This window comes from Portunus trituberculatus, chromosome 19 (genome assembly GCF_017591435.1).
Source record: "Portunus trituberculatus isolate SZX2019 chromosome 19, ASM1759143v1, whole genome shotgun sequence".
Lineage (NCBI taxonomy): Eukaryota > Metazoa > Arthropoda > Malacostraca > Decapoda > Portunidae > Portunus > Portunus trituberculatus.
This window is the reverse complement of record NC_059273.1, coordinates 4,747,646-4,819,734: the sequence shown is the minus strand read 5'-3', so window position 1 is coordinate 4,819,734 and position 72,089 is coordinate 4,747,646. Positions and strand designations below refer to the sequence as shown.

At 38.4% G+C, this 72,089-nt stretch overlaps 3 protein-coding genes across 9 annotated transcripts in view; 1 reads left to right on the top strand and 2 right to left on the bottom strand.

Annotated features, from left to right (window-relative positions):
* Positions 1-12,148, top strand: part of LOC123506115 — a 12,277-nt gene extending 129 nt beyond the window's left edge. The window contains exons 1-4 of one of the 3 annotated variants that reach the window (XM_045258001.1): positions 3,176-3,655; positions 5,711-5,859; positions 7,355-7,448; positions 12,014-12,148. In XM_045258001.1, coding sequence (XP_045113936.1) covers positions 3,418-3,655; positions 5,711-5,859; positions 7,355-7,448; positions 12,014-12,021 — 489 coding nt within the window. In that variant the 5' untranslated portion in view covers positions 3,176-3,417 and the 3' untranslated portion in view covers positions 12,022-12,148. Of the gene's footprint in view, positions 1-3,175; positions 3,656-5,710; positions 5,860-7,354; positions 8,413-12,013 lie in introns of those variants that run through there. The other 2 variants (XM_045257999.1, XM_045258000.1) reach the window with 2 other exon arrangements.
* LOC123506116 lies at positions 9,142-29,470 on the bottom strand. Of its 3 annotated transcripts, XR_006675350.1 has the most exons (6): positions 28,808-29,470; positions 19,189-19,367; positions 13,247-13,351; positions 12,051-12,236; positions 11,374-11,527; positions 9,142-10,276 (listed from the first exon to the last, which is right to left on the bottom strand). XR_006675350.1 is itself a non-coding variant. In XM_045258004.1 (5 exons), exons 2-5 carry the CDS (start codon positions 19,227-19,229, stop codon positions 11,443-11,445), a joined length of 417 nt encoding a protein of 138 aa, XP_045113939.1. In that variant the 5' UTR covers positions 19,230-19,367; positions 28,808-29,470; the 3' UTR covers positions 9,142-11,442. The 3 variants fall into 3 exon arrangements, 2 of the variants coding, with proteins under 2 accessions (XP_045113939.1, XP_045113938.1); XM_045258004.1 differs by having other exon boundaries at positions 9,142-11,527; XM_045258003.1 differs by lacking the exons at positions 9,142-10,276; positions 11,374-11,527 and having other exon boundaries at positions 11,547-12,236.
* Positions 29,471-32,261: 2,791 nt separating this feature from the next.
* Positions 32,262-65,641, bottom strand: LOC123506247 (acyl-coenzyme A synthetase ACSM3, mitochondrial-like). 3 transcript variants are annotated; one of them, XM_045258180.1, is made up of 14 exons: positions 65,443-65,641; positions 65,254-65,351; positions 64,850-64,977; positions 64,393-64,579; positions 63,735-63,909; positions 63,447-63,629; positions 51,701-51,824; positions 49,076-49,274; positions 47,658-47,776; positions 47,377-47,470; positions 38,874-39,009; positions 33,958-34,177; positions 33,629-33,704; positions 32,262-32,507 (listed from the first exon to the last, which is right to left on the bottom strand). In XM_045258180.1, the coding sequence occupies exons 2-14, from the start codon at positions 65,303-65,305 to the stop codon at positions 32,425-32,427; spliced, it is 1,776 nt and encodes a 591-aa protein (XP_045114115.1). In that variant the 5' UTR covers positions 65,306-65,351; positions 65,443-65,641; the 3' UTR covers positions 32,262-32,424. The 3 variants fall into 3 exon arrangements, with proteins under 3 accessions (XP_045114115.1, XP_045114114.1, XP_045114116.1); XM_045258179.1 differs by having other exon boundaries at positions 65,254-65,338; XM_045258181.1 differs by lacking the exons at positions 64,850-64,977; positions 65,443-65,641 and having other exon boundaries at positions 65,254-65,341.
* Positions 65,642-72,089: the final 6,448 nt, after the last annotated feature.

The window sequence follows — 72,089 nt, the reverse complement described above, 5'->3', positions numbered from 1 at the left end:
GAGGTAAATAGTTCACTGTTGTATGATTCACTGTGAGGCTAGGCACAGTGAGTGGAATAATAAGAAAAAGGAGAGGCGTGTTAACAATCTGTAGCTACCCAATGACCAGTTACTCTACAATCGTTAGAATATGTGGTGTTATGTAAGAAGGCAAGATAGTACCAGAATTACATTATATTATACAATGTATAGTAACGCTATTGATAATTAAAGGTAAGATGATATCAGTGTAAGGTTACAAATCATGCATATTTTAAATTGACCGGTAGGTAGTAATCACAGCAAACCACCAAAGCATACCTCATTCTCATGCATCCTCGTTAATTGTAGCCTAGGTAGTAGTTATACTTATACATATATATATATATATATATATATATATATATATATATATATATATATATATATATATATATAATGTTGAAGCGAGTTCCTACGTTATAACATTGGACCGAGTTAGTAATATATATATATATATATATATATATATATATATATATATATATATATATATATATATATATATATATATATATATATATATATATATATATATATATATATATATATATATCATTGACCATAAGTGGGTTCCACACTTGAGTAATGAAGTAGTACTGCTTCATCAAGTAGGGATAGGTAGCTGCTTCAGAAGCAGCAACCTTCCTATCCTTATTTTTAGCTTCAAGTGACCAACATATAGGTCAACTTGGGGGATTTAACAGGTACCTAGATAACACTGTCCAGAAGCCCTTCCGTGTAAATTGTCACATTTCCAGCCCACTCCATGACCACCTCCCCCTTTCCCATCACCTTGCTTTTTACATTTCTCGTAACCCCAGGGACGTTTCTATACCCCCTGGGGGCGTACCCCCACTCCCCATGCCAATCCTCTTCATTAAGACTACCACCATCCCACATTCTCTCTCTCTCTCTCTCTCTCTCTCTCTCTCTCTCTCTCTCTCTCTCTCTCTCTCTCTCTCGGAAGATATGGAACGCGAATGAAGAGGAATTGTTTATTACTTTACTAGGTGTCGACTTTTTTTTTTTTTTTTTTCTCAATTGTTATTGTTATTGTTGTATGTGTGTAATTCACCACGGTTGTCTGCTGGTCACCCAGTCAGTCTTCTCCATTACGGAGCGAGCTCAGAGTTCATAGACCGATCTTCGGGTAGGACTGAGACCACAACACACTCCACACCGGGAAAACGAGGCCACAACCCCTCGAGTTACATTCCGTACTTATTTACTGCTAGGTGAACAGGGGCTACACATTAAGAGGCTTGCCCATTTACCTCACCGCTTCCCGGGACTCGAACCCGAGCCCTCTCGAGTCGAACGTGCTAACCACTACATTACGCGTTACGGTTACAGCACTGACATGTGTGAATTGGCCTATAAAAGGTTCGCCCATTTGCCTTGCCGCGCCCGGAACACGAACCCGGGCCTTCTCGGTTGCGAGCCGAGTGTGCTAACCACTTCACTACGCGGTGTGTGTGTAATTCACCACTACGGTCTCTTGCTGGTCACTCAGCCAGCCTTTCCCATTACGGAGCGAGCTCAGAGCTCATTGTGCGTGCGTGCGTGCATGCGTGCGTGCGTAATTTCACGACGGTCTTCTGCTGGTCACCCAGCCATCCTTTATCCTACGGAAAGAGCTCAGAGCTTATAGATCGATCTTCAGGTAGGGTCGAGACCACACCACACACTATGGGACTGCGAGGCCACAACCTCTTGAGTTACATTCCATACCTACTTGCTGCTAAGGTCGATTCACACACATCAGTGCCGTATCAGCACCGCGTTAGTTCAGTGTCAGTGATATCCGTGTCACTTCCGTGGTGTCTATTCACACTCATCCGTGGTGACGCCGTACAGCATGGTCAGTGATTTCGAAGATGGCGCAAAGTCTATAGACGTGTACTTGGCAATGATTGCCACAATTCTTAATGAACAGGAGGAGGCAGAACAAAACAGTGAAAAGCAAGTTGGTACATGAAGCGTGAAAGAGAAGAGAAACTGAAGGAGAGTTTGCGACTCTGGTCAAGGAACTAATTAATGATGAAACAAAAGTTTTCTAGTACTTCAGAATGTCCGAAAACAGCTATCCATATAATTATTTAGGTTGTGACAAACCATACAGAACAGGGTGGTCTCGCACCAGTTCAATAAGCAGTTTGTCATTCATTTTCTTCACACAGCTCACAACACTCGTCCGACGTCAATGAAAATTCCAAAAAAATCGGTGGCGAGGATACCAAATTTCACGGAACGGAAACTGAACTGACACGGAGTCAAAACACGGTACTGTGCCAGACGTGTGTGTGTGGTAGTTGTCGTAAAACAGGGGTAGCATGGAGACACCTGAGTCCATTATGAAAGTGTATTTACGGTAGCACAATACACAACTAAGTGTAAACCGAGCGAAACGAGAGGCAGGAGGCGTACGTGTCGCCGAGCGAGGACTGAGGGGAAGGACGTGACGTCAGACAGAAAGGGAGTATGGGAAAAACAAAGGACATGCTAACATGTGAACGCGTCGGCCGAATTAAAACTAACGATTTTTTTTTTTTTTTTTTTTTTTCTTTCTTTCTTTCACACTGAAGCACTGAGCGGACGCGTTATGGATACGGCACTAACATGTGTGAATTGGCCTTTAAGAGGTTCGCCCATTTGCCTTGCCGCGCCCGGATCACGAACCAGGACCTCGGTTGTGAACTGAGTGTGCTAACCGCTTCATTACGCAGTGTGTGTGTGTGTCTAATTAGCCTGTTCGCAGCTATAGACAGCTCGTAGACACCTATCAGCGCTAGAATTTTTAATTGTCTCAGAGTTCCTGGGGCAAAGGGGTGACTTAGCTAATCTAGAAATCGATGTGTAGAAAAAAGTACAACATGAATTGTTGCACATGTGCATTTAAAATTAAAAGCATAATTCAATGTTAATATTCTAACTTGCTGGTGTATGAAAAGTCTTTGTTGATGAAATTATAAGATAGTTAAAAAAAACAGATAATCATTTTTATTTAAGTAAATATGAGCACTAAAAATTAAATTATGCCAATTTCGGTTTCTGCATTTTATGTGAGTGTTGAAAAACATGGATATCACTGTCACGTCCGATATATAAAGATAATCAGTGAAATAAAAACAATCAGCACCGCTGGCGGACGTACGACGCATTAAACTTCGCGCCGTTAAAAAGACTGGCAAGGCTTGGAGTGTAAACAATACCCTCTGCCTGCTGGAAGCTATAGCCAACCGAGTATGCCTAATTTTACGTGTGCCGTGGCTGACTGCACGTCAGATAGCAGAAAAGGAAAAGAAAGACGAAACAAGCAACTGAAGAGGTGAAAGGATTTGTCAGATTTCCAAGTGATAAGAAGGAACCCAGAAGACGGAAGATGTGGGAGGAGAGATGCAGGCGAGCTGGTGGTTGGAAAGCAACAGTGAATCATGCTGTATGCTCCTTGCACTTCGTAGAATGGAACAATGGACCATCAGCAGAACATCCAGACCCAGTTTTGTTTGCTTATATCGGGTGGGGAAGGAATTACAGTGCAACATGCAAACATTGTGCCCTGAAGAAGAGGTGCTACCCCAAGATGTCCAAGACTGGGTAGAGGTGGAAGTATGCACTACCACAGACGATTCAGGTAGGTAATTTTCAATCTAACATTGTCTCCATAATATTTGACATGTGGTCATATTGTACAGTGAACAAGGTAAATAGTATATATAATGCTGGCTGTCTGACATTAGGTAGCATGGAGTGCATCAATGCTTCCTTTTTGATGCCTACAACAAAAAAATTAGCACTCCTGACCTGCGGAAGGTCTAGGAAATCTAGGGAAATTTTCTAGAAAATTCCCTGGCTAGTGAAAACGAATACAGGACGTTTCGACGGAAGTACAATTCGACGGTCTGTCTTGGACGATTCGACGGTGTGGATATTTTCCAGTCAAATAATCTTGGGCGATTCAACGGTTCTGCTAAAATCAACATTAGGATATTCACGTTATATGTATATTTATTTATCATTATTCAGATAATACGTGGATTAAGTATTTTATTGTACAGTAATTAAAAGATATACACTTAAAACCTACATTTCCATATTTTCTTCCGCTGACCTGATATAACGAGGATGGTGATACTGGGAGACACAGCGAAGTAAATCTTGAGGCCGTAATTCACCATCATTGTACTCTTGCCATATGTCAAAACAAAATTCTGGTAATCCTTGTATATCTGTCTTTGGTACCTTTGCAGCTTGCCCTCTGACACTAATAGGCACTGGATATTTACAAGCTTTGCTTCTTCATGCAAAACCCCTATCAGCTCATACACGTTCACATTCTGATATTTGCTACACAAAATGTTCAAATTATTATGCCATCCTTCAATATCATTGTTGGTCCTAATTGCTAAGCCAAAGACTGACCAGCTACTGGGTGTCCACAGACGTCCTTCTATCCAAGTGTCTTCGATGTACTCCAACAGGCTATGTAGTGCTATTGTGTGACTTTCTACCACTATATTCCTGAACTCATTGAAGGTAGCGAGAGTGAGACAGACAAGGGAATGGAATCCACTACAATGAATAGGAAACCTGAATCATGAACCTGAACCGAATGGATTTGAATAGTTTCATTCAGGAATTCATTTTTGCGCCCGAGTGAGACAGACAGGGGAATGGAAGTCACTGTTTCTGATTCACGAATCAGAAACTGTTATATGTCATTTTATTATAATATTATGTTAGGTGGTGATATATTATATTATGCATATTGTATATAAAGGGCAATTCGACGGGGACATGACTTTGGGCGGATCGACGATGTCACCGAATTGCACCGCCACTGAACCGTCATGTTACCATGAAAACAAATCCCTAGATGCAAAATTTTGGATATTTTTGGGGGAAAAATTATCCTAACTCTACATCCTAACCTAACCATCATATATTTACATTATTCATTGTCTGACAAGACACGAAAACCACAATATCGCCTTTGCTTTGTCTTTGCCGTCACGCGGCTGTTATTGCATTGCCATCGTTCACCACTTAAAGTGTACTCCCGACAGCAAGTAACAGTTTATAAAAACACGGTGACACAAAAAATGGTGATACAAACACATTTCCTGGGGATTGAATAAAGAGATCCCTATATTACAAGTAAATACATAACAAACGCATTGAAACTTCATGTAAACCATCAGTGAAGTATGTGCTTCTACCCTACAGTTCCCTGATCTTCATAGCCCTCCCCACTAGTAATTTTTTAAAAGTTTGTCGGTCTGAGGAGAGAGGGTTAGGGTAACAGTTATTTAGTAGCAGTATTACTAAAGGACTCATTTCCACAGGGATATGTATACAAGAAAAGTGTCTTAGAATAATGTCTTCTTGACAGCTGTGTATTCCTGCCTGCTCTCTGTAAGACAGCCAGCATTATATATAAGTACCGTGAACAGTAGCTTGTGTAATCTACACATTACCCAAAATGTTTGTGATCACTCAAATAATCACATGGCACTTGACTTATGACTGTATCGGTACTAAAAGATATCCTACACTTATGTGGCTACACCTGTACTTATCAACAATTAACTAGATAATCAAGTAAGACTAAAGATTGTGGTAGTCTTTTTCTTTTTTTAATTTTAGCTTGATTACACGTGATTAATACTTACATTCATATCTCCAACAGGTACTACAGTTCCTGATGTGAGCTGCACTATTTTGGGTGACCACACATATGGAGCTTGTACCCAAAGTGAAACTGCTGCAGACCCAGTAGATGTGGAGGTGCAGACTGATCAGTGTACAACACTTGAAAAAGCTTCACAAACTCATGAGGTGGGTAAAGTATAACTATGCTACCAGTTCTTATTTTTTTGTATTTTCTTTCTTCTATCTTGTTCTCTAGTGTAAAGAGTCCCAATGGCCCTTTCACTTTCAATATGTTTGGAGGACTACAGTGTCTTGTCCTGAAGTCTAACAACTAACAGTATTATCAGGACTTGAAATTCAGGTGTGATGCATTGAGATTGGAGATAGAGCATTACCAATAATGTAGTCCTGAAAAACAACGATCAAGTGTAGATTGAAAGGAACAGTGCCAGTGCCACCAAGACATGTGCATAGTTTCCCTACCTCCTATAGAACATTAGTTTTCCTGCCCCCTATAGAATATTAATTTAAGTACAGTCAATTTTCGCTCAACACAGTCGTTACAGTCCCAAGCTTGCCATGTATGGAGAAATCCATGTTCGGTGAAAGGAAGAACTAAGGGTAAAAAATAGGTAAGGTTGGCAAGAGGCCTCCAGATACACACACACACACACACACACACACACACACACACACACAAAATAAATAAATATATATATATATATATATATATATATATATATATATATATATATATATATATATATATATATATATATATATATATATATATATATATATATATATATATATATATATATATATATATATATATATATATATATATATATATATATATATATATATATATATATATATATATATATATATATATATATATATATATATATATATATATATATATATATATATATATATATATATATATATATATATATATATATATATATATATATATATATATATATATATATATATATATATATATATATATATATATATATATATATATATATATATATATATATATATATATATATATATATATATATATATATATATATATATATATATATATATATATATATATATATATATATATATATATATATATATATATATATATATATATATATATATATATATATATATATATATATATATATATATATATATATAACCAAATAAAAAAAAATGAAGCTAATGGCAGTAAGAAAAATAATTTTCACTGTTTTGGTTTCCCAAAGATAACATAATTAATCAATTTACATGAATTTCAGTCGCTGATACCTTTTGTCTGTTTATTACATCAAAGCAATCAGCTCATCACGATGCAATTTCCAACTTAACATTGTCATATTACATTCACTTCCTCCCTCACTCCCATGAAACAGACACCTTATATTATTATCATACTATAATCATATGGTTGCAATGTAAGTGATACTAAAGGAGAGATAAGACAGTTGGGCCGTGTTATATTTCTGTGTTGGCCCATGGCTGGGATGTTTCACCAAACAGTGTAAATGCGAATTCCATGAACAGAGAATGTGTGTTCAGTAAAAATTGACTGTACCTAATACAGATATGGCAGGGGCTATATTTTTTCAGGCAATAACCTGTCCTACACACTATTAATGCTTCTAATTTCTTATTTCAGTGTGAATGCAACAATGCTGGAGAAGACGGAGCATTACACAACGCCTTCATTCAGAAAATTCTCAGCAACACCAACAGCATTAAGAGATATACAGGCATGCAAAAAAAGGATTTTTATTATTTGTTTAACTTGATCAAAGAAAATTTAACAGACATACACTATTGGAGACGGCCAAATAAGGTCAAGAAAGAGAATATACCACCAAAGAATAGTAAAGCATCTACAAATAGCAAATTGTCATGGTTTCATGAATATTTAATGACCCTAGTACACATCAGAACAGGATATGATGTAACTACGTTAGGGGATCTTTTTGAAGTTTCACTAAATGTTGCAAGTAGCATTATAATAACTTGGATTAATGTCCTTTATTTAGTCATGAAGGACTGGCTGATATGGCCAACTGCAGCACAGGTGCGTGCAAGTTTGCCTGATGATTTTCCGAAAGAATATTCAGACACACGAACAATCCTAGACTGCACCGAAATGTTTACAGTAAAGCCCACTAATCCTTCAGCTCAGGCTGCTACTCCGAAAGAATATTCAGATACACGAACAATCCTAGACTGCACCAAAATGTTTACAGTAAACCCCACTAATCCTTCAGTTCAAGCTGCTACATATTCACAATATACCAATACACCAATCGATGTGGCTCCTTATGGATCAGATTGTGTTGATAGTTGCAATACTATGCAATATGATGCCTCCACTTGTGTAGATCTACCCCCACACTCTCTACTATGTAATTCAAAAGGACATGTAAAGATAATAGTTTTTGTAGAAATGTTTATTAATAAATATATAAGAAATGTTTATTAATAAATATATAAGAATCAATGTGGTATGGTAAATAATTATTGAAATTGAATTACACAGACTTTATTGCTAGAAAAAAATACATTCAGATATGGCAATAATGTATATTTGACTAGTATTTAGAACTAAAAACAAACCAAAGACACACGACTCGTGCAAATACAACACTGTACAAACAACTGTGCAGACAACAGGCACACATGAGGCAGAAACAAATATGCAATCACTAAGAAAAGATCTTAACCCCTAAAGGGCCGGAGGCGGCTATAGCCGCTTTTCCACGGAAGGGCCAGGGGCGGTTATAGCCGCTTTGTTTTTTTCGCGCTAAATTTACTTACTTTTCGATAATTTTCGATGACCATTCATTGCCAACACTGCCAGAGATATGTTTAGGCTACTGCTTCAGAATCTTGCCCGCTCTCACGATGGACAGGCGTACTGACACGGATTCTGACGCGTCCGATTTCATGCCAGACCCTGCCGAGCCCAGCACCTCAACGCCTAGACATATTCCCGCCCAAGCTCGACCACGTGCTTCACTTCTTAGCGACAGCAGAATACTACGGAACTCAATAGAACTGTCTCCTCGTACTTATCAAGTGATCCCGAGGAACTTGAACTAAGTGACGTGAGCATAGAGAATGAAGGTAGTGAAGATACAGATACAAGTACAAATGATTCTGATTTTGCTCAATCAACACCTGAAGCAGCTTCAGAAGAACCTGCACGTCCTTTTACATCTACTGTGAGGACAGTCGCTGTTGATGATTACATAGAGAAAGCTTAGAGTATTGACTATATATAAGAATTAGAGCATGGGGGCATCCGTTTTCATTACGCACTAGTCAAGGCCACACAAGCGAAACGAACGCAGAGCGGGCAAGAGCCTCGCTAACTCCAAAAGTCTCTCCTCTTCAACTCAATATTTCTCCAAAACCACAGCACATAGAAACGTTTTCATGCAATAATTAAAAAGAAGAAGAGTTGATGATGACTATGACGACAAAGTAATTTGTTATTGCATTGTAGTTCAGCAGAATCAAGTGTGTGAATATAGGCTATTTTCGGTGTTTGGTGCTGAGGTGCCGGTCCTGTGGATGTTGTAGATGACCACCCAGGCCGGCCCTTTAGGGGTTAAGTACTATGTGCCTCTTCAGTTACTCTGGACTTACGGAGATTTGGCAGGACAAATCTGTTATAGAAATTCATCGCATATTTTGTATTGCTATCAAAAAAAGTTTTGTCAAAATATATCCTTTGCACTGTTAAACGAGGACTTTTTTGTGTAAACATTACAAAATCACACCAATCAAACCCAGAAACACCTAAATGGGTTTGAAATTTGTGTGTACCAAGGAGAGGACTGTTTCAGAGTAACTTCATTATTTTCCCCAATGGTGACATGGTAAGTGTTAGAAGTGGCTATTTCCCTGCCACTTAAAAATCTGTATTTATTACTAAAGGGGCATTTCACTTCTAGTAAACCTTTGCCACAGCATTTGCAACTGACAATGCCATCAGGAGTTGCTCTACGAAGTGGATTGTCTTTATTTATAAAAAGTCCACACCCTTGAAATTTGAATTGTTTGTAGTTTCTTTTTCTCATTTCTTTGATGTATGGCTTCTTTGCTATGGGCTCCGTTTCCTTACCATATTTAGTACTCAAATTTCCTTTAAAACCTGAGAGTCCCATTATTTCGTCCACAATATAGTTTTTACTGTCACTGCCCTTGTAGTGGACTGCCTTGTGCAAAGTTGTTGAAGTCAAAGTTCCAACTCTCGGATTTTTCCACATAAGTGATTTGTACTGGGCATGTGTATTTGACTGTATAAATTCAATATCTCCAACATCTAAATGCTCTTTAACAAAATCAACAAATGATAATGAAGAGTTGTAGTTGCTGAATGCCTCTGCAAGCTTAGTGATGGTGGGTGGCTGTCTGCTCAATCTGTTAGGGAAAAGCACTTGTCCATAACAAGTTGGTGATGAATGTTGAGCCATAAATGACAAAAGCTTCCCCTGAATTGAAGCTGGGCGAAAAGGTACAGGCCCTGTAATGTTCTGACCGAGGGATAAGTGACCATTCAGTTGAGGTGTCCATCCTGCAAATCATGAAACACAATCAAATACTTCTTTCAAGGCAAGCGTGTGACAGTAAGCCCTCAAGTAATGTGAGTTAAAACAATGTATTATGTATTTAATTGAGTTTATACTAAAGGAGATCTGATCAACTAATGTGATATCTTCTATTTAACACAAGCATAGACTTAATGACATGACTTACTAATGTATTATTGATATGTTTCTTTGAGGTTAAAGTAACAAAAGCCCCACAATAAGCAGACTTTCAAAGGCTCCAGGAATGCAACCCCCTTCTAATATAATAATTCCTATGGAGTAGCTGTTTAAAGAGACTGAATAATGCAACATTTTCAGAAACGTAATCCTTGCGTTAATTGAGAGCTTACTGTACCTTCACGGACAGAGAAACAAATGTTGCCAACACACAGTAGATTTTTCTATGTATGAAAGCTCACAATGCTGGTACCAAGAAGCATGAATACCAAAAAGTAATAGAAGATTCATCAAAATGCTATTAGTGCAGAATGCCTTAAAGAATCTTTAGACATATTGCTAGAAGCAAGCAAAAAAAACTAAGGACATGCAGCAAACTGGTTTCTAAACATTAAATGCAAACCAACTCCTTTCAGACTTCTGTGTCTTCCACGCATTATAACAAACATTAACTTGAGTGCAAGCTGTCTGAATTCTGAAAGAAATTGCTTTGTCCAAACCTGGGATGGCTTATAAAGCTGGTGCAGGGTTGACCACTTTAAAACAAAAGCTAAATCAGATTAAACTCTTACAAGCTAAATAATATTAATATTGAATACAAATTTTTTTTGAAGCTGCCTGTTTTTTAGGCAGTATAGAAGGTTTTCTGTTCTATAGATTGTTGCATTATGATAACATGAAATGTAGAGGAGAACTGATGAAAAAAACATTTTTCTTCCACCTTACCAAAAAAGATCTATAAGTTACACAAGAGATTTACTGCTATATTTTATAAGTTTCATTGATATAGATCCTTATCCGATGAATATAATCAATCATATGTTAACATAGAGCTTAATGGTATCTATGGTGAAATTTGGCCATATGTGATTTTGTCTAGCAAACTGTTGGCATTAAGACATACCTGGGATCTAGATCGACTGCCTTTACTTGCTTAGTGTTGCGACAAGGCTTGTTCCATGTACAGGGCAGATCAGTGCAGGTTGGTGCCGAAGCGTGACACAAAGTCTTCGATGGCAAACATAAGGGCCACGACATGCTTAAAGCTACCATCATCTCTGCAGAGTAACAATAGAAATATAAAGAAATGGTTCTACCCATCAGTGAAATATTAGAAATTAATCCTCATACATTGTGTAATGAATCCAAAATCCAATAAAATGACCTAATCACTGGATATATTGGCTTTAGTGCATCTTTCTTATCATATGAAGTGTGCCATAGCTGGCCATTTGGAGCAGGAAATATGTTACATTGAATTTCAACCTTGTATGGAGGTTTGGTTAGGTTTTATTTGGCTTGGTTAGGCTTGAATAAGAGCAGCATAGATTGAACTTAAAAGTTTTGATGGAAAACAACTATCATAGGAATCCACGTATAGAAATATCAGAGAAAAAGGCCGTTTGGTTGATACGTTTCATTAACGTGCTAGTATCTGATTTCCTTATGAGACATCTGTTTTTCATATATCTGTTATATGATGTTCAACATTCATGGATGTGCATTTTCAATAAAATTGAATGGGCTTTCATTGTTGAATGTAGGCTGGTGATGTCAAAGAATGAGAAGGATGGCGTGCACCTGAACAACGTAGGGACTGCCAGGATGGGTCGATGTGGGTGAAGGCAAGGTCGCTGCAGCCAATGGACCAGCAACGGGAGACGACAGAAGCACGCCAGGAAGAAGACACCAGCCAGGCAAGCTTCCCCACTTCCTGCAGCCTCGCTGCTCAAGGCTTTCTTCTTTCTCTCATCCTTACTCAACTCTCTGCAAGAGTTAACCAGTACACTCAATCACTCATACCTTTCTCTGTTAAACTCTTGAACCCCCTACCTGCTTCTGTATATCCAACTTCCTGACTTCAGTTAATTTAAGAGGAAAGTTTCAAGACATTTATCTATTTTTGCATTTTTATTTATTTGTGTTTTTTTTTTTATTTGCCAACACTGGACCTACAAGGGGACTGACAAGGTGGCCCTTTTTTCGTTTAATGTTGTCCCTTGACTTTGCTTGTTATGTGTTGCCTCATTCAACCGTGAACTTAATACTGACATCTTATTCAACACAAACCATGGGGAAGGATGCAATCATTAACACCCACAGGGGGTTTGGGTTTAGAAGCTTTATTTTTTAATAATCACAGGTAGTACTTTCCTGGAACAGAGTACATAGGGTCTGGCCTCCCTGCCCCTCAGAGAGTGAGATTTTGAAGTGGAGAATATGGAATGATTAAATGAGTGAGTAAAGACTATACACAAAGAGAATGAATAAGTTTAGATAATGGAGACCAGCTGTGGTAATTTCTCATGGAAAGATCTTGTGAACAGAGGTCATATGCTACTTATCTTTTTAATTACTTGATGTAGTATTTGCCACTATAACTGCAGTTCTGCATCTTCCTCAGCCCCAGAAGAATGGTGTAATAAAATGGGCAGAGTAGGCAAATTATGAGTGAGGAAGTGACTATTAGAGCATGAAATGAGAATGAAGAATGATAATGGAGACCAGTACTGGTAATCTGTTGTAGAAAGATTCTGGGAACATACAAGACATTATTCTACTGACTTGGTATATTATTTGGTACTACAATATTTCTATCTTCCTTTAGGGGATGGGAGTATGTAAAGTCCTGTGGAGCAGAAGCAGCAGCAGTGGTCCTCACACAACAATGGTTTGGTAACATCATAAACTTGCCTCTCAGATAAGTATGGGAGACTACATAAATTTCAACACAGGTACAAAATGACAGGATGTTTCTTGGAGATGGAGTAAATTACTTAGCATTGCTCATGTCCTGAGATGTTTTCTCCAGCAGTGTCCCTTGGAGTGATCCTGGTCTACAGTGTTGCATCTGCTGGCAGTCCCAAAAGTCCTTCGACGAGCTGTGAGTCAGCAGAGAAAAATTTGTAACATCACACACAGTAAGTGCTTATAAAGGGTGTCCCATAAGTTAAGGTACATACAAGCAACCCCCGCTTAACGAAGAGGTTACATTCCTGAAAAAACGTTCGTTGTGTGAATTTTCATTAAGCGAACCAATTATAACAACTTTGAACCCTGACTTGAACTTCCATTGAGAGTAAACAAAGCAAAAGTGCATTATAGTACAGTAAAAGGTTTAATGAAAGTAAAAATTATTAAGTTAAACATTTAGGCAGTTTAATTTAAGACTAAGACATTATAATGTACACTAATGTATGTATGTAACTTTATAATGTTGTTGATCTTAAATTCATGAAGGGAGGGAGAGTGGAGCAGGAAAGACGCTAGCTGGCAACCTGTGGAATGTAAACAAAAGGTGCATCATTGTACCGCATAAAAAACTTGTGTACCACATTTTTCACAAGGCTTTCCAATTTATCCATTGCAGAGTCACGAGTTCGGGTGGTTCTTTTAGCTTGCAAGGAAAATACGGTCTCACCAGCCTTCTTAATAGAGTGGCGAGCAATGCTATTAGTTTTCTCGCCTCATGTCTGTGAATAATATCCAGCTTCACTTTGTGAATAAGAGACTTACTGGTCTTAGCAAAGCTAGGCGACATTGCAGGGCGTTTTGGTGGCATGTTGAGCAAGGGAAGACGAGCTGCTGCTAGACGCTGTTTTTGTTTTGACTAAAAGCGGGGAACGGTAGGGGAGTGAGTGCTTCACGTTTTGTCCACAAGAGGCGCTGGTGTATTCAAAAGCCTGTTGGCTTGCGTGATATGGCGGGGCTTTCAAACTTGTAAAACATTACCTGGATAAAATTTCGTTAAAGCGAGTTTGGTGTTCGTTATACGAGACGTTCGTTGTATTGAAATTTTGTTGTGTGAATGTTTGTTAATCGGGGGTTGCCTGTAATTTGGAACTCGATGGTTCAAGTAATTTTAAGTTGAAAATACTCTATGCATATATGTGGTGTTTTGCTTTATTTTGCAGGAAATTAAAGTAAAAGTTTTGCGTAGTGGGCTTTGCTTCCTTTGGTGGGACTCCTACCACTTCCCCTGCACACTATGTACTTGAATATTACCCTGTGATATTAAGTTGTTATTACATATTTAGTGTAATGTTTGCAGTCAGAGCCTTAAAGGAAACAGTTTGCAAATGAAAAATTAAATCTTTTTGTCAGTGAAGAAAATGTACAGATAAATTAATACAGTGGTTATGTGATAATTTTTAACCATACATGGCAACACGCTCACTTCATGACAACTGCTTGATGTTTAGATTAGAAAAGGAGGATATGGAAGGTGGAGGGATGGGCACCACATGATGGGTAAGGAGCTGGAGGAGAGTGAGTCATTAAATAGGAGTGGGTGAGACAGATATGTAACTGATACACAGGCAGGCTAAGGCAGTCTCCCAGTGTCTATTGTGATGAAATAACTGGGACCAGGGAGTGATGGAGGGTTTAAATGCACAAAATTTATTGGAAGTGAGTTCAGACCAGAAAGATTGCCAGCAAGTGTAGAGGAAGGACTTTAAAGCAGGTGAAAAGTCACAAGCAGGAAGTGATAACAGTTGAGGACAGAGGAGGATGAGAGTAGCACATGCTAGTGTATCAAATATGTCATTGCCAGGTATGCCCATGTGGCTTAGTACGCAGCAGAAATTAACTTCATTAAAATGGATAGAGAGGAGAAATGAGCAGTCCTGTATTTTGCAAAGGAGGGGGTATAGGAAGAAGAGAGATGATAATAGAGAGAGAGAGAGGGACAACAAAGAATCAGTAAATGACGAGGAGGGGGAGCAGTAGAGGCATTTCAGGACAAAGAGCTGGGAGATGGATATCAAGGAAAAGGACTGCAAAGCCAGAGCCAATAGGAGACTTAGACCTGTCAGTATAGATGTGTGCTATTGGAATGAACATAATGTTACAAAGAAGGAAGAATGGAGGACACAGGGAGGAGTGGAGTATCAACCTTTGAGGTGGGGAATAATCCAAAGAGGGATATGATGTACATAGAAAGGAAGGGTTTGGAGGGTAGGGGAAGAGGAGCGAGAGAGAGGAAAGCACACGCATCTAAATAGGAAGATTTATTAAACATGTCACTTAACAACCTTCTATCTGATCGCCGATATAGCTTCCATCAAGGTCGCTCTACTGGTGATCTTCTGGCTTTCCTTACCGAGTCTTGGTCATTCTCCTTTAGAGATTTCGAAGAAACTTTTGCTGTTGCATTAGACATATCAAAAGCTTTTGATAGAGTCTGGCACAAAGCTTTGATTTCAAAACTGCCCTCCTACAGTTTCTTCTATATTTCTCTCTGCAACTTTACCAGATTCTCAAGTTAACTTTCCAACCATTCTATTGCAGCCATGGTAGATGGTCACTTCTTTGTTTAAATCTATTAACAGTGGTGTTCCTCAAGGTTCTTTACTGTCACCCACTCTTTCTATTATTCATTAATGCTTAACCAAACTTCTTGCCCTATCCACTCATACACTGATGATACCAACCTACATTTTTCCACATCCTTTCAGAGACAAACAACCCTTCAGGAAGTGAACAGATCATGCTGGGACACCTGACTTCTGATCTTTCAAGAGATTTCTGATTGGGGCAGAGAAAACTTAGTAATGTTCAATGCCTCAAAAACACAATTCCTCCATCTATGAGCTCGACACAACCCTCCAAATAAATATCCCTTCTTCAAGGACTCTAAACTGTCTCCCTTTTCTACAATGAATGTCCATGGTCTGTCCTTTACTCATATAATAAAATGTAAACTTCACATCTGATCTCTTGCTAAAACAGCTTCTATGAAGTTAGGCATTCTGAGGCATCTCCGCCAATTTTTCCCACCTGTACAAGGGCTTTATCCATTCTTGGATGGAGTACTCTTAGCATGTCTGGGGGAGTGGGGATGTTACACTCGCACAATTTTATTATATAGGGTGAAATCAAAAGCTTTTCATCTCATCAACTCCCCTCCTCTGAATGACTGTCTTCAGCCTCTTTCTCACTGCCAAAATGTTGCATCTCTTTCTAACTTTTAACGCTATTTTCATGCTAACTGCATCCCTCCCCTGAATAGGGGTGAGAAGAAGAAAGCCTCATGCAATGAGGCCATAAGAGGAGGGAGGCATGCAGTTAGTAAGATAAGAGCAGTTAGCATGAAAATAACATTAAAAGATAGCAAGAGATGCAACATTCCGGCAGTGAGAAAGAGGCTGAAGACAATCAGTCAGAGGGAAGTTGAGATGAAAAGCTTTTGATTTAACCCTATCTAGGTAATAAAACAGTGTGAGTGGAACCCCACAAAATATACGAAGAGTACTCCATACAAGACGGATAAGGCCCTTTTACAGAGTTAGCAGTTGGAAGGGTGAGAAAAACTGGTGGAAATGCCTCAAAATGCCTAACTTCATGGAAGCTGTTTTAGCAATGAGATATGAAGTTTCCAGTTAAGACCATGAGTAAAGGAGAGACCAAGGATATTCAGTGTAGAAGAGGGAGACAGTTGAGTGTCATTCAAGAAGAGGGGATAGTTATCTGGAAGGTTGTGTTGAGTTGATAGATGAAGTAATGAGGTTTTGAGGCATTGAACACTACTAATAAGTTTTCCCTGCCCCAATCAAAAATCTTAGGAAGATCAGAAGTCAGGCATTCTGTGGCGTCTCTGTGTGATCTGTTGACTTCCTAAAGGGTTAGTCGCCTGAAAGGACATGGAGATGTAGGCTGGTATCATAAGGGTAGGAGTGGATAGGACAAGAAGTTTGGTTAAGATCATTAATCAATAATAATTAGAGTGGGTGACAGGACAGAACCCTGAGGAACACCACTGTTAAAGATTCAGGAGAACAGTGGCCATCTACCATGGCTGCAATAGAAGTCAGAAAGAAAACTTTCAAAAGTTGCAGAGAGAGAAGGATAGAAACCATAGTTTTTTTAAATCAAAGCTTTGTGCCAGACTCCATCAAAAGCTTTAGATATGTCTAATTACAGGTATGAACTGTTATGCATTTTGGTATGTGTGGGGAGGGCAATGAAGAGATCAATAAAGAAGAAATGTAAAGTACCTCAATTTTCTTTACCCTTCCTACCATAACAATTATAAACTATCATATGTTTCTGTTCTTAGGATGATTTTTCTTTGGCAATACTAAACAATAAAAGGTACACTACCTAGCTTCTCATATCCTAACACATTCCTTCTAATATTACATGAGTCTGTAAGAATGAGAAGCAAAGGTCGGGAAGTGAGCATTCATTCCTGGGATTCTCAAGATGAATAACGTAATACAACGTGCTGGCTTGACCCTCAACCAGTGACAATGGTCAATCAGCAGTGCGTAAGCCATGTCCTGTACTCTTTTGACACCACTGGATAGCCTGGTGCAGGTACTTCAGCTCTTGGTTCACCTTTGAGGATACACTTTGTGATAACAATTTTGATTAGATTAAAATAAAAAGTTATTTCTCTAATTTTCTTTCATTTATACTGCTTTGTAAGCATCAAATTAGGTGATTGATTAGTAGAGAAATTTTCCTCCATTTATACTGCTTTGTAAGCATCAAATTAGGTGATTAGAAAGCCCTTTCTCTACTTTACCTTGGTTTATAGTGTGCCTTGTCAGTGTTTATCAATTAACTAATGACAAAGCTCTTTATTTAGTCTTCCTTGGTGTTAATGCCAGCTAATCTGGCAATTAAAATTTTGATTAGTTTACCTTGATTTATAATTACCTTTGTCAGTATCAAGAAATTCACCAATTACAGCTCTTCCTCTGAGTTTCCCTAGGTGGAAATTAAACTAATTAACTTTGTCAGTATCAAGAAATTCACCAATTACAGCTCTTCCTCTGAGTTTCCCTAGGTGGAAATTAAACATCTTGCATTTCCATGCTAACCAATACCACACTGGAATAAGCTCAATATTTTTTCTTGGATTTATTCCAAGAAAATATTTTTATAAGTTAACCCATGAAAGTGGTGCATCACCTGAGTACATATCCATTGCCAGCTGTGGCGTGACATGCCATTACCCTTCTTCACGATGCCTCATTCCCACATACACTCCTCTGCCCTCTTTGTTCTTCCAAGTAACTCTTATTTCTAAGGAACTAAACAAGGAGCATCATTATAAGAGATCCCTATTGAACCCAGAGCCGAGGAAGAACTGTTGCTTCCAGATCAAAAGAAATCTCTATCCTTACATTTCTCTATAACCATATAGTACAATGTTATTTAGTACTAAATAACCCTTTCATCATGTTGTAGATGGTAGAGTGTTAGATCCGAAGCAGAACAAACTATCCCAATAAAAAAAAAGTATCAATGATCACAAACTCACTGAGGAAAAAAAATCTGGCCAGGCCTCCCTCCCAACACACTGCCAAATGTAGTACATCATGCCAGCATCACCCTCATGGTGCCACAGCACAGCTGCAAGCCCCATGGACTCTGCATCACCACAGATGAAAGAATGGCACCAACCCATCACATTGTGCAGGGGATGCTTGAGGCTTTGGGTTACTGTAGTCTTTCAGATACAGTACTCAGAATAAGACACAGTTCTGGTACTCACACTCTTCACACTACTGTTGTATTAAACATGAAATAACACAAGTCTTCACACATTCAGAAACGGAGGAACAGGATAAGTGTACATGCATAAGAATGAGAGTGAGGGAAATTCTCCTGCCACAGACACTCTACAGAATTCTAGGTAACAGGTAGCAAAGATATAATACAAATATGAGTCACAAAAAAATATGAAAATCACAGGCTTAGGCCATACCAGCAGTGCCCTTCCACATTGAGGTAGGCCTTGTCACACATGTGCTGAGCTAAGTGCAGGTAGAGGAGGCTGTGTCCACTGGTATCCAAGTATTCATGCCGCCCATCCCCTTTGGCCACACTCACATAGAAGGTCTCCAGCAGCACCACCACATTCTTCTGGGACAGCTACAGGTATTTCTAGAATAGATGTAAGGAAAATAGCTTCAATCAATATCAACTGTTTCAAAGAGGAAGTTTCAAGATACGGATCCTCAAACTTAGGATGAATATTTTTTGACTATACTCACTTATCCTCAATTTTTTTATTATCCTCCTGGATACACATTCACCTCCATATTCTGAATAACTCGACTACATTCATTTATTCTCAAATTTTGATAACCACTTTGACAACACTTTTTTTTTTTGCAAGAGGGGAAGCAGGCCAAGGGCAACAGAAGATTAAAAAAAAAAAAGTCAAGTCGTAGAAAGATGGAAATACAGAACCAGGTAGGGAGTTCAGGAGTTTACCAGGAGTTTACCAGAGAAAGGTATGAATAATTGAGAGTACTGGTTAACTCTTGCAATACAGAGTTGGACAGAATAGGGATGAGAGGAAGAAGAAAGCCTTGAGCAGCAAAGCCACAGGAGGAGGGGAGGCATGCAGTTAGCAAGATCAGAAGACCAGTCAAGCACGAAAATAGCCTTAAAAGACAGCAAGAGATGCAACATTTCAGCGGTGAGAGAGAGGCTGAAGACAGTCAGTCAGAGGAGGGGAGTTGATGAGAAGAAAAGCTTTTGATTCCACCCTATGTAATAAAACTGTGTGAGTGAACTTCCCCCAAACATGCGAAGAGTACTCCATACGACAGATAAGGCCCTTGTATAGTTAGCAGTTGGAGAGGTGAGAAAAACTAATGGAGATCCCTCAGAATGCCTAACTTCATAGAAGCCATTTTAGCAAGAGATATGAGATATGAAGTTTCCAGTTTAGATTATGAGTAAATGACACTGAGATATATTCAGTGTAGAAGATGGGGACAGTTGAGTGTCACTGACAAAGAGGGGATAGTTATCTGAAAGGTTGTGTCGAGTTGATATAAGTAGGAATTGATTTTTTGAGGCATTACACTATTAGGTTTTCTCTGCCCACCATGAAATATTACAAAGTACAGAATGTAGAGAAAGAGAGTTGGAGGTTGACGGGGTCAGTTTGTTCTAGTAAACAGTCTAGAGCGTCATGTACTTCACGTTCATCTGAGCAAAGGAGGATGAAAGAAACAGCTGCAAAAGTAGCCAGACTTAAAAAGGAAATGGAGTATCATAACAGCTTAGTAGAAGCAGAAGCTGAATTGGCTAGAGAAAGGGTAGGAGCAGAATCCAGACTAGCTAAAGAAAGGGCAGAAGCTAAGTTAGCTAAAGAAAGGGCAGTTGCTGATGCTTAAAGGGTAGAGACAGAAGCTGCATTGGCAAGAAGAAAAGCAATGACAACACAGATGAAGCAAGAGAAAGAGCTAGCAATTGCCCAGGCAGAGCTTAATGCATTCAACTTAGTTGAAGGGGAGGAACAAAGGCTTCCAAATGATGATGAAAGTGTAGGGAAGCAGTCACCTTCAACAATACATTGTCACAAAATTAATTAAAAGCACAGGGAATTGCATATCAACATAGTACTGATGCCCTGCCTCACGACAGTGTTACACTCCATGACCTAATTAAAGGGGCCTCCCTCTTGTAATTAGGATAGTGGTGCCTTGGAATATGAACTTAATCTAATCTGTTCTAAATTTTGTTCTTACTCCAAAGCATCAAAATACATGTACAGTCAACCCTCGGCTATCGCGACTTCAGCTATCACGCACCCATGAAAAGCTGCTAAAATTTCATTGTTGCGCCCTCAGATGCCTGCTATCGCGCGCCCAGCCATAACGTCATGGGATATATGAGCGCTCATTGGCCAAAACCGCCTTCCCGCCAAGATCAATTCGGCTATCACGTCTTCGGCTATGGCGCGGCTATTTCGGCCACAATTGGGCGTGATAGCCGAGGGTTAAGTGTATTCTTGTGCAAGTACAGTCAAACCTCGCCGAACACAAATTCGCTGAACACGAATCTCACGTATACACGAATCGGTAAAATATACCATATTTCACCGAGCACAACTTTGACTCGCGATTGCACGATTTGGTCCCCCATTTGAATCTCCCACTGGTCTTGTGTAACTGTCTTATATATGCATATATGTTCACAAAACAACATTTCTATTAGCTTTTTACAAGCCTTGCCCCCAAGAAAGGATTGTTTTGTAATGCATAAAGTGAAATCTTAATGGAATACCAAAAAATAAAGCAGAGATGAGATGAGCCACAGACGAAGCGGGAGACTCGCAGCCACTCGGCCGCTTCTTCTTCTTCTTCTTCTTGTTGTGACCCTTGTAGCTTGCGTGTTACTTTCATCATGATATTTATGTTTCCACTCCTCTATTGCCTGCTATAATGGATAGCATATCTTAGTATTCATATACGCTCATGCCATGAGGATAACCTGGACTCCGTGGCAGTGAGTGATAGTGAATTACTAATGAAATACTGCGGTATTTCATAAGTAATTCACTATCACTTACTGCCACAGAGTCCAGGTTATCCTCATGGCATGAGCGTATATGAATACTAAGATATGATATCCATTATAGCAGGCAATAGAGGAGTGGAAACAAATGTAATATCGTGGTGAAAGAAAACACGCCAAGCTAAAAAGGTCACAAGAAGAAGAAGCAGCCAAGTCGCCAGAGTCTCCGCTGTCTGTGGCCGATCTCATCATCTCTGCTTTATTTTTTGGTATTCCATGTAAGATTTCACTTGATGCATTACAAAACAATCCTTTCTTGGGGGCAAGGCTTGTAAAAAGCTAATATAAATATATATATATATATATATATATATATATATATATATATATATATATATATATATATATATATATATATATAGTTTTTTTACCCATGTGCTATGTTGGGGATCAGCCCAGAACGCATCCCCCCTATTTCCATTATTTCCTATGGGAAAATTACGTCCGCTTAACGAATTTCCGCTCTACGAACAGCTTTGACACCCCCTATCCTGTTCATTAAGCAAAGTATTACTGTACTAGTACTGTAGTTAAATAATATGTGTGTTTGGTACTTCATTTATTGTTTTTTTTTTTTCCATCTTTTGGTAAAAAAAAGTGTTTTTTGGGGAGGATCTGGAAACGTAACCCCTATTTTCCCATAGGGCCTATTATTCGCCCAACACGAATCTCGCTGTGCACGACGAGCTCAGGAACGTAACTGTCATGTTGGGCGAGGTTTGACTGTAATTATAATTCATTCCAATCCACCTCCCAAGACCAAATAAATTCTATTTTCCACCTAATTTCTTACTTTTTTAATACTATTACTATATATACTACTACTATTATGCTATAACTATAAAGCAAAATGTAATATAATGAAAATTCAACTTCTCATGGTCAGAAACAAGTGTCACCACATCCTCATGTGACTCCATCAAACCAGCACCGCACACTCTTATTATAAGCCAATGTTTTTCTTTGATATACTGCATTCATTATGAAAAATAAATAAGGGAAGTAAGCAAATTGTAATATGAAAATTCAACTTCTTCACGGTCAGAAACAAGCGTCAACGTTTCCTGGTCAAGATGGCCCCTGACCATGACAGCCCCCCACGACGGCCCCATGTTCACCGTGATGACCCCACACCAAATTTTAGGTTGTTGTCCTCTTATTTCTTTCATTATGTTAATATGTTAACTACGGATGGCAACTCAGCGTTCCTGGGATAGTGTTTTGTAGTATGGAGTGTTAAAAACCATAACGTATTGGTACACCAGTGTACTGTACCTTGCGTATATATATAGTGCATACATGTATCCAGGGTGTAACACGACTTTCTGTAAATATTGAAAGAGGTAAGAGTACATGCATTTCTAAGCAGAAAATGTTATATACTGTACACATATGCATTTTAGGGTTTTGTTTACCAGCAAGATGATTTTAAAATTTCTGAGAGTCCATTGTGTTTTTAGGAGGTGACAACGACTTGCTGGCTTGCTGCAGCAGCCGGAGGTGCCACTTGGCTAAATACCGAATGTTTTAATATTATGTTTCGCAATCTTACATTTAAGACAGATTGTATCAACAAGTATGCAATTTACTGATAAACATTACACGATAACATTATGGTATGGTACTACGTGGTACAGTACCTATCACTGGGTGAGGAAGGATTGGGAGGGATGGGGGAGTGGGGAGCGACTGATTTATTAATACAATCTGTCTTAGTATAAAATGCTCTATTTATAAGTATAACTTAAAACTATCTTACAGGTAAAAAAGAAACTGAGGCTGCTGTGGTCTGTAGTGTGGGGCTGTCGTGGTAAACATGGAGAAGTCGAGGGGGGCCGTTGTGGAGGGTCATTGTGGTCAAGGGCCATCTTGACCATGACCCAGCATCAACACATTCTCCTCAGCTGACTCCATCAAGCCAGCACTATGCACTCTTATCTAAACCAATAACAATTCCAATATTGTCATGCATCATAATGTTTCTGAACTGCTTACTTACCCACGGAAATACATGTATATCTTATATTTCACCAAAAAATACATAAAAAATGATAAAATACAGCATACTGACATAAGTGCTCTCACCATCCTCACACTTGGTGCCCTCACACCTACACAAACATATCATTGTAAAAGTTGATACATGATTGGCTAAGTGTCCACCATCTTGAAAACAATGGGCCAATGACAGGCCTCGATATATGACAGATAGCCTCAAGCATAAACAAACTGTGTGGCATAAAGGAGCGCGGCTTCTGAAAAGCGCCAAGATCATGCCTGAAAGGCTCTAATGTAAGAGCCACAATCATGCCTGACGGGCTATGAGGGTTAAGGCTTTTAATTCATGAGCTGGATACTCTCTCTTCCCTTCGGATCTTCTAGAATCTTCCATACATCTGTCTGTATGTCTCATGACCATGTGTGCTGCTACGCTAGGCAATGATCTTAATAACTAAAAACACTTAATATTAATATCCCAGGCACTATAAAACAACAACCAAACAATTGCAAACAACACTCCTGAGGCACTGAGACAGCGTGGTGCCCCAGCATGCAGTCAGCTGATCCTGCAGTGCTGCGTGCAATCTGTTGACCGCATTTGTTATTGTTCACATTCCAAAGCAAAGTTCGTCCTTCAATGCAAAGAAAAACAGTTTTTTTGTTTGTACTCAAAAGCGTTCGTACTCCAATGTACCACTGTAATGAATTGACGATACGTGGTTATGCAGATAGACAAATAATTAATGAATTCCCATTAATGAAACTCAATCCTACAGTTCAAAGTTTTGTACCATATTCCCATGGACCCACTCATAATGTGCCTAGCAATAATGTGCTTACTCCAATTTTGCGAGTTCAAATTTTGCAATACGCCAATTTTGCGACCAAGGACCAAAAATTGCCATTTTTAAAATTTCCCTATCCTGCTCCTTTCTCCCGGTATTGCGAGCGGTGGCAGGAGAAGGAGCATTCCTGCAAATTATATATTACTGTATTATATAGGCAATATTTTATTAATTTATTCATATTTATCATATACTATACGTATTATTATCATATTTATATATTTATCATAGTTTGGTGGTTTTTGGCTAGTTTTCATAAAAATCTGGCAGTAATTCAACGAAGCTCATCTGGCAACACTGTCCCGCTCCGTCCTGCCTTCCATTTGTTTACGTACACCTCCACGGAGTTCTCTCTGCAAATTTGGAAGAATCCTTGTGCTCGACTTTGTGTGACATGGTGCCACCAACCAAGAAAAATATCAGGCTAACTTTGGAGAAGATGAAGATAATTAAGATGAAAAGAGATGGAAAAAGGAACTGTGATATTTCCAGAGAGTTTGGTGTGAGAGAATCAACGTGAGAATGGTGTTTAAAAAAGTGAGAAAATTGAAAAAGCTGTAAAAACCTATGGTGGACACATTTTTTATTCTCATAGCCATTGTACAAACACTGTGATCATTCATATGGAAAGATACCTGGCTCAATATATTAACAGAAAGGAAAAGGAAGGGGTGCCATTGGTTGGGTGGCACATTAAACTCCAGGCCAAGCAATTTTATGCAGTCTGCCTGAAGGTGGTTAGCAACCCACCCAGCAAACCTTTGATTATAGAAAAATTATTAGGATTTGATTTTTACTATGATCTGGAATACTTTTTTTATTGTTGTTGAATTATGATTGCTTTTTTTCGATTATGATTTGATTATGATTACTTTTTTATGTAGGAGGGGCAACTGGCCAAGGACAAAAAATAATATTGAAAAAAAAAAAAAAACACTGGGTTGCCAGTTCCCTTATAGAACATATGAGTCATCCAATATTCATGGACAAATATTTTGAAACCTCCCTCTTAAAAGAAGTTCTTTATTATGATTGTTTTCTTTTAGTGCATGACTATTATTAGATTATGCTTATAATCACATTTCGCAGATTATTCATAGAAAAAAAAACTGATTAAGCATGTTACAATGCCTGAATGGGTAGTAAATTTTATCTATTAGGTAAACTTTACATATGTGAGCACAGTAATATATAAGACTGTTTACATCACATACTAACTAATGGTATTAAAAACATACATTTGTGCTTATACACCACGGTCCCGCTATAAATGTCTAATTGGTCGATGAACGGGGTCGTTCATAGCGAATTCGTTCATAGTGAATAATGTATCCTATGGGAAAAAGGCTAATAGGTCAATCAGCCATCTCCTAAACCTAACTTTCAGCCCTACTTTACCTGTTTTTCCAGGAAAAAAATGGGGTTATACATGGAATACATTGCACACCTTCTCCCTCCCAAACAAGCGGCGCAGACAGTCATGACGTCACAATGAGCATCGACATCACGCGCGCGCTGTTCAAAGCAATGCGAACGCCATTCATAGCGAGAACTCCTCAGAGTTCCTTCACTTTCAGAAGCGATTCCTTCATAGTGAACGTGCTCGATTATATCGAAAATTTTGGACTGAATATTTTCGGTCACTTGTTCATTGCAAGAATCGTTCATTGTGAACACATTTATAGCGGGACCGAGGTGTATTAGCAATATTACCACTGTTTTTTAGAAATCGTCACAACAAAGAACTTGATATAACTACAAAGGTATCTAAATTTCAAGTATTATAAAAGTCACAACTTCGACCCCTTCAGTTAAGATAAAAGTTTTCTTTCAGTACCAAAGCTCGTGGGCAATTTACATTATGTTACTGAAAGATATTGCAATTGCTATTTGAAATGCCGTATCATTGATTTTGGTGGGAGAGCCAGTGGTCCACTTTGCACCACTGGTCCACTTTATCCTACCTTCCCCTATATCATGGTAGACAAGAAAGTAAAAACATGAGACTGCTATTAAACGTTTTCAATACATACTTTGACTTGAAAGTAAAGTACTTCATGGAAATTACAAATAAATAACAACAATAACCACATTTTAATCAATGATTATTATCAAGAGAAATTTGATTATGATTTGATTATGATTATCACCACAGAGTACATTTTTATTGATTTGATTACGATTACACAAATTTTATGCTTTTTTATTATGATTTGATTAAGATTAAGTAATCACAGCTATGGATTATGATTTTCTTTATTAGTAATCATGCCCATGTCTGCTTGTCAGAAACTGTACAGTCTGCACATTTCATGAAGTCAATTTCAACAAAAGATTCAGCTGCAACCTTTACCTCAGAAGGGATCTAAGATTTAAAGAGTCCTGAACTGGATTATGTTTTAATGATTCATAAACATTATATATGTTTTAATGATTCATAAACATTATATGGTGGAAACATTTCAAAATGTTGAGATTGCTCTGCACCAATATTTGTGCATATTTGTTACAAATTGCACAAGGAAGTGATCCTTCTCAAAGCTGAAACCCATTAAGGGTTATCTGAAGAACACCATGGGGCAGGATCGTTTATCATATCTCACCCTCTTAAGCATAAAACACGACAAGCCAAATCACACTTGATTTTTCTGATATTGCTAAGGACTTCGCATGGCAGAAACTCGTAGCTGCCCCTTTTAGGCAATTACTCACTGCACAATCACTCAACTCCTTTATTTTTCTGTTGGACCTGGTGAAGCAAAGATTAAAAGCATCTGTATAATTTTTTTCACTGAACATGTATTTCTGTATTGTATTGTCTGTATATATATATAATATATATATATATATATATATATATATATATATATATATATATATATATATATATATATATATATATTTTGTAATTGATTATCAAATATTTGCATTAATTAACTTTATGCAAAGCATTATAATTATGCAGTAACAAGTTTGATGAGTATATTGATCACTTAAGCAAAAAACTTTATTTTCTATTAGTATTACTGTATGGCTTGAAATTATTTTCATTAATTAGATGTATACAATATATCATGATTATGTAATTGCATTTTGTTGAATATTCAAGAGTCCTTTATATTTTTATTAGTCGTAACAGCATATAAAACCAATTGGATTAATAATTTGGCAATGAATATTTTCTTCCATAAATATTGCTGTGTATATATATATATATATATATATATATATATATATATATATATATATATATATATATATATATATATAATTTTTTTTTTTTTTTAATATGAAGTATGAACATTTATTTTCTCTAATTGAAATTATCCGCTTACAAGTATGTCTCGTATTTACAATTATTTTCATGATTGATTGTCTTGATTATAATCAAATTATAAATGACACCACATCTTTCTTAACGTAGTGTTTAGGACCCCGCATTCACACCGGTCTTGGGCTCCACAGACGGCTCAATTCCTGGCTCCCCCTTCGCTGCTCTTCCACCCAGCTGATTTGACGTCACATAAAATGAGAAATATATGGTATATCATTTTGTTTTTTAAGCAGGGGTTCCTTAAGACGTCATGTATTTTAAGGGTTACGCAAGGGTAAAAAGGTTGAGAAACGCTGCCTTATTCGTTACCATCTCTCTCTCTCTCTCTCTCTCTCATTCGGTTTTCATATTCTCTCCTTATTCGGTTTTCATATTCTCTCTCTCTCTCTCTCTCTCTCTCTCTCTCTCTCTGACCAATAGCGTGACTTCATATATATTTGACGTCAAATCAGCTGGGTGGAGGAGCTGCGAAGTGGGAGCCGGGTATCGACGCGAGCACGCGGGATGGTTTCTCGGGGACAGTGCCCACAGACCATACATCTGCCCCCGACCACCGTGACCCTAGTGGAAGCTGGTGGCCTCCCCAATTTTGCTTCCACTCACTCTCTCTGATAACATTACTACAGAACCGCATTGCATATAGCTATCACCTCGGGCACGCGTGTTCTCTACCACCTCTCACTCTTCATACCGCGCTAGATAAAATGATGCAAGTCACAGGAAACATAACAAATAAACATAATGCATCGACACTGCCTTAATTCAGCTCCCAAAGTACCACTTTACTAAACAAAGTAATAAATAATCTAACCACACACGTTCTCCCTTACCTCCTCTTGCCCTGCACAGCGCACAACACGCCACAGGCGTATTCCGGTGACGGCCCGGAATACGTAGATAATCCAGAAAATCTAACATAACTACAGACTCATAACACTAACCAACGCACTCGCAAAACTCATTAAATAACCAGAATAGGTGAAAAAAAAAAACCGTCAAATATCTTAAGAAAAGAAAATTAGAAGACTCCGGAACACCTTGGTGACTCATCCCATCAAGTAAAGCAGTCTGTCCTGTCACGTTTCACGACAAACTTACAAATAGCCCCATAAACACTTAATAAAGATGCATAATTTCACATACACTTTCTCTGCCTTACCTTCCCTTACTTTTTTATAACACGGCAGGCTGAAACAATACATAGTTTACGAAAAAAATGGAAAAAATAAACCCAAGGGACTAATCCTGCTCACCGCCCCGCCATGACAGCTTCCAAGTTCAAACTGTTAGTTAAACAAAATCACAAGTAACTCAGTATATACATTAAAAAAGGCTCTTAGATTTTCACACACTTGTTTATACTTACCTCTTCTTCCTCCTCATAACATGTCATGGTGAATGAATATGGCTGTAATGGTGAAAATTGAGCCTTTTCATCGCCGTATGCTACACACTCCTTCACAAAAGCTAACGCAGCCGCGTTGACATCGGGTAACAGGCAGTGTTGCCAAATGTAACCGGCGTGAATGAGCTATATTGAGGTCTAAAATGCGCTAGAATGCGCTAGAAAGCTTTCGTATACTGATTATTATTTTTCCGTTATATTATATATATATATATATATATATATATATATATATATATATATATATATATATATATATATATATATATATATATAAACGAGTAATGCGGCCATCATCTTTATGTGCTATATTTTCGTCGTTTTGCATTATTATATATAACGTACACTAAGCTAATGATTATAAAATGTAACTATAAACTTGCTACTAACCTGATTTGAATTAGTTGAGAGAAAAAATAACGGTGTCTTCTTCTTGGTCCAAGTCCTCCCCAATATCCACTGATGAAGAGCATGGCACAGTTTCTGACGAATTAGTCTTATCTTTCTCCACAGGCCTCAGCCAGTCCTTCAAGTCTGGGATAGATTCCCAGCTCTTTCTGTACGCTTGAGCGTATGTTGGACCCATTTCTACTGGACCACGTGTACCAACTAGTTCGGTAAAGAACGTGTAACTGAGACCGTCAAGGCGCTACCAGACCTCGTTCCCTACACCTATACAAGTACAATACTCGTAACGTACCAGTCACTTACGGATCCAGCCTGGTGCTGCTGCATAGTGTTGTCAATGTAGCGCTCCTACAGCGTTCTGTCACTGGCATATCCACTGTAGAATATACTAATTTATGCAGAATTAATTTTTTTATTTTGACTCAATATCATTGCGCTAGATCATGCACCAAATCCGTTTAAAATGCACTAGAAAATGCGCTATGCGCTAATCACAAAATTACCGCGCTGTTTGTAACGCTAATGCGCCAGAACTAGCGCATTTCGCGCCAACTTGGCAACACTGGTAACAGGTTGCCAGACTGATTTTGCTGATCGTACCAGATCACATGAAGAACACGTACCAAATCTTAACAAAACGTATCAACATCTAAAATATACCTAATTATAAGGGACATAATTATTTTCTTACCCTTGATCACAGCTGTAAATCCTTTTCCCCCCCGAGTGTCTCCCAAACACACACACACACACACACACACACACAGGAAGATAAGAGATGAATCATACAAAGGAGACCAATTAAATTACAGAAAGGCTGATATTGAGAATCTCAAGAACTATTTTAAAAACGTAAACTGGGAGGAGATGGAAAACTCATAACGGTTCAAGAGAAATATAACTTATTTTTGGAAATATACAAAACTGGGGTCAGGGAATATGTCCCAAAATATAGACCTAAAGAAGAAGGAAAGAAAGATTAATTTAATGCAAGATGTGCTAGGGCAAAGGAGAAACGAGATGGAGCATGGAAAAGGTGGAGAAGAAACAGAAATCCAGAAAATAAGGAAAACTTCAAAACGGCAAGAAATGAATAATGAATATGCTAAGGTGAGAAAGGAAGAAGAAAGGAACTATGAAAAGGACATTGTCGAAAAATGTAAGGAACAACCAAAATTTTTCTAGATTCATAAATGGAAAAATAAGACAAAAAGAAACAATAGAAAGGTTAAAAGGAGAAAACGGAATGGTGGAAGACCCAAAAGTATGGCAGAACTGTTAAATAATAAATTTCATGAGGTCTTTATTAAGGAATCCAAATTTCAAAGACCACAGGGTAATAGAGAGACTGTCTATATGAAAGAGATTAAAGTAGCCAAGCTTGAAATAAAAAAGTTAATAACGGAACTAGATGAGGAAAAGGCAATGGGACCGGATGAAGTCTCAGGCAGAATACTGAAAGAATGTAGGGAAGAACTAGCAAGTCATAAAATGTTCAATTGAAAATGGAACAGTGCCAGTTGAGTGGAAAAGAGCTGAGGTGGTTCCCATATGTAAGAGCGGAAGGAAGGAAGAACCTTTAAATTACAGACCGGTATCACTAACTAGTGTAATATGCAAGATGTGTGAAAAAGTAATAAAGAAGCAATGGATTGAGTTTCTTGAAGACAACAAAATATTATCAAATAGCCAATTTGGTTTTAGAAAAGGTCGGTCATGTGTAACAAATTTATTGAGTTTCTACTCTAGAATAGTTGATAAAGTACAAGAGAGAGAGGGATGGGTTGACTGTATTTATTTAGATATAAAAAAAGGCGTTTGATAAAGTGCCACATGAAAGATTTCTATGGAAGTTAGAGGAGAAGGGTGGCTTAAAAGGAAGCACAACACACACACCACTCACTCCCCCTGTTCAAGACAATAACAGTGTCAGCAGCAGCTCGTCTTCCCTCGCTCAACTTACCACCAAAACGCCCTGCAATGTGGCCTAGCGTTGCTAAGAAGACCAGGAAGTCTCTTACTCTCGAAGTGAAGCTGGATATTATTCACAGACACGAGAGGCGAGAAAACTAATAACATTGCTCTCCACCATCTTGACTCCATCTACTGTCTCTACTATTTTCAAGTCAGCAGATTCTATTAAGAAGGCTAGTGAGACTGTATCTTCCTTGCAAGCTAAAAGAACTACCTGAACTCTTGACTCTACAATGGATAAAATGGAAAGCCTGAAGGAAATGTGTTACATAAGTTTTGTATGTGATACAATGATCCGCCCTTTGTTCACATTCCACAGGTTGCCGGTTAGTGTCTTTTCCGTTTCACTCTCCCTCCCTTCATAAATTTAAGATCATCAACATTATAAAGTTACGTACATACATACATTAGTGTACATTATATTGACTTAAATTAAACTGCCTAAATGTTTAACTTCATAATTTTTACTTTCATTAAACCTTTCACTGTACTTCGATGCACTCTCGCTTTGTTTACTCTCAATGGAAGTTCAAGTCAGGGGTTAAACTTGTTATAATCAGTTCGCTTAACGAAGGTTTTTTTTAGGAACGTAACCCCTTCGTTAAGCGGGGGTTGCCTGTACTGTTTGGTCATTTGTTACTTGTTTTCAGTATTTCAGTTTTAACCACCATGGCGGCTGCTGCTGCTGCTGCTGATGCTGCCACTGCCACTGCTACTGCCACCACTGGGTTCTGACTGACCAGCTATAAGGGAGAAACATTTTACCAGAAGGAAAGCCAACAGGTAAGTTAAGACTATAGAGTACTATGTACAAAGGTCATTCCAAAAGTAATGCCTTCTATTTTTTCACTTAAAAATCTGAAGAGTTACAAAGATGGGGAGTGGCATCATTAAAACCATTCTCAATGCACTTTCGCCAGCGATGAACAAGAGCTTTGATGCCTTGATCGTCAAAGTCAGGGCCTGTCGAGGGGATCCATTTTTTCACGGCAGTGATGACGGCATTGTTGTCAGAGAAATGCTGTCCACATAATCCGGACCTAAACAAGTGGAAGTCTGATGATGCCAGGTCGGAACTATACGGTATGTGAGAGAGCACCATCCAGCCGAATTTTGCCACACTTTCCATAGTCTTTAAACTTGTGTATGGCCTGGCACTGCCATGGTGCAAACAGAATGACAACATCGCTTCTAATGCACTGACACTCACATTCAACTCTGCACACGTTTAATTCACCAAATAGCGTGGATGAGTTGATCGAAGTGCACTTCGTTTTTCGAGGTGGTGGCTGTGCATAGGTGTTCAGAGCATGCTTTGTCACTCACATCTCTGAAATCAACGACATCAACTGCATCAGCTCCATAAATGTTCATCAGGCGCCGTTGAATGTTGATCGATTCAATTTCTTCTGCATGGAGGAATTCAATGATGCATCTCTGTTTCTGACAAACTTCCATGACAGGAGTTGCTTTCTTAGAGTGTCACACCATCAATATCTTCAACAGGGAGATAAAACTTTCACGTCATGAGTGCAAATATTCAGTCATCATAACATTGCAATTTGTAATCCTCTTGGATCCCTCGGGGTAGAATAAAAAAAATTTTTGGAATGACCCTCATAGTTGTCTCTAAAAATGTATATATAGAAAGATGGTCAATTCCTAATATATTGGTACTTAAAAACCTAGACACTAATTTCAATGTATTCTCTTACTGAGAATGATATAGTAGAAAGAAAAACGTGATAAAGAAATAATTTATCCTGAGAGAATCTAATAGTAGCAATATAAGATAGCATAATGCAAGTGTTTTGTAATCACTGAAGACATATAATCATGAATACATAATGGAAAGCTTTGTTACCCCATTCCTTGGCCCGCAGCTCAATTCTTCGTATTTTGCCACTCACAGTCTTAGGAAGGGAATCAACAAACTCAATCTGCAAATAAAACTAATGTTTGAATTACATTCTTTATACTTTTTGTTTATTTGAAAACGTAGATCTACTAGGCTAAAAGGTCAAAGACTGGCTGGACCTCAGGGCACAGCACCTCACTACCAGTCCTGCTGTTTCATGTTCCTGGGTCTTGGTGCAGCATTACAAAAATGTATTTTCAATCTTTGCAAGAGATATAAATGACATGAACAGAAATTAAAATTACTACCTTATCTCAAGAAGACGATTTCATTACCTTTCTTGGATATTTGTAAGGCGCAGTGGCAGTCTTAACATAATTCTGCAGATCAGCAATCAGGGCTTCTACTTGATGATGTTTGAAATTTTCTGCCAACACTACAAATGCTTTCACTACTTCCCCACGTAGCTCATCAGGAGAAGAGACCACAGCTGACTCAGCCACTGCTGGGTGTTCTAGAAGACAGGACTCTACTTCAAAAGGTCCAATCCTGTATCTAAAATTAATATCTACGGCAGTGATGTAAAATGTCCATTGCTGGGAACTTGATATTGATCCACTAAAAAAAATGGAGACCACACTTTGCCTGTCTGCTGCAGTCTTATTTTGCTTATGTGTGCAATACTATGTTATCTCATGTTATTAATCTGTGTTTAGGATACAGTCTTCATATCAAAACTATTCAACAAAAATGTTTGCTAAAATGTATTCTTAAAGAGGAGAGTAATTCAAAGCAACTTATCAAATTGACTGAGAACACACTACGAAGTTCCCTGTGGTTGAGGAACCGATTTACTCCCTGGCTGTGTGCTATATCTCTGAGCATTGCCCTAATGACAATACAAAATTTCACTTGGCATGTATTTCTTACACATTATTGTATGGAGTTTATGTATACTGACAATAAATGATTGCTACATTGACTGTGTAATATACAAGGATAAAAAAAAAAAAAAAAAAAACAGTAATGCATGATAAAAGGCCACTAAAATATACTCATTTATAAGTTTAAAAGTTCCTTCACTGTTTTAAATCTTACATTTTATGTATGAAGTTAGAGGCAAAACACTATTACTTTGTTAGTATAGGAATAGAGAAAAAACAAGAGTAAGGTGTGATAACAGAGCATCAAAACACAATCTTATGTAGGAATGTAAAGTCCTAACAATGAGGTTCATAACAAATTTTCCCTATTCTCAACATCTGTATGGATTCATACTGATAATCTACTATTCCTCCATATATGAAATATGTTAAGAGATTAATGAAGCTAGTAAACTCAGAAATAATTTCCATGATGAGAGCAATTTTGCACCATACTACAACCACCATTCTATTCAAGATGCCCTCTTTTAAGTGTGTGTGTGTGTGTATTTACCTAGTTATATTTACCTAGTTGTATTGTACAGGATTTAGCTCATAGTGTCCTGTCTCCATATCTCCATTTATCCAATTTTTCTTTAAGTTATGCACATTATGTGCAGTAACAACTTCATTACTCAATGTGTGTAATTCACCACCACGATCGTCTGCTGGTCACCCAGTCTTTTCCCATTACAGAGCGAGCTCAGAGCTCATAGACCAATCTTCGGGTAGGACTGAGACCACAACACACTTCACACACCGGGAAAGTGAGGCCACAACCACGTGAGTTACATCCTGTACCTATTTACTGCTAGGTGAACAGGGGCTACACAATAAGAGGCTTGCTCATTTGCCTCACCGCTTTCCGGGATTTGAACCCAGACCTACACTACATTACGTGGTGTGTGTGTGTGTGTGTGTGTGTGTGTGTGTGTGTGTGTGTGTGTGTGTGTGTGTGTGTGTGTATTTACCTAGTTGTATTGTACAGAATTCGAACGGGGCTCATGGTGACCTGTCTCCATATCTCCATTTCTCTAGTTTTCTTTAAAGTTATGCACACTATGTGCTGTGACAATTCCATTATCCAATGCATTCCATTTTTCCACCGTTCTGTGTGGAAAACTGTATTTTCTAATATCCTTCACACACTGCCTCATCCTAATCTTTTCATGTCCTCTTGTCCTTCCATCCTCTTCCGTCAACAGCATCAGGTCTTCTTTGCTATCTTTTCAATATCATTTACTATCTTATACATTGTTATTAGGTCCCTGCGTTCTCTTCTATCTTGTAAGGTTGGCAGTCCCATTTCCTTCAGTCATTCTTCATATGTGAGGTCCTTTAATTTCGGCACCATCTTTGTAGCAATCTTCTGTATCCTTTCCAGTTTTCTTATACCCTTTTTAGAGCTCGGAGACCATACCACTGCTGCATATTCCAGCATATTCATCATATCTTTATCCATGTAATGAAATGCCACTCTTATATTAGTCAACATCTTATATGATAGTCCAAATATCTTGCTTATGTTTTTATGAGGACTCACATTTTCTTGTATTTTTTTTCTTTTTTACGTTGAAACCTATACCGCCTGTACGCACACTTGAAGAGTGTATGGGAAGCGCTGTTCAGCTTCTCTCCATTAGTGGCGCAGGCAATTTTATTTATAGTGGTACCCATATTAGGGCCCATATCACCCCGAAGCTCATCTTGGGTGTAACCACCTAGAACCTGGGTATCATGGTGACATGTAGGTAACTTTAAACCACTCGACAAATGGCAAAGTGTTTAAGGCTGTACGTGGTGGGATTCAAACCTACACATGGACATCTGTCCGATCCCACGCTCACCACCTTATCCACTACGCCACCGCCTCCCTAAATATGATCACTCCAAGATTTTTTTTCCTCTTTAATCTTCATTATTTGTTCCTCTCCCATCAAATAGTTCCATACTGGTCTTCTCTTACTCTTTCCTAGTTCCATTATGTGGCATTTCTTGGCATTAGACTCCAATTTCCACTTCCTACTCCATTCATAGATCTTGTTTAAATCTTCCTACAACAGCAAACAGTCCTCTCTGGTTTTGATAACTCTTAGCAACTTTGCATCATCAGTGAATAAATTTATATAACTGTTTATCCCAATGTGAATGTTGTTTACATAAACTTGAAACATAATGGGGGCTAACACTGACCCATGTGGCACTCCGCTAGTTACTTTACCCGAAGATGAGTATGTATCTCTGATCACAGTTCTCATTTCCCTATTCTTCAAATAATTTCTTGTCCATTCGAGCAAGGTTCCATGCAGTCCTCCTATGTACTCTAGTTTCCAAAGAAGTCTTCCGTGCGGGACTTCATCAAAAGCCTTTTTAATGTCTAGGTATATTGTGTCTACCCATCCATCTTTGTTTTCAAGTCTTGCAATAACTCTCGACTAGGAGCTAAATAAGTTTGATACACATGACCGCCCTGTCCTGAACCCAAATTGTCTGTTCAATATAACTTGCTCCTCTTCTAGAAATTTAACCAATTTTCTTTGATAATTATTTCACATAACTTCCCTACGACACTTGTAAGTGACACTGGTCTGTAGTTTACTGGTTTAGTTGCTTTTCCTCCTTTAAATATCGGTATTACGTTGGCTCTCTTCCACTCTAGTGGAACTTTCCCTTCATTTATTGAACTGTTAATTGTTTCCCAAATTGATCCAGTAATTGCTCTTTACATTCTTTTAACACCCAGCCTGATACACCATCTGGCCCCATTGCTTTTCTGACTTCCAACTTATCCAGTAATCATCCAATATCCTCTTTGTGGACTGCAATCTCCTGTAATCCTTGGCAATCCAATGTCCTATTAGGTTCTGTGAAATCATCTTCTGCAGTACTGTTCTGAAGCTCTCATTCATTATTTCACACATTTCCTTCTCTGTTTGGTATGTCTTCCCTTCTCTAATTATTTTTTTCAATTTTTTCCTTATTCTTTGTTTTGCTGTTTATAAACTTGCAGAAAAGTTTGGGTTCATCTTTGCTTTCATCCACTACATCTTTCTCAAACTTACTTTCTTCCTCTCTCCTTACTCTAATATATTCATTTCTAGCATCTTTGTACTGCCGTCTGTTATAGTCATTTCCCTGTTTTGAGAGTTTCTTCCATGCTTTATATTTTGCCTTTTTTGCTTGAATGCATCTAGCATTGTACCAAGCATGTATTTTTTACTGAACTCTATAAACAGGAACAAACCTTTTTACTCCTTCATTGTATTTCTGTAAGAATATATCATATTTCTCTTGTACAGTCTTTCTGCACATAATATTACTCCACTCAATATCGGCAAAATAAATCCTTAATTTTTCTAAATTCAATCTTGCATAATTTAATCTCTCTCTTTTATAGTCCTCTCTGTAACTTATTTCATCTTCCTCCTGCATTTGCATCTCTAATGTCACGTGATCACTTTTCCCCATTGGACTAAGATATTGTATGATTGGAGGGGACTCTGGTTTCTTTGTGAAAACTAGGTCAAGCAACGATGCTTCTTCTTCCCCCCGTACCTTGTTGATTCCTCCACCCACTGGTCCATTGTATTAACCATAGTCAACTGTAACACTTTCTCGCTCCATTGCCCAGCATTATCCATTACTTCCATCTCTCCAGTTTTTTTTTTTTTCAGTTAAAGTCTCCAACTAAGAATATTCTTCTATCTCTTCTTATCATATTATCTAGGCACTTTATCATCTCTCTTTGCATATCTTTATGCTCTTCTGATCCCCATGTATTAGTCTTTGGTGGAACATATGTAACTATAATTTTTCTTTTCTTCAAATCTTCTGTTCTGATTGTTACTCCCATTACTGCCACTTAGTCCTCAACATATTGCACATCCTCCACACGTATATTATCATGAACCATTATTAGCACTCCCCCTCCTCCTTTATTCTTCCTGTCCCTCCTCCAGGTGTGTGTATGTGTGTGTGTATCTATCTCTAAGCAGAACTTTAGTTTTCTTCTGATTTTTTAGTTGTGATCCTTATTTCACACTAACTACAAATTCAAAGAAAATAAATGAAAATCTTGGCAAAAATGCCAATAAAAATCAGTTGCAATGAAAGAGACAAAATGATGCACAAAGCTGTAGCACAGTGTTTCTGTTCATTACTTGTGTGATCATCAGCTGTGTATGATTCAAAGAAGCAGGAAAAGTTGAAGCACTTCTTTGCTGACCATAATTCAGTCTCTGAACTTGATGGTGTGTAATATTGCTGTTGTGGTACCAGATTATCAGTTAATTGATCATTTGTTAATAAGAATCCAGTCAATGTCTTACCCTGAAGAGATGATGACATCATCTGCTCTGCCCACAAACCAAAAATAACCATCATCATCGTAGTAAGCTCTGTCACCTGTGAAGTAGTATCCATCTCTGAATGCCTCACTGGTCCTTTGTTCATCATAAAGGTATCCTGAATAGTAACAAAGTGAACATAAGTGTTTTTGTGCAAAAATTATTAATATAATCCTAATTCTTGCCACGCTTGTATATTTGGAGAAGAAATTGAGTGTTTGACTTAGAAGCTGTAAGGATTTTGTGAATGTAATTATTCTGCTATTTCTACCAGAATGAATACCATAGTACAAATCTGAAAGATGGAATAAAAGCTCATTGTTTTCTTGCACAATGTGTGTGTGTGTGTGTGTGTGTATTTACCTAATTGTATTTACCTAATTGTAACATACGGAAAAGAGCTATGCTCGTGTTGTCCCGCTCCATATCTATTAATGTCCAGCTTTTTCTTAAAATCATGAATATTCCTTGCTGACCACTTCCACGTCTAAACTATTCCATGCTTCCACCCTTCTATGAGGGAAGCTATATTTTTCACATCTCTCCTATAAGTGGCCATTTTAGTTTTTTCCCATGCCCTCTCGACATTCTTCCATTCCACATACACAGATCTTCCCTATCCATTTTTTCCATGCCAATCATCACTCTGTATATTGCTATCAGGTCTCCCCTTTCTTCTGTTTTCCAGGGTTGGAAGTTGCATTCTTTTCAGTCTGTCTTCATAAGTCAAATCTCTTAAGTCAGGCACCATTTTGTTGCAGCCCTCTGTACTTTCTCTAGTTTCCTTATGTGTTTCTTTAAGTTCGAGCCCACTGTATTGTTGCATATTCAAGCCTCGGTCTTATCATTGCAGTAATTATTTTCTTCATCATTTCTTCATCTAGATATACGAACGCCACTCTTATGTTCCTCAATAAGTTCAATACTTCTCCAATTATTTTGTTTATATGTCTCTCTGGCGATAGGTCATTGGTAATTGTCACCCCAAGGTCTTTTTCTTCATGACTGGTTTTATGTCTTCATTTCCTATCTTGTACATACTCCTGATTCTTCTTTCACTCTTGCCAAACTCTATTTTCTTGCATTTTGTCGTGTTGAACTCCATTTGCCATGTACAGCTCCATTTCCATATTCTGTCCAAGTCTTCCTGGAGTAGTTCGCAATCTTTGTCACATCTCACTTTTCTTAACAATTTTGCATCGCCTGCAAATAGGCTCACATAACTGGACACCCCATCCACCATGTCATTTATGTAGACTGCGAACATTACTGGTGCCAACACTGATCCCTGTGGAACTCCACTCTCCACCAATCCCCATTCTGATGGTCTGTCCTTAATTATTGTTCTCATTTCTCTTCCTACCAAAAGTCTTCCATCCATTTTAGTAAACTGCCATGCACTCCTCCTACCATTTCAAGTTTCCAGATCAGTCTCTGGTGTGGTACCTTATCAAAGGCCTTTTTTAAATCCAGATATATTCCATCAGCCCAACCATCTCTTTCCTGTATTACATCTATCACCCTCGAATAGTAACATATCAGGTTTGTCGTGCATGAACGCCCTTTTCTAAAACCAAATTGACACTCACAAAGTATGTCATTTTTCTCCAAGAAGTCTGTCCATCTATTCTTCACCACCCTCTCACACATCTTAGCTACCACACTTGTAAGTGACACTGGTCTATAGTTCAATGGGTCTCTTGTTACCTGATTTATAGATTGGGACAATGTTAGCTCTTTTCCAGTCTTGGGGCACTACACCTTCCCTTAATGAGGCATCAATTACTTCACAAACTTTTTCTGCCAATTGCTCCTGCATTCTCTTAAAATCCATCCTGATACCCCATCAGGTCCCACAGCTTTTCTCACTTCTAAACTCCCCATCATGTTCTTGATCTCCTCCACAGTTACTTGAAACTCCTTCATAATCCCTTTCTGTTCCATTACCAGTGGTTTGTCAAAAGCAGTCTCCTTTGTGAATACCTTCCGAAAGCATCCATTCATAGCCTCTGCCATTTCCTGGGATCTTCACTGCATACTCCATTTACTTCTAAACTTTCAATACTTTCTATTTTTGATGTTGTTGTTCACATGTCTGTAAAAAGCCTTGGTTGGTCTTTACATTTATCAATTATATCCTTTTCTTGTTTCTTTCTTTCTTCTCTTCTAATCAACACATATTCATTTCTTGCTCTTTTGTAACTTTCCCACTGCTTAATCCGTCTTTTCCTTCTCCACCTCTTCCATGCATCCTCTTTTCTTGTTCTAGCCTTTTCACATCTATCGTTAAACCAGTCCTGCTTTCCAACTTCTATGTTGTCTTATTGGTACAAATTTTTCTCACCTTCTTTGTATATTTTTATAAATTCCTTCCACTTTTCATTTGCTCCTTAGCACTCTTGAATTTCATCCAATTTGTCTCTTGAAAGAATTTCTTTAGGTTTCCAAAATCTGTCTTGGCATAATTCCATCTTCCCACTTTATATTCTTCATTTCTTCTAGATTTCTCTTCGTCTATCACCTTGAACTCCAAAACTGCATGATCACTCTTTGCTAAAGGGCACTCCACCCTCATCTCCTCAATGACCATTGGCTCTGTACTAAAGACCAAGTCCAGTCTTGACGATGCTCCTCTCCTCCAAACCTAGTATCTTCTTTGACCCACTGAGTTAACACATTTTCCATTGCCAGTGTCAATAGTGTATTTCCCATGTTGTCTCTGATCCTTCCATTGACCAGTCCTCCCAACACACCTCTTTACAATTAAAATCTCCCATCATTATAGTTCGTTCACAGCCACCCAACATTTCTTCCAGACATGTTCCTGTATCACTTATCATTTCTTCATATTCCTGTACTGACCATGCATTTGTCTTAGGTGGTACGTACACCACTATGTAGTGCCTCTTTTTCCTTCATTAGTTTCTGCTCTGATCTTTAGCACTTCTGCCTTTCCCATACCTTTTTCACTTGATCCACCTTTATATCTTTTTAACCAGCAACATCACTCCTCCTCCCATCTTACCTACTCTATTTCTTTTCCAAACATTATATTTCCTTCTCCAACCTTCATCAGGTCTTCTCCTCTCTCAGTTTTGTTTCAGTAAGACCCACAATATCTGGGTTCTTGTCCTCAAGTAATCGTTGAGTTCTAAAATCCCGATATCACTCCATTTATGTTGGAATACATTACATTTCGCTCATATGTAAGTTTCTTTAGTCCTTTCTTGCTGTACTTTTCTGGGTTATGAACCACTTCCTCAGTCTCATATCCAAGATTCTCCAGAAAACTCTTTCTTCTCCTCTTCTGTCCTCTCTTCATTTTTTTCAAAGCCTCCTTTCTCAACTCATTTAACATTTCTCTTTCCTTTTCACCGAGATCTCTTCTCAACCAAATCTTCCTTGTTGTTTCCTGCTGGGCTAGCCTCCATGACTTCTCCACCAATTCATCTACATCCTTTTGTGACTTAAGTTTGATTCTTATTGGCCTCATACCTTCTCTTGTGAACTTTCCAATTCTATGGAAGTCCTCTATTTCTTGTACTAGGTCTTTTCCTCCTCCTGCACCACATTAATGATATTATTTATCACCTTTTTATGTTTTTTCTCTCTCCATTTTACTCGGTGTCTTATCCTCCTCCACACCAAATATCACCACACATCTCTTTTGTCTACAGTTTCTCACCAATGTCTCATTTGACTTAATAACCTTCACCACTTTCTCAGCTATCTTCTCTTCTATGATCTGTTGATCTATAATTTCAGCAAGGCCCAAAGTTTTCTCCCTGACTCTTTGATTTCCTTTTCCAGACTTGCAACTTTGTAATTTACCTCCTTTCTTTCCACTTCCTGACTTTTTTCCATTCAGCCTGCTTCTCCATCACTTTTCCTAGAGATTCTCCACATTTTCGCAATTCACTTTAATTAGCTTAACTTCCTCTTTCAGTGCTGCATTTTCCTTCTTCATATCGGCACAGTCTCTCTTTACATTGTCATAACTCGTTTCCAGGCCCTCATACTTTTCAAACAGTTTTTCAATTTTACCTTCTAACTCCAGAATTTTCTTCACATAAGCGCTCTTCTCCATTATTCCTTGAAACCCTGTGAAGTCTGATTCTCTTCGAGTTCACGGCCGCCATGTTGCGCAGACGTAAACAAACCAGCTGATGGCTCAAACGCAGGCTACAGTTTATATTTACCTTCACTGGACATTATTTTGCTAATCAACAGTTAACATGACTATATGGAGACGGGACAAACATTACCAGCTCCTTTCCCACCTTGGTTACTCTTAGGTAACTGTAGAATTATAGATGATTGCTCTGAGCTCAGCGACCACCTCCGCCATCGACGATGTCCTGTGTGTGTGTGTGTGTGTGTGTGTGTGTGTGTGTGTGTGTGTGTGTGTGTGTGTGTGTGTGTGTGTGTGTGTCTCTATCTGTCTTCTCCATACAGTTCACTATCTTGTGCATCGTTATCAGATCTCCTCTCTCCTGTCTATCTTTCAAAGTTGGTAATTCTATTTCCTTTAGTCTTTCTTCATAGGGAAGATCCTTTATTTCTGGCACCATCTTTGTGGCTTTCCTTTGGATTCTTTCTAGTTTCTTGATGTTCTTTTGCATGTTTGGTGACCACACCACTGCTGCATATACTAGTCTAGTCTAGGTCATATAATAATGGTTATGATCTTTTTCATCATATTCTTATCCACGTAACTGAATGCCACCCTGATAATTGTTAGTGTCTTGTATATTGAAACAAATAACCCATTTATGTGTCTTTCTGGACCTCTTCTCCCATTTTGTATTCCCAAGTAAGTCTCCTATTACTTTTACCTATTTCCATCACATGGCATTTCCTGTTACAAAATTCTAATTTCCACTTTTGGCTCCATTCCCAGATCTTCTTAATATTTTTCTGCAATTCCATACAGTCCTCATTGTTCCTTATCACTCTCAAGAGTTTTGCATCGTCTGCAAACAAATTTATGTAGCTACTTAAAACCCTTTTGTATATCATTAATGTATACTTGGAACATAATTGGTGCCAGCAATGAACCCTGTGGTACACCACTAACAACTGTGCTTAAGTAGAAGCTTAATAAGTTTGATACACATGACCACCCTGTCCTGAACCCCAAACTGTCTGTTCGATATGACTTGTTCCTCTTCTAGATATTTAACCCATTTTTCTTAAATAATTATTTCACACAACTTCCCCAAAACACTTGTAAGTGAATTTGATCTATAATTTAGTGGTTCAGTTGCCTTTCATCCTTTAAATATTGGTATAACGTTGGCTCTCTTCCATTCTATGTGTGTGTGTGTGTGTGTGTGTGTGTGTGTGTGTGTGTGTGTGTGTGTGTGTGTGTGTGTGTGTGTGTGTGTGTGTGTGTATTCACCTAGTTGTAATTTTACAGGGCCTGGGTATCATACTGTGTGGCCCGTCTCCATATCTACACACATCCAACTTTCCTTTAAAACTATGCACACTCCTCGCTGACACCACCTCCTCACTCAAACCATTCCACACCTCCACACATCTTTGTGGGAAACTATATTTTTCACATCCTTCAAGCATATTCCTTGGCTATCTTTTTACTATGCGATCTTGTAGTTCTATTTAAGTTTTCCTCTCTCAACATCATTTGCTCATTATCCACTTCATCCAGTCCATTCAACAGTTTATAAACCTGTATTAAATCTCCTCTTTCTCTTCTTTGTTCCAAGGTAGGCAAATTCATTTCTTTTAATCTCTCCTCATAGGTCATTTCTGCCAATTCCGGAACCATTTTGTTGCCATTCTCTGCAATCTCTCCAACTTCCTTATATGCTTCTTTTTATAAGGGGACCAAACCACTCCAGCATATTCCAATCTTGGTCTAATTACCATACTAATTAATTTCTTCATCATATCTTTATCCATATAATGGAAGGCTAATCCAATATTTTTATCAAATTATATGTTTCTCCAAACATCTTATCAATATGAGCCTCAAACTGCCCATGGTCTTGTATTATCACTCCCAAATCCTTTTCCTTTTCCACCTTTTTCAACACTACTTCTTCACCCATCTTATATGACCCTCTTGGCCGTCTTCCACTCTTCCCATCTCCATCACATGACTTTTGCTCAGATTAAATTCCATTTGCCACCTCTTGCTCCACTCCCAAATCTTATCCAGATCTGCCTGTAAAATTTCACAATCTTCTTCACTCTTCACACACCTACACAACTTCGCATCATCCGCAAACAAATTAATATAACTGTTTACTCCTCTGGCATGTCATTTATATATACCAGGAAAAGTATTGGTGCCAGCACTGAGCCTTGTGGGACTCCACTCTCCACCACCAACCAGTCCGACTTTGCATCCCTTATTACCGTTCTCATCTCCTCCATCTCAAGTAGTTTTCCATCCACTTTAACACTTTTCCTTTCAGTCCTCCATAAATCTCTACTTTCCATAACAGTCTCATGTGAGGTACCTTGTCAAAAGCTTTCTTTAAATCCAAATATACACAGTCCATCCATCCCTCTCTCTCTGTATTTTGTCAACCACTCTTGAATAAAAGCTCAGTAGATTTGTTACACATGACCTCCCTTTCCTGAAGCCAAATTGATGATCCGATAATAACTTATGATCCTCCAGGAACCGTATCCAATATTTCTTTATCACCCTCTCACAAATCTTACCGACCACACTTGTTAGAGACACAGGTCTATAGTTAAGAGGCTCTTCCTTACTGCCTCCCTTATAAATGGGCACCACTTCAGCTCTCTTCCACTCTACTGGTACTTCCCTGTTTCTAATGAGCACCTTATAATATCATATAATGGATCAATCAATTCTTCTCTACACTCCTTCAATAATTTTCCTGAAACTTCATCTGGTCCCATCGCTTTATCATCTTTAAGTTCCTCCAACATTTTATATAACTCCTTTTAGGTATCTTAATGTCATCCATGTGCACATTTCCTTGTACATTCTGAGGCTTTACAAACATTGTTTCTTTAGTAAATACTTGCTGAAACCTATTATTTAGCAATTCCGCTATATTCTTAGGGTCATCTACTATCCCTTGCTCTCCTTTTAATCTTTCAATGGACTCTCTCTTTTAAGTTTACCATTTATGAACCTGTAAAACAATTTTGGATGTTCCTTACTCTTGTCTACAATATCTTTTCAAATTTTCTTTCTTCCTCCTCCTTACCCTCACATACTCATTTCTTGCCACTCTATAATTCTCCTTATTTAGTATATTCCTGCTCTTTTCCATCTTTTCCAAGCCACATCTCTTTTCCTTAGCCTTAACACAAGTTGCATTAAACCAATCCTTTCTTCCTTCCTCTCTTGGTTTATACTTTGGTACAAATTTCATAACTCCTTCTTTATAATATTTCATAAAAATCTCATATTTCTTTTGCACTTCTCTGATTTGTAACATCTCCTCCCAATCTAATTTTCTGAAATAATTTTTCAAACTTTCTGTGTCCATCTTTCTATAATTCAATCTACCACTCCTGTATGTCTCGTCCTTCCTTCGCTGTGTTGTTGCTATCTGCATTTCCATAACCACATGATCACTCTTTCCCAAAGGACACTTGTATTGTATATCTCCACATAGGTACACTTCTCTTGTTAACACCAAATCCAGTCTAGCCGGTTCATCATCTCCTCTATATCTAGTATTTTCCTTCACCCTCTGTTCCATCATATTTTCCATCATTAGATTAAGAAATCTCTCCCCATGCTTCTTCTCCAACACCACTTACTAGATTTTCCCAATCCACCTCCTTACAATTAAAATCTCCTACTAGTATCACCTTTCTTTTCCAGATAATACACTTTCCAAACTCTGTAAAGTATCCTTGATCATATTGTTGTATTCCCTTAATGTCCAAGAATTTGTTTTAGGAGGTACATAGGTCACCATGATTATTAATTCTTTTCCATCACTTTTTATCCTTATGCTTATCACTTCTGCGTTGTTCTTCCCATACCAAACCTTATCCACATTTATTTATTTCTTCGTCATAATCATAACTCCTCCTCCTCTATCCTTTCTCCATATATTATATTTATTATCCAAATTTATCTTTGTTTTTTCATGCAATTTTTGTCTCAGTCAAACACACGATATCAGGCTTCTCCACTATCATATAGTCTTGCAATTCCAATCTACTTGACAGTATCCCATCTATATTAGTATACATTACGGTCCACCCACTGCTCCCTCTAGGGGTTCCTCCGTATTCCTTCTTTCCACATACCACTTTCTGACTCTCTCTCCTATAACTCTCCACAAAAACTCTGTGTGTATGTGTGTGTGTGTGTGTGTGTGTGTGTGTGTGTGTGTGTGTGTGTGTGTGTGTGTGTGTGTGTGTGTGTGTGTGTGTGTGTGTGTGTGTGTGTGTGTTTGTTAGCATGTTTGTTGGGGGGGAAGGGGGATGGGTGCCATAGAATGAATTTTCTAATACAAACCTTTAAATAGCCCACAAGGATGTCCCTGCTTAAGGCTTATTGCCAGCTTGCCTTCATGGTATGGTGGAAGCTCTTGCTGTTGCTCATTCAGCACCTAGAAGTAAGGAATATTTACAAAACTGGCTAGTTTGATCTCCACAATTATCAATATATAAGAAAAAATCTACAGCAGCTTTATGAGATATATTGATAGACACCTAATTGCTATAATCTGTAATGAGTATTCTTGGCAAGTATTTGGAAATACTGACCACACAAGTATAACAAAATAAAAGGGATACCTTAAGGTTGTAGCCAGGAGCAGACTTGCCCATTGAGCCAAATTTCAGCTTCATGCCTTTGAGCACCCCACACAGCAATGTTGTCTCAGTCTGGCCAAAGCCCTCATAGATTTGAAGACCTAAAGAGTATTATGTAGAAGTAAAAATGTCAAATAATAAGGTATAAATTATTGATAAAGAGGATTTATTTTTTCTGTGGTGAGACAATTACCGAAGGCATACATAGTGTTCTATAATATGATGAAGGACAAAAGTATTCAGTATTTGCAGTGGATGATGCAAGGATGAGCCTTATGGACAGGAGTAAGTGAAGTCCTGCAGCTATGGCACTTCCACTGGAGAAAATTTAGGGTATATGTTTTACCATGGATAAAAAGAAAAAAAAAAGATGTCTGAAAAGGTGCCAGTCCCTGAAGAGAAGTAAAATAAGAATTATATAAAATTATGAGGAAAGATGTTATGAAACTCTTGAAAGAATTGAAGTCAAAGGTAAAGAGGAAACACAGAAGCAGATAGGTGAGTTCCAGAGTTTACCAATAAAGGGAATTAAAGATGGGAAAGGGTATGAAAATACTACTGATTAACTCTTACATTAAGGAAATGGATAGAAAAGGGAGGTGAAAATAAAAGTTTTGTGCACCAGGGCTGCAGAGAGGGAAATATGCAATTACAAAGATCAGAAGAACAGAAAGTAATAAGAGGAGAGAGCAAGAGATGTAACTTTGTGACAAGAGAGAGAGAGAGAGAGAGAGAGAGAGAGAGAGAGAGAGAGAGAGAGAGAGAGAGAGAGAGAGAGAGAGAGAGAGAGAGAGAGAGAGAGAGAGAGAGAGAGAGAGAGAGAGAGAGAGAGAGAGAGAGAGAGAGAGAGTTATAGGAGCGACTCTAAGTTGACAGAACTCTACGGAATGCCATTGTTTATAAACTTAGGAAAACAAAGATGACCTACAAAAGCAGCAGAACAGTAAGAAAGGAAACTTGAGATGAAGTTACAGAGAGAAGAAAAGAAGGCACAGGAATATAGTTTGGAAATTTATGTTACATGCCTGATAGTTGGGAAATTTCTTGTTCCACAGCTTAAGGTCACATACTTTTTTCAAAGATCTTATAAAAAAAAAAAAAAAAATATATATATATATATATATATATATATATATATATATATATATATATATATATATATATATATATATATATATATATATATATATATATATATATATATATATATATATATATATATATATATATATATATATATATATATATATATATATATATATATATATATATATATATATATATATATATATATATATATATATATATATATATATATATATATATATATATATATATATATATATATATATATATATATATATATATATATATATATATATAATGAAATAAAAACCAACCTGTGTTATTAGTCCATGCATGCATCACTTCTGGGTTGAGAGGCTCACCAGCACTCACACAGTGACGCAGGGCCTTCAGGGGGAATCGGGAGAGCTCACACTGCACTAAGGATCTATAGACTGTTGGTGGTGCACATAACACTGTCACAGGGTATTCACACAAAGCACGTAATGTTTCCTTTGCATCAAAACGAGGCATCTGTAAGAAAGCATTCTCAGCTTGCAGTAGTGTGGCATACACTATGTGTAGTGTAATCAGCCTCTGATTGGACATTTTGGTACCATTTTAGTTAAATGTGAAAGTAGAGAGAGAGAGAGAGAGAGAGGAGAGAGAGAGAGAGAGAGAGAGAGAGAGAGAGAGAGAGAGAGAGAGAGAGAGAGAGAGAGAGAGAGAGAGAGAGAGAGAGAGAGAGAGGGGTTAAACAATGAGATTAACACATCAACTTGTGTGCACACACACACACACACACACACACACACACACACACACACACACACACACACACACACACACACACACATCAGAATGGGGCTTGGTGGAGAGTGGAGTTCCACAGGATCAGTGTTGGCACCAGTAATGTTCGCAGTCTACATAAATGACATGGTGGATGGGGTGTCCAGTTATGTGAGCCTATTTGCAGACGATGCAAAATTGTTAAGAAAAGTGAGATGTGACAAAGATTGCGAACTACTCCAGGAAGACTTGGACAGAATATGGAAATGGAGCTGTACATGGCAAATGGAGTTCAACACGACAAAATGCAAGAAAATAGAGTTTGGCAAGAGTGAAAGAAGAATCAGGAGTATGTACAAGATAGGAAATGAAGACATAAAACCAGTCATGAAGAAAAGACCTTGGGGTGACAATTACCAATGACCTATCGCCAGAGAGACATATAAACAAAATAATTGGAGAAGTATTGAACTTATTGAGGAACATAAGAGTGGCGTTCGTATATCTAGATGAAGAAATGATGAAGAAAATAATTACTGCAATGATAAGACCGAGGCTTGAATATGCAACAATACAGTGGGCTGAACTTAAAGAAACACATAAGGAAACTAGAGAAAGTACAGAGGGCTGCAACGAAAATGGTGCCTGACTTAAGAGATTTGACTTATGAAGACAGACTGAAAAGAATGCAACTTCCAACCCTGGAAAACAGAAGAGAAAGGGGAGACCTGATAGCAATATACAGAGTGATGATTGGCATGGAAAAATGGATAGGGAAGATCTGTGTATGTGGAATGGAAGAATGTCGAGAGGGCATGGGAAAAACTAAAATGGCCACTTATAGGAGAGATGAAAAATATAGCTTCCTCATAGAAGGGTGGAAGCATGGAATAGTTTAGACGTGGAAGTGGTCAACGCAAGGAATATTCATGATTTTAAGAAAAAGCTGGACATTAATAGATATGGAGACGGGACAACACGAGCATAGCTCTTTTCCCGTATGTTACAATTAGGTAAATACAATTAGGTAAATACACCAGAGGACTGGGGTTCGATTCCCCGGCCGGGTGGAGATATTTAGGTGTGTCTCCTTTTACGTGTAGCCCCTGTTCACCTAGCAATGAGTAGGTATGTAAATCGAGGAGTTGTGACCTTGTTGTCCCAGTGTGTGGTGTGTGCCTGGTCTCAGGCCTATCCGAAGATCGGAAATAATGAGCTCTGAGCTCAGAGACTGCAGCAGATCAAACAAACAAACAGTGAATTACACACACACACACACACACACACACACACACACACACACACACACACACACACACACACAATATTTTAATGTTGCTGAAGTTTATAAATTAGTGACAACTGATTACTGGAGAAAAAACATAATTCATATAAACATTATGACATTATTTGCTGTATACAGGGTGTAACACAAGCCTGTGCAGATAATGATAGAGGTGAAAGTAGAGGTTAATCTGACATCCATCTTGAGGACTTGTTAAGCCCGAGTATGAAATTCAAATGTGGCTGGACAACAGACACATCAGCTGGCTAGGCAAATAATCATGGTGGAATATAACTATAGATCAGGATGTCCATTAGTGAAACAGTGAATTATTCAGTCATGATTTCTACAAGCTTTGGAGATGTACAGTATATCACAATATGATGATTGGTGACAACTTAAAGTAATTTATTAGTATACATAGCACAATGATGGTATGGATATAATAAATGACAAATCAAATACTGTGCTGCGTGGCACCATGCATTGTCTGCTCAGGCAACGTATGGGGAAGAGCAAGGCTAGGAGAAAAGCAGGTGATAGCTATTTAGTCACATATAGGTTTTCACAGAGGGAGTGACAGTGAATACATTTAAATTGTATTGTGCAGTTATTTGAAGCAATGTGATGCTTAATTCTCTGCCATGGTTATCTGCCTATCCCAGGTTTTATTTCTATTTATAGCCCACTGATGAATTTCAAAATATGATTAATAATGCTTCAAAATGCATGTGCCTTGAACATTTTCAACTAATAATGTACTTTAACTTCTAGCAAGAAATACATGATACACCCTGTATAAATGTATATCAAGCACAAACTCTGAGATTTTGGGAAGAAATTCTTCGTCTTCACCAAAGAACCAAATCTATGCCTGTGTGTTAACCTGATGAATAAATGATGTTGCTCCAGCCATCAAAGGAGTATATAAGCTGCTCCAAGCTGCCTTTGCCCAGCCAGTGTCAGAAATATTCCATATCATGTCGTCTTCTCCTAGATCAAGCCAGTACCTGAAATGGTTTTTTTTTTCTTTATTTCTTAGTATGTATTTTGAAAATGTCTGTGTGTATTTACCTAGTTGTATTTACCAAGTTGTATTGTACAGGCTTTGAGCGGGGCTCATTGTGGTCTGTCTCCAGGTCTTCATTTATCCAATTTTTCTTTAAAAAATATGCACACTGTGTGCTGTAAAAACTTCATCACTCAATGCATTCCACTTCACTGTTCTATGTGGAAAACTGTATTTTCCAATATCCTTCACACACTGTCTCATCTTAATATTCTTTACATGTCCTCTTGTCCTTCTAGCTTCTGTCACCAGCAACAGGTCTTCCTTGTCTATTTTACCAATGCCATTTACTACTTTATACATTGTTATTAGCTCTCCTCATTCTCTTCTATCTTGTAAGGTTGGCAGTCCCATTTCCTTCAGCCTTTCTTCATATGTTAGGTCCTTTAGTTCCAGCACCATCTTTGTAGCTGTCTTCTGGATCCGTTCTAATCTTCTTATATCCTTTTCTAGAGCTCAGTGACCACACCACTGCTGCATATTCCAGCTTTGGATGTATCATTCACGTAATAAATTTTTTCATCATATCTTTGTCCATGAATTGAAATGCCATTCTAATATTAGTCAACATTTTATATGCTAATCCAAATATCTTACTTATGTGTTTTTCAGGGTTCACATTTTCCTGTGTATTTACCTAGTTGTATTGTACAGGATTCAAGAGGGACTCATAGTGTCCTCTCTCCATGTCTCCATTTATCTCATTTTTCCTTAAAGTTATGCATATTATGTGCTGTAACAACTTCATTATTCAATGCATACCACTTCACCGTTCTGTGTTTTCTAATATCCTTCACACACTGCCTCATCCTGATCTTTACATGTCCTCTTGTCCTTCCATCCTCTTCTGTCACCAGCACCAGGTCTTCCTTGTCTATCTTTTCAATGCCATTCAATATCTTGTACATTGTTATTAGGTCTCCTCATTCTCTTCTATCTTGCAAGGTTGATAGTATCATTTCCTTCAGTCATTCTTCATATGTTAGGTCCTTTAGTTCCAGCACCATCTTTGTAGCAATCTTCTATATCCTTTCTAATCTTCTTATATCCTTTTTAGTGCTTGGAGACTGCACCACTGCTGCATATTCCAGCCTTGGGTGTATCATGCTTGTGATGATTTTTTTCATCATATCTTTCTCCATGTACTGAAATGCCACTTTTATGGTAGTCAACATTTTATATTATAGCTAATCCAAATATTTTGCTTATGTGCATTTTGGGGCTCAGATTTTCCTGCACAATCACTCCCAGATCTTTTTCCTCTTTAGTCTGCATTATTTGATCCTCTCCCATTAAATAGTTCCATACCATTAAATAGTTCCATTTGCTCTTTCCTAGGTCCATTATGTGACATTTCTTGACATTAAACTCCAATTTCCACTTCCTACTCCATTCATAGATCTTGTTTATATCTTCCTATAACAGCAGACAATCCTCCCTGGTTTTGATTACTCTTAGCAGCTTCACATCATCAGCAAATAAATTAATACAACTGATTACATCAATGTGAATGTCATTTACATAAATCTGAAACATAATGGGAGCTAACACTGACCCTTGTGGCACTCTGCTTGTTACTTTAACCCAAGATGAGTATGTATCTCTGATCACAGTTCTCATCTCCCTATCCTTCAAATAATCTCTTGTCCATTCTAGCAAAGTTCCTCGCAGTTATCCTATGTTCTCTAGTTTCCAGAGTAGTTTTCCATGAGGAACTTTATCAAAAGCCTTTTTTATATCCAGGTATACTGTGTCCACCCATCTGTCTCTGTTTTCCAGTCCTGCAATAACTCTTGAGTAAAAGCTTGATAAGTTTGATACACATGACCTCCCTGTCCTGAACCCAAATTGTCTGTTCGATACGACTTGTTCCTCTTCTACATATTTAACCAATTTTTCTTTGATAATTATTTCACACAATTTCCCCAGAACATTTGTAAGTGACACAGGTCTGTAGTTTAGTGGTCTAGTTGCCTTTCCTCCTTTAAATATCGGTATTACGTTGGCTCTCTTCCAATCTAATAGAACTTTCCCTTCATTTATTGAACTTTTAATTATTTCCCAAATTGGATCCCAGTAATTGCTCTTTACATTCTTTTAACACCCAGCCTGATACACCATCTGGCCCCATTACTTTTCTAAAGGCCTGTCCACACTAAGAAACATTATTTGGAAACAATCTTTCCCAACTCTTTCCAAACAGTTTGCAAACAGTCTGGAAACAGTTTCCCAACTGTTTGGAAACAGTTTGCAAAACTGTTTCCAAACAATATTCCACGTGTATTTGTTTCCCATCCAGAATGGGAAATACTATGTGTGTGTGTGTGTGTGTGTGTGTGTGTGTGTGTGTGTGTGTGTGTGTGTGTGTGTGTGTGTGTGTGTGTGTGTGTGTGTGTGTGTGTGTGTGTGTGTGTGTAATTCACCATGGTCGTCTACTGGTCACCCAGCCAGTCTTCCCCATTATGGAGCGAGCTCAGAGCTCATAGACCGATCTTCGGGTAAGACTGAGACCACAACACACTCCACACACCGGGAAAGCGAGGCCACAACCCCTCGAGTTACATCCCGTACCTATTTACTGCTAGGTGAACAGGGGCCACACATTAAGTGGCTTGCCCATTTGCCTCGCTGCGCCGGGACTCGAACCTGGCCTTCTCGATTGTGAGTCGAGCGTGCTAACCACTACACTACGCGGTGTGTGTGTGTGTGTGTGTGTGTGTGTGTGTGTGTGTGTGTGTGTGTGTGTGTGTGTGTGTTTACCTAGTTGCCTAGTTGTTGTTTACAGGAGGAGGAGTTCAAACTCGTGCTGTCCCGTCTCTATATCTACTCTTATCTAACTTTTCCTTAAATCCGTGAATTGTTTTTGCTTCAACCACTTCTTTCTCCAGCGCATTCCAGATCTCCCCAATTTTTTGTGGAAAACTGTATTTCTTTATGTCCTTTGTACACACACTCATCTTCACTTTTCTCCCAGCTTCCTCCTACTTCTCATATCCCTCACCACCAGATCATCACAGTCCAACTTCTCACTGCCAGACAGAATCCTATACATAGTGATAAGGTCTCCTCTCTCCCTTCTTTTTTCCAGTGTCGGCAGACTCAATTTTTCCAGTCTCTGCTCATAAGACAGATTCACCAAGGTTTGAGGCAGCTTCGTCGCAGCCCTCTGTACGCGTTCCAGCTTCCTCTTATCCCTTGCCATTCTTGGAGACCAAAGTACCGTTGCACACTCCAACCTGGGTCTAATCACTGTAACAATCAACTTCTTGATCATCTCTCCATCCATGTAGCAGAATGCAGTTCTTATGTTCCTTACTAAATTGTACGCTTCACCAGATTTCCTCTTTACATGAACCTCTGACGAGAGCCCCTCCATCACAGTTATTCCCAGATCTCTCTCTTCAGTCTTTATTTCCAATTCCTCATCCTCCATCTTATATCTGTACACTGGTCTCATACTGCTCTTACCAAAATTCATCACTCCACACTTCTTGATATTAAATTCCATTTGCCACTCACTGCTCCACTCCCAGATCTTGTCTAAGTCCCTCTGCAATGCCTCACAGTCTTCTTTCTTAGTTATTTTCCTCATTAATTTGGCATCATCCGCAAACAAACTCATATAGCTATTCACTCCTTTCGTCATATCATTTATGTAAACAGCAAACAGTAACGGTGCCAAAACTGACCCCTGAGGTATTCCACTAGTCACTTCCCTATAAGCTGATTTCCTATCTCTTATTACTGTTCTCATCTCTCTTCCAGTCAGGAAATCACTGATCCATTCCAAAAGCCTACCCTTCAGCCTGCCATGTTCTCTCACTTTCCAGATCAATCTCTTATGAGGGACTTTATCAAATGCTTTCTTCAAGTCTGGATAAATTCCATCCACCCATCCTACCCTTTCTTGTACCACATTTATGACCCGAGATGTGGTACAAGAAAGGGTAGGATGGGTGGATGGAATTTATCTACTTTATTTATTTTCATTTTTTTACGTAGGGAAGAGGGCCACCCAAGGGCAAAAAAAAAGAAAGTTAAAAAAAAGCCCACTTGAGTGCTGGCTCTCTAAAAAGTGTAAAAAGTGCCAAAAAAGTCAGCCAGAATTAGGGGGAGCAAATGCCTCGATACCTCCCTCTTAAAAGAAGACAAGTTGTAGGAATTCGGAAATACAGATGCAGGGAGGGAGTTTCAGAGTTTACCAGTGAAAGGGATGAATGATTGAGAGTACTGGTTAACTCTTGCATTAGAGAGTTGGACAGAATAGGGATGAGAGGAAGAAGAAAGCCTTGTGCAGCAAGGCCGCAGGAGAAGGGGAGGCATGCAGTTAGCAAGATCAGTAGAACAGTTACCATGAAAATAATGATAAAAGATAGAAAGGGATGCAACATTTCAGCGGTGAGAAAGAGGCTGAAGCCAGTTAGTGAGAGGAGGGGAGTTGAGACGAAGAGCTTTCGATTCCACCCTATCAAGCAAAACTGTGTGGCTGGAATCCCCCCAAACATGTGAAGAGTACTCCATACAGGGATGGATTAGGCCCTTATACAGAGTAAGCAGTTGGAGGGGCGAGAAAAACTGGCGGAGACGCCTCAGAACACCTAATTTCATAGAAGCTGTTTTAGCAAGAGATGAGATGTGAAGTTTCCAGTTAAGATTATGAGCAAAGGACAGACCGAGGATATTCATTGTAGAAGAGGGAGACAGTTGAGTGTCATTGAAGAAGAGGGGATAGTTGTCTGGAAGGTTGTGTCGAGTTGATAGATGGAGGAATTGAGTTTTGAGGCACTGAAAACTACTAGATTTTCTCTGCCCTAACTGGAAATCTTAGACAGATCGGAAGTCAGGCATTCTATGGCGTCCCAGCATGATCTGTTCACTTCCTGAAGGGTTGATCGTCTCTGAAAGAACGTGGAAAGATGTAGGGGGGAATCATCAGCGTAGGATAGGGCAAGAAGTTTGGTTAAGAAGGTCATTAATGAATAATAGAAAGAGTGGGTGACAGGACAGAACCCTGAGGAACACCACTATTAATAGATTTAGGAGAAGAACAGTAGCCGTCTACCACAGCAGCAATAGAGCAGTCGGAAAGGAAACTTGAGATAAATTTGCAGAGAGAAGGATAGAAGCCGTAGGAGGGCAGTTTTGAAATCAAAGCTTTATGCCAGACCCTATCAAAAGCTTTTGATATGTCTAACGCTACAGCAAAAGTTTCACCGAAATCTCTAAAAGAGGATGACCAAGACTCAGTAAGGAAAGCCAGAAGATCACCAGTAGAGCGACCTTGACGGAAGCCATACTGGCGATCAGACAGAAGATTGTGAAGTGACAGATGTTTGAGAATCTTCCTATTCAGGATAGATTTAAAAATTTTAGACAAGCAAGAGATTAAAGCTATAGGACGGTAGTTTGAGGGGTTAAAACAGTCACCCTTTTTAGGAACAGGCTGAATGTAGGTGAACTTCCAGCAGGAAGGAAAGGTAGAAGTCTATAGACAAAGTTGGAAGAGTTTGGCCAAGCAAGGTGCAAGCACAGAAGCACAGTTTTTGAGAACAATAGGAGGGACCTCATCAGGTCCATAAGCCTTCCGAGGGTTTAGGCCAACAAGAGCATGGAAAACATCATTACGAAGAATTTTAATTGTAGACATGAAATAGTCAGAGGGAGGAGGAGAGGGAGGGACAAGCCCAGAATCATCCAAGGTGGAGTTGTGAGCAAAGGTTTGAGAAAAGAGTTCAGCTTTAGAGACAGAAGAGATGGCAGTGATGCCATCAGGATGAAATAAAGGAGGGAAAGATGAAGAAGTGAAGTTATTTGAGATGTTTTTGGCTAGATGCCAGAAGTCACGAGGGGAGTTTGAGTTTGAAAGATTTTGACATTTTCTATTTATGAAAGAGTGTTTGGCAAGTTGAAGAACAGACTTGGCATGATTCCGGGCAGAAATATAAAGTGCATGAGATTCAGGAGATGGAAGGCTCAAGTACCTTATGTGGGCAACCTCTCTATCATGTATAGCACAAGAACAGGCTGAGTTAAACCAAGGTGTGTGTGTGTGTGTGTGTGTGTGTGTGTGTGTGTGTGTGTGTGTGTGTGTGTGTGTGTGTGTGTGTGTGTGTGTGTGTGTGTGTAATTCACCTCAGTCGCCTACTGGTCACCCAGCCAGTCTTCCCCATTATGGAGCAAGCTCAGACCTCATGGACCAATCTTCAAGTGTGTGTGTGTGTATGTGTGTGTATGTGTATTTACCTAGTTGTATTTACCTAGTTGTAGTTTTACAGGGCCTGGGCTTTATGCTCGTGTGGCCCCGTCTCCATATCTACACTTATCCAATCTTACTTTAAAAGTGTGCATTCTCATTGCAGACACTACTTCTTCATCTAAACTGTTCCACGTCTCAATACATCTCTGCGGGAAACTATATTTTTTAATATCTCTCAGACATCTTCCCTTTCTCAGCTTTTTACTATGCGATCTTGTGCTTCGGATGTCATATTCTTCTCTCAGGATCAGTTTCTCATTATCCACTTGGTCCATTCCGTTGATCAATTTATAGACTTGTATCAGGTCTCCTCTCTCCGTTCTTTGTTCCAAGGTTGGTAGATCCATAGCCTTTAGTCTCTCCTCATATGTCATCCCTTCAAGTTCTGGGACCATTCTTGTAGCCATTTTTTGTAGCCTCTCCAATTTCCTTATGTGTTTCTTTTTATGAGGGGTCCACACTACTCCTGCATATTCCAATCTGGGTCTTATTATAGTATTTATCAATTTCTTCATCATTTCTTTGTCCATGTAGTGAAATGCTACTCCAATATTCCTCAGCAAATTATATGTTTCTCTAAAAATTCTATCAATATGGCTTACTGGTTGATTGTTTTCTTCCATCGTCACTCCTAAGTCCTTTTCCTTTTTACTTTCTCCAGTTCTACTCCATCTCCCATCTTATAGATTCCCACAGGTCGTCTTTCACTCTTTCCCATTTCCATGACATGGCTTTTGTTCACATTGAATTCCATTTCCCACTTCTTACTCCATTCCCAGATCTTATTTAGGTCTTCTTGCAGTATTTCACAATCCTCCTTTTGCTTTATAACTCTGCACAGTTTCGTATCATCCGCAAACAAATTTATGTAGCTGTTCACTCCTTCTGGCATGTCGTTAATATAAATGAGGAAAAGTATTGGTGCCAATACTGACCCCTGTGGCACTCCGCTTTCTACTGCTCTCCACTTGGACTTCATATCTTTAACTACCGTCCTTATTTCTCTCCCCCTCAAATAATTTTCTATCCATCTCAATGTGCTTCCTTTTAAGCCACCCTTCTCCTCTAACTTCCACAGTAATCTTGCGTGTGGCACTTTGTCAAACGCCTTTTTTAAATCCAAATAGATGCAGTCAACCCATCCTCTCTCTCTTGTACTCTATCAACTATTCTAGAATAGAAACTCAATAAATTAGTTACACAAGACCGTCCTTTTCTAAAACCAAATTGGCTATTTGATATTAATTTGTTGTCTTCAAGGAACTCGATCCATTGTTTCTTTATTATTCTTTCACACATCTTGCATATTACACTAGTTAGTGATACCGGTCTGTAATTTAAAGGTTCTTCTTTCCTTCCACTCTTATATATGGGAACCACCTCAGCTCTTTTCCATTCTACTGGCACTGTTCCATTTTCTATTGAGCATTTTATGATGTTGTATATAGGACTTGCTAGTTCTTCCCTACATTCTTTCAGTATTCTGCCTGAGACTTCATCCGGTCCCATTGCCTTCTCTTCATCCAGTTCCTTCATTAACTCTTTTATTTCAAGCTTGGTTACTTTAATCTCTTTCATATAGATTGTCTCTCTATTACCCTGTGGCCTCTCAAATTTGGATTCTTTAGTAAAGACCTCCTGGAATTTTTTATTTAATAGTTCTGCCATACTTTTGGGTCTTCCACCATCCCGTTCTCTCCTTTTAACCTTTCTATTGTTTCTTTTTGCCTAATTTTTCCATTTATGAATCTATAGAACAATTTTGGTTGCTCCTTACATTTTTCGACAATATCTAGTCTTTTTCAAGTTCTTTTCCTCTTCCTTCCTCACCTTAACATATTCATTTCTGCTTAATCCGCTGCCTTATTGGTAACCAAATTTGTGTGTGTGTGTGTGTGTGTGTGTGTGTGTGTGTGTGTGTGTGTGTGTGTGTGTGTGTGTGTGTGTGTGTGTGTGTGTGTGTGTGTGTGTGTGTGTGTGTATTCACCTAGTTGTATTCACCTAGTTGTAATTTTACAGGGCCTGGGTATCATACTCATGTGGCCCCGTCTCCATATCTACACACATCCAACTTTCCTTTAAAACTATGCACACTCCTTGCTGACACCACCTCCTCACTCAAACCATGTGTGTGTGTTTGTGTGTGTGTGTGTGTATTTACCTAGTTGTGTGTGTGTGTTAATGCTTAATGGGTATGTTTGTTATGTTTTACTATTTATCACTGACTTACTCTGCTCATTAACCCCTTCCCAGTGGAAGATCTATATACAGACATTTCGAAAGGGACTTTTTGCCAGATCGTCTATATATAGATGTTTGCTCTGATTTTACCACACTAAGTTGTAGCATGGTCTATATGTAGACTATTCCTTACAAATAACAAAATTCATAAAATAAATCATTATTTGGCATCTCAAATATCCAAACACTTGCCAACATTGCCTCTTAAGGACTGTCACCGCTTGTAGTGACAGATGTGCTACATAAGCTATTAGAGGGAATTTTTGCATTTTTCTACTTTCTCCCATTATTAGGCTATCATGGCAAGGAGAAAGAGACCTCTTGATCCGAAAGAAATAATGGCTTTGTTAGCAGAGGATATAGATGATGATTTTTTTGGAAGATATTGATGATTCTGACTCATCTAGTGTGTGATTCCACTGATACAGAATCAGAGCCTGAAGTTGAGCCAGATGGCCAGTCTGATGTTGAAGAAACAACAGAAACTGAGGATGATATTCAATATAACTGGCAGAATAAATCAGTTGTGGACAGAAAGCCTTTTTTTCCCTCTTCAGGAGATAGTGGCGTAAAACTTGTCCCGGATGATGTCCATTCACCTTTAGAAATATTTCAGGCTCTTTTTGATGATGAAGTACTGGATCACACTGTATCAGAGACCAATAAGTATGCAGCTAAAGCCTGTGATGAAAAAAGGAGGCAGGGTAAAATGAAGAGAAAAAAAGTAGAGACTTATTATGGAGAGATACTAACCAAGGAGAAATGTATGCATTCCTTGGACTGCTACTTTTACAAGGAAAAAAGCCATCTATTTATTTATATCACTCTACCAATCAGATAATTTCTACTCCTTTTTTTGGAAAAATGTATATGAAAAGACAGATTTGCTATTGTCCTAAAGTACCTCCATTTCTCTGACAATGAGGATGACAGTGAGCCTATATTCAAGTTCAAGGAAGTCCTGGATACTTTCATACAAAGATTCAAGTCCTCTTATGTTCAAAGCAAAACTGTAAGCACTGATGAGTCTCTCCTGCTCTGGAAAGGTCAGCTAAAATGGAAGAGGTACATTCCACTCAAACGAGCTAGATTCAGCATAGAAAGTTATATCTTATCTGAGTTTGATACTGGCTATGTTTGGGATCTTTTAGTCTACACAGGAAAGAAAACAAAATATGACTTTGACATGGAAGCCTTGTCAGACGAAAAGTGAAAACAAAGCCTACTAAAATAGTTCTGAGACTAATGCAATCCCTACTGAATTAGGGCTACACTCTGGGAGTCGATAATTTCTACACTTCACCAGAATTGTCTGAAATTCTTCTTGATAATAAAAAAGATGCAATAAGTACTGTGAGATACAACAGAAAAATGCTATCCCAGGAAGTAATATCAAAAGTTCTAAAGAAAGGTGAAACTCTAGTACAGTACAAGCATAAGATGATACACATGAGATGGAGGGATAAGAAATATATGAACATGCAAACCACAATATATGAGGATTCTAGGGGAAGAGGTAACAATACCAGGGCAGCAGGTAAGTAAGCCAATGTGTGCATTAAATACAAGAAACACTACATGGCTGGAGTAGATAAAATGTACCAAATATTCTCTGTACAAGCATCAGCTCATAAAGGTGTGAAGAAATACTACAAGAAAATATTTCTCAGATTGCTGGATATTGCAACACTCAACTGCCATGTAATTTACAAAGCAAATGGTGGGCAGAAATGCTACCTTGATTTCAAGCTAAAGCTGATTGTGGAGATATTCTCAAAATATGCTGGTGATATCTACCACCCAAGGAAGCCTAGTAGTGATACCTCTCTTGGGCATGTCCTGCACGACTCGGTGGAAGACATTTCATTGTTGAGACAGGGTCATGTGATGAAAATAGCGATAAAAAATCCAAAGACAATGTGGCTATCGTACTCTACTAAAAAAGAAGATGTGTATCAGCTAACACTGTGTTGTGCCATACTTCAAACTGTACCAGTTGCAGATTTGAGATAATGATGATGATGAAGTGTATGATAGTAAACATAGAAATGTTTCCCTAGTTTCTTAGACATCAAGCATTTTTTCTTTCTAAAAATTTACTAATTATTCATTCAATTTGGGTTGGTAAGATAATTTTATCATCAGTTATGAAGAAAAGAGACATTTTATAGATGAGAAAACAATACTTTTTGGCACCAATCACTTATTATCTGGAGTCCACTGTGTCACTCACACAGCCAGGCACACAGCAGGGTAGCTATAGGTGGTGAATTTAGAACACAGTACATATCTATCTTTTAGGATTAATGGACATAATATTTCATTCCTCTTGTACATATTTGTTAAGTAGGTCCCAATGATACAAGCTTATTCATTCAATAATAATGCAAGGAAACTTAACTTGTGGGAAAAAAAAAAAAAATTATATGACCCCAAAGCTAGTTTTCAAGCAAACCTACAATAACTTGTACAACTAAGATATCAGAATTACTGAATACATTTCAGTAATCCAGTGGTAACAAAGATATGCCTACATGCAATGACCACTCATCATAACCAGTCACAAAAACCATTACTGGATCATAGATACATTGAGTACACACTTGCCTATGCTTCTCACCAAACTTCCAAAGTGAGCAGATGCTGCATTCAGAAAATGGTTAGGCATAAGGGAAGTTCATTGATTTTCCTGAGAATGTAACCTACTCGGCAACTCATTGCTGTGTGTATGAATTATTGTATATTGCTGCAGAGCCAAGAAGTCAGTGGAGGAAAGCAATAAGGTATGTGTTTTAAACACTCTGGCCAATAATGCATCTCATCGTATAATGTTGGATTTCCTTTGGTCATGCAAACATTTTTGTCCATAGTTTACTGAATCAGTATCATCTCATGCAATTTGTGCTCCTGTAATGGGGCCTGCTTGTATTTAGGCAATATTAAAAACCAAGTCTTTGCTGAAATCAGCTTGTTACAATACAATTATTTCTAGCTGAATGTAATCATAATTGATTAACTGCTGCACCTTTACTTTTAAGTTGTGTTTGAATATCATATAAAAGGTACCTTATCGTTCCAATGTGACCAGTGGTGAAGGAGGCTTGTGTGTGAGGCACCATCTTTGGTTTGCCTGTTGTACCCGATGTGAAGAACAGCTGAGAAATGTCATCACCTCTGGTAGCTACACATGGTTGAGCTGGACGTCCATGGCATGACTCCAGCAGCTCATTATAGCATATCCACCCACCACTGAAAAGTTGAACTCTAAAACTTAAAAATGCCTTATTTTCAGTCAAATACAAATTATACAACTGAATCTTCAATTGATTCTTTGCATCCCTTCTGTGGACTTACCGAATATCCTCTTGACTGTCAGAAACAACGATTCGTAGTGGCAGAGATTTTGTGATTTCATCTAGAGAAGCAGCTAGTTCTGGCGTACAAATAATGCAGTCTGCTCCACATTTAGACAGGCGATGAGCAACATCCCTTGGCGTGAGCATAGTGGTGCCACAAGACACAATGGTGCCTGGAAATATTAGCTTCATATAATGCTGACCATGATATAAGTATTTAAAGTGCATTTAGGTCTTAGATTATAGATCAATACATGGATTGAATTTAGTTTGCCAAGAAGGATGTGAGTTGCTGTATTTGTAGTGGAGGGGATGCACTGGCTGTTACCTATTTTTTTGTTTCATGCTTGAGTGTCTCATGTCATGCTGTTTTACCCAAAGTATCTTTTAGTAGAAGACTGGTAAAAATCATGTAATAAAGAAAAAAATATGCCTGCTGCATGACAAAAGCAAATTGCAGACTACACTACAGTCAAGATTTCAAAATATATCTTTCATAAACTCCAGAGAATGTAGCACTAGCCTACTTATTTTTACAACAAAAAGGATATGCTCCCAATTAAGTTTCAAGTGATACTTGGTCATTAGTTACAGTTCAATAGCTGTAAGTAATCATTGTATCAAGACAGCATGTAAAGTTAGTCATGCTAACTTACCACACCAAGAGGCAGCAACGTTCATCACCCACCAAGCAGGCACCTTGGGCAAGAGCACCAGGGCACACTTTGGGAGCTGGGGATTCCTGAGGGCAGTGGCTAGTGTCTTAGCTTGAAGGAGAAGGTCACTATAGCTCACAATAGTTTCCTTCTGGCCGTCTGTGAAAAGCAAAGCTGGGTGGCAAGGCTGAGGAAAGAAAGAATATTTGTCATTAATATGTATGTGTATATATATATATATATATATATATATATATATATATATATATATATATATATATATATATATATATATATATATATATATATATATATATATATATATATATATATATATATATATATATATATATATATATATATATATATATATATATATATATATATATATATATATCATGAACAGGAACAATATTAATCATACTATCAGTAATAGTACACTATTATTTACCAATACCTTTGTGTCTGCCCATGGTGCAACAAAATCTCTTGCAAAATTTACGTATTCTTTAGGTGTCATTTGCTGTTCAATTTCAGATTTGAGAGCTTCATAAGTGACACTTCTTGTAGCACTTGAATGACAATCTGAAATTATACTTTTTTTTGCATTTTGGATCTATATCACTAAAAACAGATCAAACAAAATTATACAACAGTATCTCATACTTGGTATGTGTCTTTTTCATCAATGATTACATAACCATGTATATTTATGAGTGAAAAAAAAAAATCAATTGTACTGCAGTACATACAAATGATACATATTCCTGCTGGTCACAGTGATGTACCTATCTTGTCTGTCTAGTTAACTTAAGTTAAGGAAACACCGTTCCTCCTCCAAATAGTAATATTAGAACATACCTCTAAAAAGAGGACTTCTGAGCAGGTTCCTCGCACTGCGTAAGAAGGCCATGGTTAGCAGTGAGCACACTGGATCTTCAGTTCACTGTAACAAAAGACTAAACTGATGTATATAAATACTCATGCTACATGGATACTATCAGCTTATTGTACTTCTCATGAACTGTGAACAATATTCATGAAAGTTACCTTTGAATGCTACGAACACCACTAGAGTAATATGATGCTGTTTGGAGAATGAACCGCAGTCTCTCCAATTCTAATAACAAAATATGTGCTAAAAGTCAAAAGAATATGTGTAACCATGTACAACACTTTTTCCCGGCAGTGAGGGAGAGACACGAGAGTGCCACTGGCCACTGCTGACAGAAGTGCCCTGGGCGAGTCTAGAAAACAGGTAAACAAATCATCAGTGACACTTTAGCATGTGGTTTACCGGTATATTTACATCTTATATAATAATACGGGAATAAATAATTGTGTGCTAATTCATCTTTCAACAAACCGAAAACTAAACAAACGATGTAAAAAAAAAACATATATGCTAATTCATATTTCATTACACACACACACACACACACACACAAAAAAAAAAAAAAAAAAAAAAAAAGTCATGGTTATAAATCACAAAATAAACATGAAAAAGAAAACAGTACAAAACATGATATTTTTCCTTACGCAATATTCACTTATTATATAATTTTAAAATGCCATAAACAAATCTGCTGTATCTTTTCGTGGTACTTTCCAGCAAACGCGTTTTTTTATTACAGGGACTCAATACTAATACCTCTCATTTTCTTTGAAATGGTATCCAACCATGAACTTTCAATCGCTTACGTGTTTGCTCCTATCACTGGATCCACATTTATAATCTTGTTGGTTCACTGTGAAATGGCGGTAATCAATGGCATCTAAATATTCATACGCAGGCTATTCCTTTGAATGAATCACTGAGCAGAGTTCACATTCTCGCTCAGAGTGTCACTGTCTCTGTCGCGCAGCAGCTCCAAGGGCCATATTTCAAGAGGATCCAGCCCTATGTAACCTGCACTCTTACCAGAGGCTGCTAGGGACGAGTTGGTGGCGTTACAAAGGAGTATGAGAACGGATTCGTGGCAGAAATTCACGTACAGCATTAATAGGGAGACAAGCGTGTGTAGGCTACCATGTGGCACAAAAGTAATAGGGTGTTTCGGAAGAAACCTGCCAGCGCTTTTCATCACGACCCATGGGAACTGGTGCAGGAACTTCTTGATGGTTGGGCTGCACACTGCACAGTCCTGTGTGACTTGTCTTCCCGCACATATCCAGGAGTCTCTCTATGTCCAGGAGGATCATCGTGCACTCCGCTTGATGACAGCGTTGTTGGAAGATGATGAGGATCCCACACCGATCACTGAGGAGGAGCTGCGACGTGCGTTGGCTCGGAGCTAAGCGACAGCACCAGGGGGACGATGGGATTAGGTACATATTCTGCCAGGCTGTTCTTCGGCTGCTTCAACGTGTACCTGGTAATTCTCTCCTACGCCTTTAATTATAATTTGTGTTTTTCCCAGGATTCAGGGTTGTGTGCCTTCTGCCTGGACATGCAGCACCATTATTCCCATCCCCAAACCTGGTACACACAAGTTTCGACCCGTTTCTCTCACCTCTTGCTTCAGCAAGGTCATGGAGCGCATGCTACTTTCCCATCTTCTGTATAGGCTGGAGTTTGAACTCTCACTACGTCCTTTTTGGCTTCCTGCCACACCGGAGCACCCAGCATTGCCTCGCAGAACTTTACTCCCGCCTCTCCTCCAGCAGCGTGGTGGCCTTGATTGACCTCAAGAGTGCGTTTGATGTGGCCAACAAAGAAGTCATCCTTGATCAATTGGTGGATTTTGGAATCAAGGGACACCTTCTGAAGCGGATAAGGGAATATCTCAGCAACAGATCCTTACGGGTTTTCTTCCATGGTGCTTAAAGCTTTTCTTCCAGTTTTCATCTGGGGACTCCACAGGGTGGAGTGCTTAGTCCATTTCTTTTCAATGTTGTTATGCACCGCTTGCTTTCTCTCTTGCCTAATGTGCCTGGTATAACGATCATATGTTACGCTGACGATATTTGTATTCACTCTTCCTCTCCAGCAGCACCCCAGGCTTATCTTCAATTCTTCAATATCGCCGCTGCTAATTGTGGTTTCATCATATCTCCTGAAAAAAACAGTGTTTACTACGATCAGCCCTGCTTTTCTCCCTCAGTTCTCCATCGGTGCCTGTATCATCCCTCTCTGTCGGCAGTATCTTAAATTTACCTCGGGGCTCCAGTTCACGTTCCTCGCGCTTCCCTGGGCCAAAATACCGTCCCCTTGGTCCAGTACGGTAGTACCTCTTGACGCGTCTGCAGAGGCAACTCACACCTTTACAGTGGCTGACAAACAATGCTACTGCGGCATCTCTATTCCAGTCGCAAGAACCATCTACGTGACGTTCATTCGCTCAATTGTCAATCATCTCTACCTGGCTATTGTACAGCTTCCGAAATCTTGCTTACTGCCTCTTGAAGTTCTTCAAAATAAGATGTTGCGAATCCTTTTTGGCTGTCCCATGTCGACTAAAATTGCCAACATGCAAGCTGAACTTCGTCTCTCTCCTTTCTATGATATAATTATCTACATCGTCACACTCTTCTCTGCTAAATGTCTTCATTCTCCGCAGCTGGCGCCTCACTGCTCACAGCTTGTGAGACGTGCCTTGCCTCAGCACTCACTCTACAGCCTAGTGGTCGTCTCCTCATAAAGACTGTCAGTTCGGCTCTTCATATGAATATCATCATCCCCGAGGGAGAGTAATAGGAAGACGAGGAGGATCCTGGACCCCCACCGTGGATGCTGCTGATCCCTGAGGTGCACTACATTCCAACTTCAACGACAGCATACCCCGCATTACAGCGGCAACTGGCACTAGAGACGGTAGTTACGGTGCTTTCCTCCGTAATTCCTGTGCCGCGATCCATTTTCACCAAGGAGGTTATATTGATGAAGACGCCACCTGCCTATCCCGCTGTAATGAAAAAGTAAAGCCAGTGGGTGGAGCTTACGATCGCATACCCAAAACATTACCCTCTCCCGTGTTAAGCAATGGGAAATTGTGCTTTCTTTTTCATTACTTAAGGAAAACTAAGAAAGAATTGATGGTTCAACTTATGTAAACCATATTATAGTTTCCTAAATATGTCATGTAGACCTGTACTTAACGGTATTATTGCAAAATACCCACAATATTGAAAGAAATACAGCAGGACGTTTCTAGGAGAAATTACGGCAAAAAGATGACTTTTTCTCGTTTAGTGCCTCCTCCTGTGGCTGGCTTTGTGCCCTCTCTCTCTCTCAGTTGCCCTGACGCGCATTCGAACTGCTGTCTTCTATTTCTTTGATCAAGCCCGTGATCTCCAGAGGGTAGAAAGTGTCACCATCAGGCACTATGACTCCTTTCGCTACCAGCCCTTCAAATATCGCCGCAAAGGAGTCATGGTGAGGCGGCACAATGTGATGTCTGCCAGGCTCCGTCTTGACTACAGACCGGTGTAGGAGGTTCCAGGACTGCAAGACGTGCCTCTTTTCTCATCTGGCCCTCTGTGTGGAGCCCCTGAAGCCAACACACTAGGACATTGTCCCGAGCTGGATGATTTGCTGCCCCGTGGTGTCCCGCTTGTCGACGTGTATCGCCACCTATTGACAGTAGATCATCTGGACGAGATCCTCGCACACTTCCCTCGATTTGGTCAATGGTGACCTAATTCTAATACTAATGATTCTTGTTAAATTCAATTCTATATGTTTGTATATAAGTTCTATGTTTGTTGCCTGCTTTACATAAGATTGACACTGTAAATGCGTAATAAATTCAATTAAATAAATAAATAAATAAATATATATATATATATATATATATATATATATATATATATATATATATATATATATATATATATATATATGGAGCTCTGATGTATTACTGACCTGTATTTTGTTTTATTTTTTTTGTGGTGCAGACTAGATTTTTCGGGCGCGCTTTAATAGTTCTGGATACGGTACAGGAGGTGAGGAAGTGCGGTACCGGACCGAGGGAAAAAAAAAAAATTAGGCGCGGAAGTACAGGTACGTACTATCTGCGTTTCGAGGTCCGGAGGAGCGGTACCGGACTACCCGATATCCAGTAACGCACCCACCTCTGAAAAATACTGACAAACAGAGCCTTGCTTTCAACCTTCGTCCACGATTCATGTGTTGTTTTTGTACGTCTGCGTCACTATCTACGATCGGAGAGGGGCACCATGCCACAGGTATCCTCCCACGATTATATTTCCACCTTTACTACAAACCTTGGCTCATCAATTTGGATGGGGTTTACATCTGTGCCAACACACCTCTCGACATATACCAGTTCCTATTAAAGTCACTGTTGTATTCACGGGTATTTTCAGTACAAAAAATAACATAATTTCCAAAATTTCTCAGACTCAAATTGTAATGCAATTTATTGTTGGTGTCCGTATAACGGAAGAATGCGTTTCCTTTCCGAACAAAATGTGAAGTTTGACATCCTTTACGAGGACAGGGAAGACCTATATCCAAATTTTCCACCTCTGTCACGTTTCTTTTTTTTTTCTGCATATGACATTACCACATCGATGAAAAAGCAAGCGGCATCTTGTGTTCTTGTGCTCGTAAAATTGCCACTGCACTTTATGTCCAAATGACAATTTTATAGAAATCTTTTAGTAGCATTGCAGAGGGTGAATAGTTATCAACTTGAAGTTTAGGATACTGATGTGGGATTTCACTGTTTGATCTTTTATATGGTTCAGTACATTAATTAAGCGAGTAAGTCGAGTATGCGTTGGGTCATTAAGGGTCAAGCACCCTTCAGTCCGGTCCAGTAATCCTTTCAGTTTGGGTTGGGTCAAGTAATTACGTGAGGTAGACAGGTAAAGTCGAGTATGGTTGGGTATATATATATATATATATATATATATATATATATATATATATATATATATATATATATATATCGGCAGTATCGGCCCATTTAAGGAGCATCGGTATCGGTATCGACTTATTTTCTGCCGATACTACCGATACTTAAAAATAATTCATTACGTCGTGTATCTCACTCTGCAAGTTGTTTCGTTAAGCAGAATTTGATGTTTCATTGCGATAAAATAGATTGATATGCCAAATTATTTAGTATAATATAGCATATTGAGTCCATGGTGCGTAGTAATAGTTTTTTTTTTTTTTTTTTTTTTTTTTTTTTTTTTTGCTAATGAGTCATCACTGCTACCCTACGTGTACGAGACCAGGTCGGCGGTGGACTTGGCGCCCTGCCATCCTTCACCTCAGCTCAGAGAGAGACATGACCGCCCACATCTTGCTCACTCGCATACTAAAGACTTGTGCACTTATCTGTGCTTATGTGTATTTTTCTTATTTCGTTGTGTGTGTGTGTGTGTGTGTGTGTGTGGTTGGGTGGGCGGGTATGCGGATAGATGAATGGTGTGTATTTATATCTAAACAGGCACACTACAGTCTGTTGTGTAGCTGTTGTGTTTACTAGTTTTATCATGTTTTATACTAAGATATCTATAGGATTTTTAATTCTTCTGACTGGTAGATTATCTGGTTGTAAGACAGCTATATATATATATATATATATATATATATATATATATATATATATATATATATATATATATATATATATATATATATATATATATTCGTATTAGTAATTATAATCAAAGACAGTGGCACATGTCGCTTCTCAACTTCTGCTCTGCCATCTTTAACCCATAATTTTGTAAAGAATATTACAAATGATTCAGATCTTAAAGTAACAGAATCATCACCCAATGGCTCCCCGCAAAGCACTCAGGGACACTCATATTTCAATTTAAGGTAAAACGTAACAGTGCAGTTTTAAATAAGGCAAAGTATTCCATTGCAGTGTCCCCCGACTGGACGAAACTTAAATTTATACTTACAATCTTAATTTAAGGTAAAAAGCAACAAATAGGCAAAACATTCTAGCGCAATGTCACCACGCCGCTTGAACGTCACACCCAGAACCAGCTTTAAAGTTTTGTATATAATGTATCGTAACTGAAAGTTTAGTATATTCAACGTATGTACTACATAGTACATGCTACTGAATAGTAATTCAGCACACTGATGGTGTCTTTCGCTCACGAGGTAACAATGCACTGGAAATGTTAAAATGAATACGTATTTAGCAATCAAGATTGTTGGAAAGCAATATCCAAACAAAATTCATGGGGACATTGAGCAGCAAGCTATTCAATGTGCTGATGATTATTATAGGAGCGTTTAGCAGTATTTAAAAGTGACGTCACGGATTTTCCGTCTGTGAACAAAATATTGGAACCCATAATACTCAGTATGACTTATTATTTTCCTTATTGTTTTCCTATAGATTGTTCAAACTGGGCAAATGAGAGTGTACATGTTTTTTTCCATGGTCAGAAAATATGATACAAATAAATCAGTAGAGATGCTATTTCTTTGTGGACAGTGTGCTATCTAGATTGCAGGGTAAATGTTTGTTCGTGATCACCCTTGTTATTTTTGACAACTTTTAATTTGTCCTAACGTCATTAATCTAACTTATGTAAACTAACTGAATATAACCTAATCTAATTAAACATCACAGCTAATCTAACCTAATCCAATAATAATAATAATAATAATAATAATATTATTATTACTATTATTAATAATAATTACGTCAAACTTTGAAAAAACAACTATACGACTGTGGGCAACAATATATCTA

Coding starts and splice junctions, on each gene's coding strand:
- LOC123506247 (XM_045258180.1), bottom strand. CDS start 65,305: ATGGCCTTCTTACGCAGTGCGAGGAACCTGCTCAGAAGTCCTCTTTTT. Junction 64,580..64,849: donor CACCATGGGCAGACACAAAG/GTATTGGTAAAT, acceptor TTCTTTCCTCAG/CCTTGCCACCCAGCTTTGCT. Junction 49,275..51,700: donor CAACATCATTTATTCATCAG/GTTAACACACAG, acceptor GCTTTCTTACAG/ATGCCTCGTTTTGATGCAAA.
- LOC123506116 (XM_045258003.1), bottom strand. CDS start 19,229: ATGTGTGACAAGGCCTACCTCAATGTGGAAGGGCACTGCTG. Junction 13,352..19,188: donor AATGTGGAAGGGCACTGCTG/GTATGGCCTAAG, acceptor GCTGACTCACAG/CTCGTCGAAGGACTTTTGGG. Junction 12,237..13,246: donor CAGGACATGAGCAATGCTAA/GTAATTTACTCC, acceptor TAACTCTTGCAG/AGAGTTGAGTAAGGATGAGA.